Source organism: Mya arenaria, chromosome 3 (assembly GCF_026914265.1).
Source record: "Mya arenaria isolate MELC-2E11 chromosome 3, ASM2691426v1".
NCBI classification, from domain to species: domain Eukaryota; kingdom Metazoa; phylum Mollusca; class Bivalvia; order Myida; family Myidae; genus Mya; species Mya arenaria.
In genome coordinates this window covers 76,337,298-76,409,386 of record NC_069124.1, presented here as the reverse complement: position 1 = coordinate 76,409,386, position 72,089 = coordinate 76,337,298, and the positions used below count along the sequence as shown (strand labels likewise).

The 72,089-nt window shown below is 33.2% G+C and overlaps 1 protein-coding gene across 3 annotated transcripts; it reads left to right on the top strand.

The window, feature by feature from the left end:
* Window positions 1-14,715: 14,715 nt before the first annotated feature.
* Window positions 14,716-67,792, top strand: LOC128229264 (uncharacterized). Of its 3 annotated transcripts, none has more exons than XM_052941079.1 (2): window positions 14,716-14,819; window positions 66,588-67,792. In XM_052941079.1, exon 2 carries the CDS (start codon window positions 66,593-66,595, stop codon window positions 67,718-67,720), a length of 1,128 nt encoding a protein of 375 aa, XP_052797039.1. In that variant the 5' UTR covers window positions 14,716-14,819; window positions 66,588-66,592; the 3' UTR covers window positions 67,721-67,792. The 3 variants fall into 3 exon arrangements, with proteins under 3 accessions (XP_052797039.1, XP_052797037.1, XP_052797038.1); XM_052941077.1 differs by lacking the exon at window positions 14,716-14,819 and adding an exon at window positions 38,942-39,075; XM_052941078.1 differs by lacking the exon at window positions 14,716-14,819 and adding an exon at window positions 53,982-54,114.
* Window positions 67,793-72,089: the final 4,297 nt, after the last annotated feature.

Sequence of the window (72,089 nt, the reverse complement as noted above, 5' to 3'; positions counted from 1 at the left end):
AAATAGTAGACCTTATTGCATTATAATTGTGCAACTATTTGTACTATGTTAACGTTGTTTTCCATAGTCTCACATGCATACAGCGCCTCCTGCTGTCATAATTCGTTATGCCTGTTTCTTGGCAACCGCATTAGGGTTAGTTCATTTGGCTTGCATCAATCGGCTCGTCTAATTTTGCATTGTACGTACTTGCGATTCTATTCGGCCTCGTCAAATTTCAAACTTATGATAACAGTAAGGAAGTTACGTAGATCTAACAAAAGATGCATGCATTAAATGATGTTCACAGACGTGTTAACAAATTGAAGCTAGTATATAATGATGAAAATTATGCTTGATGTCATTTGTATAATGCTTGATGACATTCCCGTTCGGGTAATGAAACTTACACTATGCATTATGACATGTCGTATTGCATGATGGCATTTGAATTCTGCATGTGGACATGTTTAGAGCTATTACAATGCAATTTTTACCTAAATGCCATTCCATACAAGTCTATTGGGCGTTTGTATTTCCCAAGAAAGGACTCATATAATTGCATGTAATACGAATAGAAGTTGGTTGATAGCAAATACTTCTAGCAAATATTTTCCCTACCTTTTCACGAAAGCAAATACTGTTCTCTCTTTTTCAGAAAGGCAATATAGTATTGTGGAGTTATGTCATTTCTTTGAGGTACAATGAGTCTCTGAAAATATTTACCAACTAGATACGCCCCTCAGTATTGGCCGATTTGTTGAGCCACTGCAAACATCGGGTCTCTCATAATTGCTGAGCGTGTCAGGACGTAGGAAGCTCACTAGAGTCGGCTTATTCTCATAATCGTCATCAATGCTATATTAGGTTAATCATGTAAGGCAATGTAACAGTTACCATATTTTTTAACATATCACCGAAGAAAGAGAAATGGACTGCTGATTCTACACGAGGATAGAGCGCCTGAACGGTAAGACATTACACTAAGATATCATTGTTTTGTTAAGAGCATTGCAAATATTCTGATAAAAAAACTTTTTTTTGTCTGTGGTTGAAATATATATAATATTATTGAAATAGTATTCAATATTTGGCCATATGACTGACTTGTATATTTTACATGTACCGCATCAAAATTAAACACAACAACAACAGCAACATTGTAAGTGCACTTATCTACTCTGAAATGAAATCGAGACTTAACATTTGTTTTATAACTACCTAAAGTTTAAATTTTGACACAGTGCTTGGAAGTATTTGAAATAATAAAATGCATGCTTGGACATACAATGGAATTATACAACCTTTTCATCATTGCATTATGTATTTATGAATATTCATGACTAACATTAATTGAATTGAAACAAACATTTAGAACGTGGTTTTTGTTGGAAATATATTTTCGAGAGAAAAGAATATAGGTACGGAAAATTCTTAATCAATTATCAATAACGATATTGGAATTTATTGTTTTAATTTAATTCCATTAAAGAGGCACTCTTACTCACAAATAAGATTTACCACAATTGATAATATTGTTTTAATATTTCAAAAAGGATGAATAAATGTCAAAAACAATTGTTCTTAAGAAGGATACTGAATTTAAGTTGAAAGAAATGAGTATTAAACACGGTATTTCTACCTTTATATGAGACAATATCAAATATTTGTGTGCTTTCTGCTATCAAATACACAGTAAAAATCTTGTTATCAGTAACTAATATTTTCCATAAATGTATTATTTAGTATGTTGTTCAAGTTGTATCACCCATAATTGATGTTTGTTGTACATGTTTATGTTTTGATCTTGAATAAGAGTGTCAATTTAAATAAAGAAATCAGAAATGACAAACAATTTAAAGCTTTGTTGAAGCGATTTTTTCATTACTGCTTTAATATTGTACATATTGTGTCGGTTATATGAGACATTTAACGTGTTACATGTACGTAAATAAAAAGAGAAGGAACACTGACGGTCCCAACGCCTCAATACCCAACTACCTACTCATTTCGAAAATACCGAAAACATTGTATGAATACAAATATGCTTTTCTATGGAACAGCACAGATACGAATACAAATTGGGACTTATTCTTAATATTTAGGATCAATATTTATATGAAAAACTACAGAAACAAGCTCAGTAGCCAAACTTTTTACTTAGTTTAAAGTTGTCTAGGGCTTATTAAATGCCTCATGATTTTTCGCTTTATTTTACGTAATGGCATTTTTTCAATCAGTATATTATTGTTCACCGTTACACCCATCAAACTGGGAAAGTGTCCTACAATTCCTTCATTAGGAGTATTGCCATTGGGGATATATGTCCATTCTCATAGCAACGTTACATGAAGGACGAAAGCAACGCTATTTACCATAGACTATCGTCTACAATAGTGTTTGCTGTTTTCCGTAGAAATGAAGTCGATGTATTGTGACAGCCTTGGTGTCGAAGTCGATGTTGTCATGCAAACCTTTTGACCGTAGAAGTGTTGTTGTTTGCCTTATTGTTGTGGGATTTGGGAAAAGCTGTAGCTACGTCGAATTTATTCTATTTCACTTTTAAATGGCTGTTTGTGTAATAAAGTTCATATTCACTAACAATGCAACCAGAAGCATGTCATAATAAGTCAGAGACAAAAAAACTACCATATATTTCTGATCAAGCTTTTTGCCTACATGTTAGTTCTGGTGCATAATGTTATTTAGGACATAATATGCGGGGGTTCTCAGGGGTAAAGGCACTGAAATTGATTGAAAAAATGTTAAAACCTAAATGTGTACAATTTTAAGAAGCCGACGGTGACCTCCAATTTATTACGTACACCCTCGTGCCATTCTTTGTATCACAGATAATTCCATTTTTGAGGGAAACCATGTTGTTAACAAGCACTCAATGTCGACAAAAGTTCTTCAAAACTTGTATTGGAATATTCTTTCAACCAGATGTTCCAAGAGTAAACAGTATTCACTTTATATCGCTGAGGCCCTACTTTTGACCATTACTTTCTGGTTAATCGAATACATGCATGTATGATTCAGCACAAGTTCTGCTTCATACTGGTTCAAATGAAAGATAATTTAAATTCATCACCCAAGTCGAAACGAACTAAAATATTGATTACTACCTAATATAATCTTCGTCTTAGCTATGATATATTTCAAGTTTATAAGAAATGCTTGCATTTCTCCCACAAAGATGTCTCAAACACTGCATAGTAGACGAGTGCAAATGTAAATTTGTTTGTATTCATCTATCACTGTAATAATTTGTAGACGAACCAAAATAAAAAAAAATGTTATTATTATTATTATTATTATTATTATTATTATTATTATTATTATTATTATAATTATTATTATTATTATTATTATTATTATTATTATTATTATTATTATTATTATTATTATTATTATTATTATTATGCATGGAGTTTGTAGACAAAGTGTCCACCAATGCATTTGGTACGTCTTAAACAACCTACATATGCAGTAAAGTCCTTAGCTCACGTTAAATATGTATTTACGAAACAAATTCCCCTAAAACGTACGCAAATGCAGACTAGAAGTATGTATGTGTGTTAATATACGTATTTACAAAATTAAGATGGAAAATAGATGAGACTATAAAAAAAGATTTAAAAAAACACATGTTCAAACAGGAATTTCATCAAATTGATATGTAAACAAACAAGTTTTGCTTGAACGCTGTGAAATGGAAATATCTGGGATATAATGAATGAAATAACACTAAAGAAAATTAAGCGGACACCATCCCCGACTACCTTATAATTGATTGCACAAAATTAGACTTTAATTTTGTTCAAGCAATTCTAGTACCGCACCACCTGAATTTGCCCGCATCCCACCTGAGTTTTGCCGCATATTTACTATATATAGACGTACCAGAACCACCATACCGTCCGTTGGAACGTTTACACATGGCGATTTGCTTAAAGAAGACGGCGGGAGGGGGGGGGGGGGGTAATTTGCGTAATTTTATTGCAAATATTAGAACACTATAATAATGTGCGCACATCTGCATAGGTCTTATTGAAATAACGTTAATAGAGCAGCATGTGATATATTCTTCTCGAAACAGAAATGGCTTATCCGTTGTTTACTGGCCTAATTATACCGAGGCGGTAAGACTTTATAAACAGCGCTCTAGCTGTATTAGTTAATATGTCACCGCACACGTACATATTATTATATAAATATTGACTGCCTTGAGGGTGACAGTGCATATTGTCAACCTGAGGTAAATACTGTCGACCGAGGCGAAATACCATTTTCACTGACAGCTGCGAATCTTGCTGCCATTTTGGCAAGAATTGTCGGCGGGTAAACAAAGCGCTCAGGTGATACAGACTTTAAGTAAAATACTACCAGTAAATCCCGTATTCGTACCGTATTGCCATTTTCATATGTTCTATAGAAGTGAGGTTTTATAATTAGTGCATTTTAAGGTTGCAATGCCAGTTTTATATTAATCATAATTTTTCACATACAAATCCAACATGGCGGCGTATTTGTAGCGTATTTTCAATTTCATGACGTCAGCGGGTGACAGTGCGGCAGAGGGTGATAGTGCGGGGAGATAGTCGAAAATATTGCCCTGGCGTTTTTACTAGATGTTCTATAGAAGTGAGGTATAATAATTGTATTTGTCACCATTGTGCACTTTATGCCTCATGGGTCTACATCCTTCTGGTTTATTATAGATAAAATATGAAACTTGTAATAGCTTAACTTGAATTTTCGTCAATAATCCAGTTTTTCATGGAATATTCTTTTAGGGCATATGTGTTATTTGGATTTGAAAAGAAATTCCGATATCAAAAAGGCACAATGTTTTGAAACATGAACAAGTTTTATAAATCTCCCTTCATGTGGCCCATTTTGTCACTGAATAATATGTATGGGGATGTATCGACAACAATTATTTCTGCCAGAGAAGCTTAAAGGTTTTGCAAAGTAGCAAACACACAATAAACTTGTTTTAGCTGCAGGAATATGAAGAATTGCAGTTCGTTTTCTTTAGCTACAAATTGGAAAAAGAGATGTCCGTCACAATTAAACATATTCGTGCAGTTACATTTGGCCAATCTCAACGGGATTTTATGTCATAAGTATTTAAACGAAATATTGCCTATATCTTTTCACACTCTCCGTATTTGTGCCTCGTAAGTGCAATTGGTTAACCTTTGAAACATCTCCGAGGCTCATTGATGGTTAATATTGGTTTATTTTAGGTAATTTATTTGTTAACAAGTAGATAATCTCTTAAACAGAGGACATGTTATAAAAGATGTTGGTAATTGATATTCAAGACAATAACCGATTGAACAGGGGTTTTCATTTGACAATCAAATTACTGTTTGATATCAAATTATGATCGATATGAATAATATTGTGGATACATATTTGTTCTGCAAATAATGGCGACACAATTGACGTTTATTCTAATCATCATGTTGAAAGGAAATTTGTTGGCATTGTGCAATAATCGTCCTAACATTGTCGGCAGTGTATGTCCTATTTTTTTCTGCATGCCTTTTATAAAACCCTTGTTTGTAGCACTATAATCATATATAAATCTGACTTAGATGTTGCCGGAGATTTGAGTTCAATCAGATGGCTCATTTTCAAAAAAAATAAAATATTTCATTTAGACTGTTAAGTCAAAAATAGCACTGAAATGAATTTTCACCTCTATCAAATGAATACTCGTTGTCATCATCTTCGTAGAACATAACCCTCAACACTGATTACATGTAATTATTGATTTATTAAGTAATTAAAGTGCAATTACCTTGCGACAAAATGTAATGAGATTTTGAATTGCCTTTTTCACCATGATCCACAGTGCACTTAGTAATTATGCTCCTTTTAAACTTTACATTCCTTTTTACGCGCAAGAAAATGCTTCCTTAGAGATAAATGGTCGGTATTATTACATAAAAATCAAATATTGAAACAAATTCAAACGTCTCTTGTATTTAAAATAACCCTGCTAGAAATATGACATGGAAATGGTAATAAAACAATGTCAAAAGGTTAATTAAGAAAAGCTTTTTTGAGATATACAATTTCTTTATTATTTAAGGTATTCGTGCCATTACGACGTCGTTTAACATCGTTTATTTCCATACACTTTTGGATTGCGAGCCTTTTTTGAGGCGTTCATTTTATATGTAAAATAATTTGACATCGTTTTTCCTGCAACCTTTTTTCCGTTCCATTATCAATGCAAGAAACGACCCTAAAAACTCATCGTTTACGCCATGCACTGGAATTGTGTCACACATGACTCTTTCTTATACTATTGTGTCAAATAGCACAGTTGTTTTTAAATATTTTTCAGCGTACCTCATTACTTTTCTCATATTAAATAAGCTTGACCCAAATGAAACTCTAGTTACGCACAATTTATTAAGGATTGTACGTCCTAGATAACGTTACATTGATGTTTTCAGTTTAACAATATCTAGCTCAATTGATGACTTTTGTATTTGAAACTGGCAATTATAAAAAAACCTATGTGCCGTATATGGAATACATTAATATCAAATTTTGTCTCTGAGACATATTATACATTTAGGAGCATTTTTAAACATGAAATAAAAACACTATAATTTCAACACAACGTTGAAGCACGAAAATTCCTTCTAAAAATGTTTGGGAGTAGGTTAACTATTGTAAAAAAAACTAGGTAGCGTAGAACAAGTGTTGTTGCAAAACCTTACAAAAGTGGCGATCTCTTTAAATTCGCAATATACTGGCAGCATACATGATGTAAAATAGACATGCTTCCTATACATTTTGTTAGTGGTGTGCAGCTAGCATTGTAATATCAAAATAAACATTATTTTCCTATTCACATACCTTTCATCTTCAACATAGCAAACCTCAGGGCAAATAAATCAGCACTCATCCGGAAGCCCGTTCGAAAATTGTTGTGATCACCTGCAATAATATCACGTGATAGTATTGACTTGAGCTGCGGACAAATATTTTGATTTAAGGACACTCTTTGAACATTGATTCAATATTCCCACATAGTACAAGCATGTTCTTGTATGCCAATCCTCACAAAATAAGTAGAAACGTTCTAGCAGTGGTGAAACTTCAATAGAAATTTTAAATATACTCTCCCCCAAAGATTACAGAGGTTTTCCCCAAGAACCTTCCCTCATATTGTATAAAAATCTTGTTTATTGTCAAACCTCTATGTATGAAATAATTAGAACATTTTATACCGTCCTAAACATTGGGGAAACATAAGGTAACATTATAATGGAACTAGACAACGATGCAATACACTTCGAATACGTGTTAATGTAACATGTAAACAAAGTATATGTTCGTGACGACACAACAACGCTGACACCATTAAACGTCGTAAATATACCACTGATGATTGGAAATGAACCATGCTGGGGTTTCAACTTTGATATTATATGCTTCACATAGAAACATAGGCATATGCCTAAAACTCAAAATAGAGCTGATATTAGTCGGGGGGGGGGGGGGGTTCCGGAGATTCCACGTAGAAATACATTATTTATATTTCATTGTGCAATCGTATTGTGTTATCCTATTGACAATAGACAAGAAATTGAGAAAAGCTGACATGTCTTCGTTGAATATTTGAAATCTCCTCACATTCGACGATCGAATTTCTCGAAAATACTGCTGAATGGAATAAATGTGACTTTTTAACAGTGGTGTCGACATGAGCATGTGGATACAATACATATTGAGTGACGTCTACAACGAAGTCTAAATCAATTGGTTGATGTTACTTCATATCTGCATGATTGGATTTGCTCAACATTTTGACAACCTTGACTACGCTAGAATTTTGGAGTCACGGACGTTTTGTGAGAAAATACAATACTTGAAAGGTTCCTGCATAGAATGGTATTCTGTACAGAACAGAAATTGCGTGTAAATATTATTACGTGTGCTGATGAAACTTGGTCACGCGACCACAAATGCAAACGCCGAGGGGATATTTGACAGAATTCACTCCAATCCGGGTATGTTTATTTTATTGGTTTTAAATAAAAAAAATATAAAACGAATGCATCATTTTGTCTTTCGAATGGCTTGTTGGGGTCCATGCACACCTGCATGGTTTCTGAGAACACCTCGACACAAATATTGTCCTGTGATGCATACACACACAGCCAATTCTAAGATTTAACGGATTAAGCCGTCCAATTGTTACAAATACGCCGTTCAATTGCTCAATTTCGTGTTTCATTTGCTGAAGGAATGTTTTTTTTCGATGTAATATGAGTAAAATTTTCTTTTTGAAGATCTTCAATTTGGCAAACGACAAAAGGCATTTTCTTGATGCAAACGCACGTAGCCACACTAAAATATTAACGCACGTTGGTAAATCCAATTGACGTCATATTGCCTGAAAAAGGATCGGTGTAGAATCATGCGATTTTGCTCCATTCGCCTTAAGGAAGATTATCATTTAATAATAATGATACAAATACATTGTTTCTTCCAGATATGACATTTGTTTGACGCGTTTATGGAAAGGTTCTGTAAACCTCATGGGGATTGTCAGTGTATGAGCGCCTCCATGAATGTGGTAGGAACATGCATTTAATGTCAGAAACAAGTCTACACTACGGAGATCATGCCGCGGTATATGCAAGAGTATTCTTAATCAACAATTGTTTTATCATCTATAATATTTTTAGCAATTATTTACCAGTCACAAGATTTGGCTTATTCGTTATACGATAATAAATTTTATATAGATTATAAGTATGTTTAAGTCAGATACATATACTTTTAAAAGTATACATTTATCTATACAGGTACACCACACATGGATCTGAGAAGCAATTCCTATGCTCGAAATGCATGCAAGAGGTCGACCTGAATAGGCATCGGCAAAGAGAGGGCACGACACGTTACACGTGCGACATGTGTTGATTTTTGGTGAAGGAAAAAAATGACCTGAACGCCCATATGGACGGCCACGCAGGCGAGAAAGCAAACCAGTGCGATGAATGTTTGGACTGTTATAGCCATAGAAGTAGCTTGTACAAGCACTAGCTATTAAAACACTCGAAATAAAAACACCACATTTTAAGGCCGATTATAACAAAAGCATTGTTATTTCATTATTCGTTATGTTATTTGATTACTAGTCTGTGATCTAATCTGATTATCTGTGCTCGCATTTGTTGTCAATTATTTTATTAAATGTATAGCTGCAACAAGCAGAAATATGTCTCCTAGTCATTATGGCGTCACGACATAATTTCATCGTCACCATGGTTTGGTGGTATTTTGAAGCTGCTGTTTATGCATGCACATGCCTCTTTGTGTTCAACTGATTGCTTCAAAAATAACTAAAAGACATGTGTATCTGTTGCTGCTCTAAGTGTTATTTTTCATTAGCAATTATTTATCGGTGATTCCTTTGTTATTGAAAGTTTATGTATTTTTTATAAATACGTAGGTGCCGTACTCAAAAAGGCCTAACTTGACATTACAAGATAACCCATTACCCCGAAAATTCTCATTCCATAAAACACAGTTAATATTCTTCGACTTCAAATCAATTTCGAAAGAAATAATGCATCTTTTTGTTGTTTACTACAAAAGGTCTCGTCTGACTCGTCCTTTAGGATTCGGTCATGTTATTTGTGTAATTTTGCAGTTATTTAATGTTTTGCAATTATGTGTTTCTTTGTTTGACCTCATTTAACGCAAGAAATAATGATTATCATTTAGTTGTTAAAAAAACCCTCATTCTGGCTTCCCGGCCGAAAACATTTTTCCTGCATTTTCAATAGATATACTATGAAGCTTTATCATGCTACAAATGATTATATTTAAGTGAATTTTTGTCTTGCCATCAGTATGATTTTGTAACAAAGATAAAACAATCGAATGGCTTCAAACCAATTTACGATAACCCCGATTATATCTAGAAAGACCGGAACCAATTGATTTTACGCCAAGAGTGTGTTTATGTATCTTTAATTGTGGTAGCTAATGAATACGAATTAAAAATATCATTGTGTTACTAGTGTAACTGAATCATTGCACTCTTGTTGAGATGTACTCTTTTGTAATCCAAGTGATAATATTGCGTTCACATTTTTAAAGTATATCTAAGGAAATATTTCATTTGCCTTTTGTTTTATTTTACTTCTTATAAGATATACAGCTATGGGCTAAATAAAACCCCCATTAAATCATGATTTTGTCTTTATTTCTGTACAATGAGACTTATACATACCTTTGCTCGAATATTAGAGGCATACAGTAATAACAACATTGTTGCGGGTAGAGCAAACATGGCCATAGTATCATCACATTATCATTTCTATAATTATCGTTATCATAATAATTGACATATTATTAATTATTCTCATAGTTTTATTATCACATAAAATGAAGGATGAAAAAAAGTTTCATTTAACATGTTTACAGTATGTTCAAATTATTTCTTAATCAAACGTTTATCCCCATACGATCTGTAACGAACATCTTTGATCGTTGCGTCTGACTCGCACACCAAGGGTTCCTTTTTGTAGGCATTTCTGTTCACAGAAACGGTCCCGTGCTGTACAGTACTCCGACTCTTTGTATCAAACGTTTGATTCCTGTAAAGTGACAATACAAAAGCTGTTTTAAATGTTGGAGATAAAACAATTTGCGGTATTTATCTTTAAATAAATGATATAAATAAATTAAATTCAACTAAAAATAATTTCGAGTGGATCGACGGACAACGTTTAATAATAAAAAAATGGTAATACATACTAAAAGAAGATACAATCAACCATGAAATATTTAAGACCATACTCTAGGTCATTTGGATTTGTTTTAGAGCGTATGTTATATTAATATGACTTCGTACGTTTGCATCAAGAAAATGCCTTTTGGCGTTTACCAAATTGAATATCTTCAAAAATAATATTGTTACACATATGCCATCGAACAAATCATTCATACAGCACTTAAGACATAAAACTGAGCATTTGAACTGCATATTTGTAAATATTTGACGGCTTGTTAACACAATCCGTTATATATACACATTAGCTGCGAACGTTTGCAATACAGGACAACATTTGTGTCGAAGTGTTCTCAGAAACCATGCAGATGTGCATGGACCCCAACACGCCGATCGAAAGACAACATAACGCATTTTTTTGCGCTATGTTTATGTAACAACTCTTGAGTATAGAAAAAAAACACATATTCGGATCGGAGTGATTCCTGTCCAATATCCTCTCGGCGATTGCATTTGTGGTCACGTGACCAGGTTTGTTCATCACCCTTAATTATGTTCGTAATATTTCTTTGAATGTGACAATGATTTCAAATATATAGCGCCATATGTTTTATTCATTTATAACGAAAGAGGTTTTAATACCAAGATTTAAAGAATGCCCGTAAATTATTACGTGGGTTTAATTCATATGTATTAGTGTTTTAGTGTTGTAGTAGTCCTATTTCTGAAATTTATTTCCACAGGATTATCAATTTATAAACGTTTAAGCTTCATATAATAATAGTTTATCTTTAAATTACATACATTCACTGAAACGTGTTCTTCGCAGAATAAATCACAGTGTGCAAGAAGAATGATTAAGGTGGCATGCGAAAAGAGATGAGTAACGTGTTGCCAACTCCCCGAGGAAGCCTATCTATTTTGTCACACGGTAAACAAAGACAACTCTCTAAAAACAATCATACCAGTAAATGATCCATTAACATGTCATCGAATATATCCTATGTATGGATTTCTGGATAGAAGTCTGGCAGAATTCCAAAAGATAAGTGAATAAAAAAAATCCCAGGAAGAAAATATGAGCTGGGATGATAGTAGTAGCTGTCCTTTTAGAAAGTTTGCTTATGCGTAAAGGGGAATGCAAAAACAATGGTAATATGTTTCGCGGTCGCAATATACGCAGCGGACATATTAAGGAAACAATGTTTTTTGTTATAACGGTGAAGAAATAGTAAATGTTATGTAAATTTCAATTCTTAGTAAGATACTATGCGCCTGGTGCTTTTTCTGATCGTTTGAAAGATTATAAACATAGCAATATGTGGTTATTAGGGTGAATCGCCGCTCTGTCTCTGTATTTTCAGACGACCACCACTGAAACAAACAATTATCATCCATTTATTCAATCAGTTCTGGAAATGTGTAAGTAACCGAGCCCTTGGCGATGATTTGTGATAGGTTAATAATTAGTCATCATTGGAAGTTGTTATTTCTAAGATTAAACACACGAGAAAACAACCTAATGTGTTTTTTGTAAAATCTCAAACGTGGACTGCATTGAACAAAAAAGGTTTTTTACCATCTGCGAAAATCGTGTCAGTGATTTTATTGTTACGGTAATCTAATCGTTTAGCAAAGACGCAGTTGAGGAGATAAACAGCACTTAGATCTTTAGACTCATAACATTAAATCCTCTTTACAAAACTGGCAAATAAATAAATGTGTAGGTTTCCATTCTGGTATGATGTAAAAGCTCCACTTCAAGCCGATTCTGACTTGACAGAACACGTCTTCTGTGTATTTCAATGTCACAGGTTTTGCCTTCAACGCTCATTTAAGGCGTGTACAGAAGTTTTGTTGATCATTGTTAAATAACAATAATGTACGAGGTAAATCACAACGTCAGTGTTACAAATGTCAGTTATCTTAACTTTTCAGCGAGATATCATTTGTCATTTTCATTTAAATCACACTTTTTACCACTCATAGTATACCCGTTATATGTCAAGTGCTCTCTGAAGTTAGAGGTTGTTGTTCCGTTCAAAGCCGAGAATATAGAGAAAAAAGTACTTTTCAAATAGGTATTAAAGGGTAAGTTTTACTTAAGATTTCTCTTATCCATTGTAATAAGTTTTTTTTTTCGAACTAAATAAAGTCTCATATGAAATGCAATAAGATAAGTTTTTGACGATATCTTATACAATATAGCCAATTTAGAGAAAACTTGGAGAGGATCAATATGCCTTAATGCCTTTATGATTCTAGGCGATTTCATTAACAAGATTAACAAGATTTTGTCGAAGATGATAATATTTAATAAATAAATCTAAATATTTCGCCGGATGGTCATACTGCAGATCGCTTTTGGACAAGAAACAATTGAGATTTAAATGTTATATCGAACGGACGACTGTTGATTATTTTTTAAACAGCCATGGAAATAGCTGACGGCTTTGTATGCGGTGGTTGTGGTGACTTGACTTATTTTGGCAAGAACTGGTCAAGCGTTATAGATTACTGTATTGTGAGTGAAAAGTTGTTACAGAAATTTGATTGTTCGGCAACGTAAAGCAAAACGATTATACTATAGAACGTGAACAGAACTGACATAATGTGTCTGGGTTAAACATGAATGCATACTATAAGTGAAACCCAGAACATAAAGATGTTTATATGAGAAATATAAATGATATTAAATTTATTAACCACGAACAAAACCTAAATAGTGATTTAAGTATTATGGATTTAAGAAGTTACTTATAATTATGTATAGAGACATTATATTATCATATTGATAGTGTTTGTAAACCATTATTTGAGAAATTATTCCCAAAATTGTAAATACTCGCCTAACAGACCGGGATGAGAATTGATAAGTGTATGTCGGAGCTCGAGCAAGTTTAAAGCAAAAACAGGCGCTGTAGACGACAATGTTTTTTGTTTTAAATGTATTGATAAATCATTGTTTTAATAGTAATGTCAATCTGTAGTGTTTATTATTCGAAGGCTTAAGATTATATTGTTAGGACAAATATTTGGCAAACGATATAAAGACTAGTTATTATATTTTTTTTCAATATCATAAAGTCTATGTATACTATAACATCGGTGCCGCTTTGAATGTTTACTCGGGGTCAAGCAAGGTGGAAATTTAAGTCCATTTTTATTTGCAACGTATTTGAACATTTTAGAGGAAGAGCTTATGACAAAAAGTGCAAATGACATTGATGTAAACACATAAAATATTTCTGTTGATAAATGCAGATGATAAAGTTATTTTTGCAACGATATTAGACATTCTGAAGTATTATTGTAAAACAAAAAAATGTAAATAGCGATTAAACTAAGGTTTCTGTGTTTAGGAAATTTGGTAGACTGCCAAAAAGTTGTACTTGTATATTAAGGTGGTAATATTGAGATTGTTAGCACATATTGTTATTTGCGTGTTGTTTTCACTTCGGTTGGTATGTATCAAAATACATGCAGGACATAAGCTGGAAAAGCTAAGTTATAGAGATATCTATTTCATTTTACCAATAACTCTGTAGAACATATCTTTTATTACTTTGATAAGCTTGTAAGGCCCATTTTCTTTTATGGCTGTGAGACTTTGGGATTTACAGAACCATTACGTGTAGAACGGTTATTGCCGATACTTCTAATATCATGAAACAGGAACTTCAGAAATCGGCACTGAAATATAACAAATTTCACACACAAAATCATTGTATCTAAGTTAACTGATGTACTCTTTATAATAGACACATGCATAAAATGCTATAGGTTAATTAGTAATTTGGAAGTTGACACACAATTACCAGTTCTTATCGATGCCAAAAATGCATAATTGTTCATTCAAGCTTGATTTTTGTATTCCATAGATCTATTTAAAACCTCAGTCTAATTTAGCCATTCATTGCTGAAGTAATTTGTACATTAAGGGTCAATGTTGAATAAGATATTCATTTGAGGATTTTTATTGATGACAAACTTTTTAAGATACTAACGAAAATGACAAATAAACTGTGAATATACACCAGGATTGAGCGACTGAACGGTAAGTCATTAGATTAAATTATCATTGTTTTGTTCCCAAGTTATATACAACAAAACATTTCAAACCTTTAGATCAGGAAATACGTTTCTATTGTAAGGTTCCCAAGGCACAATATGTGCATTGTGGATGTCTGGTGACCTCGTAGTATTTTTTAATCATCTAAAAGGGCTGTATCAGTAGAAATAGATATACAAAAACTATACCGAGACTAATATTTCAGGGCGACAGAGAATAAAAAACTGGCAATTTCTGGTCCAATTTTAGTTAGAATAAAAACACGAATTCGAATAACAATAATTTATAAATGAACGTGTTTGGCATTTATTTCACACACATCTAATGAGTATTAAGTATCCTTTCCAATAACCGACATACATGTACATATAAGGTCACTCGACATTAACATATACCATTGTTGTCAATGGCGTGATGACTTATTTGTACAGTAGACACCTTTGTGATTTAGTATTCAGCAATATCATTAGACATAGTTAATGCAATTAATTACTCCATGCATCCATTTTATACCAATTTTAGAAATGCTAATTAAGTTTTAAACTACGTAACAACAAAACTCGGATTGAAAGTACGGCTTTTACATGCGATAAAAAAGATTTCTTAGCCCCTAAAATGCCTTGCATATTGTCCCTATATAGGATAATCAGAATCACGATCTCGTTGGAATGTTTGGACACAGTGATTAAGCTAGTAAAATATGTGGCAGTTTTGTTTTCTCATATAGATATATTTGTTCGGCTTCATGCAGACGGGGATGAATTTGCGTATTTTAGGGAGAATATTTGAATACCAAAAAGCGTGCGCATATCTGCTTAGTTTTGAATGAAGTTAAGTGAAATGAACAGCATGACATGTCTTTTTCAAAACAGAAATTGGCTTTCCTGACGTTAAATGTTCTGATTATACCCAAGCGGCTATAAATTTAGTGTCTAAACGCTAACGAAGAGGTTTAATTAACGTCAATAATCCAATAGTAAATGCTATTTTGCTGTAACGCCGTTCCGTTTCCTAGGGTTTGAAAAGAATAAACGGAACCGGAAAAAAACTTTTATAAAATCATCTCATGTGACACATTTGTCGATGATTGCAATTTATCAGAATGTAACGGCGATGATCAGTTCTTTGCTTTTACAATGCCAGAGGGGCTACGGGGTTTAGCAAAATAGCCAAACACACAATGGACATGTGGCAGACTTATCATAACAAATAACCACAAATCTACATCTACATAAATGAATTGTTCATAGGATAACCACACTGGAACGGTTACAAAGACAGATAGGACCTCACCGAGGGGTTTTACAAGTTATCGGATGCTCATCCTGTTTTTCGCCGTTCGAAGACGATTAAAATCGATGTTAAGTGTGTATAATCCTTTAGGGTTCTCGCCTTTTGATATTTTGGCTATAGATGGGACAAAGGTTGTCCGTCATATTTAGACATACGGCCGTTCAGTAACATTAGCGAGCATTCAAAAGGGTCATCTCTGGCATCAGGAATGACACACATTTTGGCTACATCTATTCTTATGTGTATGTTTTCCGTCAGCAATCATCTGATTTATACCTGTCTCAAGTCACGGCATACCGTTTAAGAATCCGCGGTAAACCTTTGAATCCAAGTAAAAATTTATTCAAAATTCTAGGTCTGATGTGAAAATTCGCCTTCATTTGTTTACAATAAGATACTCGTTTAAACAGAGGACATGTAATTAAAAGTGATGGTAAATAAGACAATGTCGCTAATTGATATGTGAATTGATTACATTTACATTACACTTGATAAAGACATATAGATTTATTGCATTCCAGCTGAAGGATTTTTTTTCTTGAATTATGATTTTCATAACGATGATCAATGAAAAGGAGATTTCATTTGGCAATCAAATTACCGCTTGGTATCATATTATGATCGATATGAACAAAATGGACGATGAATATTTGTTGGGTAAATAATGGAAACATCAATGTCGTTTATTGTTATCTTCACAGCTGTAACGATTTTTGTGAGCGTTGTGCCAGAATATGCTTTATATTGTTGGCAGTATTCCTGTCATATTTAGCCTGCACGTCTTTGATAGAATCCTGCTGTTTGAATTTGTGTATAAAATCTTCATGCATTGATTCATTGTAGTCAAATACCACTAGTATCTTAGATGTTGCCACAGTTAGGTGTCCAATCCGGTGGCCCATTTTCAAGTAAGTTTTAGTGTACATTTCATTTAAACATTACTGAAATAATGATGATTATGATATGATCTAAATTTAACATAACCCACTTAAATAAAGGCATTAATTACTAATTTATTATGCAATTATTCCGCAAGTATCGACAAGTCTTCCAACACATTTACGAAGCTTATGAAGATCATAAATTGCCATTTTCGCAATTATTCCCTGAACACTAAATTATTATGTGTTTTTTTTATATTTTACTTTTACGTGCAAGAAGTTGCCTCCTGTAAGATTAATGGTCGCTATTTTTGCATAAATATCATATAACAATTATAATTTTAGAGCCTCTGCTATTTTAAAATAAACCTGCTAGAAACGTGACTGGCGAATTGCAGTATATTATTAAAAAGGACTTCATTAGGTTTACTGAGAAAAGCTCATATGGAATATACGGCTCGAGGGTTAAAGCTTAAAGTAATGTCTTCTGCTTTATTTAATGTCACTTACATTTGTTTTTGCATCTACCCCTTAAGCTACTTTCTGTATTAAGATATTGCATTTAGAACGACGCCGCTTAACCTCGTTCTTTTCGAAGAATTTTTGATATCAATACAATTTAACATTTTATTTTAGAAATATGTGTAGTAAGAAACGTAAAAATAATTTCTTCACGGAAGCATTATATCTAAATACCGTAGGTATTTTCGTCACAATAAATGTGTTTACTATTATACTGTACGCCCCCCCCCCCCCCTGTTTGTATTATTGTTAATAACGACCCACGAAATAATGTCGTTCACGCGAAGCAACTGAATAACGCCAAGCATGGTTCTTTTCAATAAAACAGCGCCAAGCAGCGTAGTTTTAACAATGTTTAGCGTGACTCACTACTTTTCTCTTTAATACTCATTTATACCCAAATTGATACTAGTAACGCACACTTATCCTCAAGTAATGTATGTTTAATCAAAGGTTGCATTGCTGTTATTTTGCCATCACTTCGCTGGATATTTGAAATATATGAACATGCCAAGTTTCTGTTTCTGGAAAAGGGGCTTTGTTGCATAGAAAAAAACTGAACCACGTGGACATTGAGTGTATTTAAATATCTAAAGCTGCTTAAAATGTCAAACGTATTTTCTACAACAAGTAATAAAATCCGTGTTTTATGATTATATCTAGACTGAGATGAATCATTTCGTTCTTTGATGTAAGATGCTGTGTGAATGGTTGAAGAAACAATGACGTTTTGATGGGTTGAGATAGCAGAATCTCGTTTAAGATATCGCTATATGCATAGAAGAGAATGTCAAAAATGAGAAAATAGCGTATTGACATGATATGCAGCGGATATTGTTATAAGACATTGTATTGTTATACCAATGTCGAAATAGAAATGAAACGAAATTTACAGAGCATAAAATGAATCACTTGAGGATAAAGAAGTTTTAAGAATTATTTGCGATTCTATATTTAAATTCAGCCGAAGAACGATTCACACAAATGCCACAACACATTTAAGTATTGAAACTTACCATTCTGAATTAGAACTATTACATCGTCAATCATTTCTTTCTTACATAACGGTAAAGCATTTTTTATGACGGTATGGGTTGTTTGTTGTGTTTGTATTTGTGTATGTGGTGTAAGCTTATTTTTGGTGTCTGCATTTGTCTTTGTGATGTTAATATGTTTGTGACTTCATTGCCGATTGTGACCTTGCCCCTAACGAGGGAATATTTTTTTAATTTTCGACTACTGGGCTTGTCCCTGTATATTTTATTGTATTATTTCTATTTCTGCCAAATTAAATGCTATAACACGATACTAGACAATGTCGTTAAAACAATACTCCTTCCATGTACAATCGAAACGATTACACAAAGGCAAACTAGTACGTACATGGCGATGCATAAACAAATACTGAATCATATCCGCAGTTAATGATACTGGTATCATAAATCGGTTTAACCATAAGGGTTGTCACTCGATGTTAGGCTTTGTATCCTAAATTAAGCTCACAATAATCGTTTGGCTGAGAGTTTCGATTGTCATTAGAAACTGCTTGATGCCATTTTCCAATGGCACAAACTGTCTAGCCAGAATACAAACGTTTCATTAAGTATGACATATCGCTTAAAATGTGAGATGCCATTTCAACTCAGGGCTCTTTCACATCATCAGTTTTCGTTGATAAAATGGCTCGGTATCCGTAAAATAAATGTGTGCTACTTGACAAGCAAGTTTATCTTGATTTAAGGCATCAGAGGCAGAATAACTTATTCGTTTGATGAGAATGAGACACTACAAAATACACAAAAACTTCTTAGAACAAATAACATATTCTCTTAGTTGAATTCCATCAATCGACAACTGTATCTGTCCGCACATAACTTACATTGGATATCCCGTATGCACGGAATATGGACGGTACGCGTGAGGCGGTGTTAACGATGGTAGTTTTTTAAAGAATTGTTTGGCAATTCAAACGTTCAGTCTAGCAGTGAATGTAAGGTCGAAGGCGACTGGAATTTTAACAACCGCTTTACGCAAAAGTTAACATTCTTTGTTAGGAACATTCTATTATTAGCCTGATGGATAAAGAAAACCTTTTCTTATGGCCTTTTAATGGAATGTGAGAAAATTGCGTTGCCTGGTCTCGACCTTGTATACTGACCTTTAAGCACTCTTTTTTCATGCGGCAAAATAACTGTTTTCATGTTTTACTACTTACTTGCTTACCTTCCAACCCTATATTTGTAGCGGACGAAAATTGTTCTTTGTGCTTTCGTAAATGTAATATCCACACCAGACCCCAATCCTATGACCAAGACTGCAAAATCATTTAACGATGATGAATTGCTCCAATTCAAATCTCCGTATATTTCCATGGGCATTTAATAATTTCTAAAATATCAGCTTTACAACCTGCCGCTCCCATCAACAAAACAAGATACTGTATCAATTTTTCTGTGGTACGTTCTGCACTTCTGCAAAGTCAAATCTGTTCATTGTCTCTCTTTGATAATTCAAATCCGGTGTACTATTTGCCGTGCCGTACACTTATTCTTTTGAAACAGTAACTGTTTAATGTAATTCTTTTATTTGTGTTTACATGTATTTCATTATATTTAAATGTATGTACATTAAACCTTATTCTTAGGTTAATATAGTCCCTTTGATGTACGAATAAGGTTTGTTAAGCGGACCAAACTTCAATAAAATACAAAATTGAATTGTTTTTTTACGAACACCTACAGTTTAGTAATAGAAAGACTTTTCTTACGGTTAACGGTACGGTGTACGGCGGTTCCCTTTTTATTAAAAGCCTTCCAAATAACATCCTTTTGCTCAAACATTTTTATTTCTTAAGAGTATTCTCATGTTGTAAAACTTTCGCTCTCACGAAAAAATAAAATAATCAAATTTTAGTATGCATTGAGGTCCTAGTTACAACAATTTCAACTGTTATTTCCGGTTATTGGAATCGTTCAAATATGTTGGGATACAGTTTGTTATATTTAAGAATTGGATGTTTCGTGATAATTATATTTGTATGCCACGTCATTCAAAGGCTTTATGTCTAAGATTAAACACACATACAAATGTGTGGAATAACAGTAAACTCATTTAAAATCTTTCTGTCATGTTTTTCGATGAAATATGGGGTTTTATCAGTAAAATAACAACAGTGAAAATATCAATTTGATATTTTAACTGCAAAATAAGGAGTGAAAATATCAACTTTCAGAACTACTTTTAAAATTCTTTGTAGTTACCTCCCCTTGATCAAAACAGAACACTTCACTTTTAACCAGAAAATGTTGGCAAAACCATGTTTAAAATGTAAAGAAAAGTTTTATAAATTTAAATAAATATATATTTGGAAATTAACAACTTACCTTTTATTACCGGTTATCCCATTTTTCAAACGTTTTCTTGATCTTGAAGCTGAATGTTCGAACATTTGCTTTCATACCAAACAAATTTCAGACGAAAACAACTGTTCGAACATAAATATAATTTTATATCATCGTTCAAACGTATTTTGAACTGTTTGTCGTTGTAATACGTAAAACGAGCCTTCCGGAAAATTCACACAACAATTTACAGATAATCTGATACTTTTTACCCCACCCACGTCTCAAAATTTGTTAACAAACTAGCGAAGCATTCAATCTTTACCTGGAAAACAAACCTGTTTTTAAGCGAAACCGACTTGTCTCTGACCGTAAGATGACTGAATATTCATGTATCATGAAACACAGTCTAAAACTAAGAAAAATGTTTAAAATCCAATGATTATCCGGATTTGTTTTGCTGACACATTTGACCTTCCAAATTTTCATTCATTAAATGGCTGCGTAGTATTAAAATAACATTGTTTTCGTTATTTTTTGGAACATATGTGGACTTATAAAACTTCATTGATTACTGTTCATAAAAGCTTTGAATTAAAAAACGAGCGAATAATAAACTTTAAGAGTGAATAGCAGTGAACTTTTTCTCAACAAACCGGAAATAGAAAAGTTGACATCTATAGTTTTGCGTCGGGGGCGCCCCACGGGTAGCGACGTTAATAACACCCTTTTCAAAAAGTGGCTTCGTCACTCGTGAAAATGTGTTTTTCCATGACACTCGTGAAATAGAATACGATCTTACACTGAAATAAACAAATATCCTCTATTTATTTTTTTAAAAAACTTTCAACACTATTGAACTAAAACTAGATTCATTTGTGCTTTTCGCTACTGTCTTTATGAGCTTTTCCATTCTTTGACTGAATATTCAACTCATTTAGGGCATATCCTTCCGCCTGCGATGGGTTGAATTGTAAGGTAAATAGGTTTTTACCATCCAAGAAAATCACGTTACTGATTTTATTGTTAAGGTAATCCCTCCATTTAGCGAAGACGCGGTGAAGGAGATGAACAGCACTGCAATTAAGCATGACTTAATATGGCGTGTAATAGCATTTCATCCTCTGTTACAAAACTGGCAAATAAACACATTTGTAGGTTCTTTTTCTAAAATAAGGTCAAAAGCAATTTTCTTCGCGGCAAAATGTACTCGATAAATCAAAGCCTACTAACGCTTAGTGTTACTATTTAACCATGCAAGATGTTAGGCGTTGATGAAAAGTATTGAACGATGGTCCGAACGACATGTCATTGTTTATTTATACATACATGTTCACATTGCACAATGACGGACTAGTAATATGTAAGACCTTTGTAAGTAAATCTTTACTGAGATGAAATGTTTCTGATACATATATGTTAACTTATGATCCGCATATGTTGCTCTTGCTAAAATATTTACCGCTAGTAAATTTGAGTCTCTATTTAATTATCGAATTCCGTTGAGAATATATTGTTGTTTTGCTTCTCCGATGATGACGCATCGCATGTTGTTTATATCATATCGTTTTTGTCAAGGAGATGGACTTCTTTCATGGAACCAATCAATCATTTGTTGCAAAGATTTCAACCGCATTGAATTTGGAAACTGCGAGTAAGGTAAACTTACTTGTCCATTTTGTTTTGTTCTTTTAATTTAAAATTTGTTTAAAACAGATAGTATATATCTTATATTAACATCAATTTAATCAACAAAACTTAAATAAACGGATTATTAGCACTTTTTGTGCGTTCATAGAGTTTTGACTCTCGATGCGATTTTGCAAATCCATGCAGAAAATATATTTATGCTACAATGAGCAGCGTCCGACACCATCCGTTTAAGCAAAAATATTCCGGTTTAAAACGTTTCATAGTTGAATTAGGTTTTTGCATTGGTTTGAATTCTATACATTTGTAATTTATTCTTTACATTTTGGATGAAGGCATATCTGCATGCACGATATTTTTACCTCTCACGCATTACAAAATGGTGAAATTGCCTTAACATGCTAACTATGAAACTCTGTTGCGTACTTCACGTGTTTCATTAACATCATTAGTATAACATTTCAACCATATGATTTGGACGATTTTAATTTTTGTGAATGTTTAATGTTAGATATTAGACTCTTAACACACTAACCTGAGGAAATTCTGAGCTCTCTCACACCATATACCTCTGAATTCTTTGCAAAACAGAAAACGACTGCTATAAAAGCCCGTACTAAAACATAGTATTTAGGAGAAAAAGGCTAATTGACAAATTTTCAAAGGAATTCCTAACTTCAATATACGATACTTGATTTCAACTGGTGGTGTCCCTTTAGAATTCTTTGGTAATATGGTCTGTGTCAAGCTCGTAACGAGTTTTGTAAAAAACACATTAAAGGAAATGATGATAAAAATATTGTATCACCATACATACTATCCCGTTGTATTGCCGTTCCGTTTCTTTGGCTATGAAAAGAATTTCCAAAACCGAAAGAAAACTTGAACACGGTTTATAAATCACCCTCATGTGAACAATTTCGGCGAATATTTACATGAATTGGATGTACCGGTGATTTTCATTTTTGCTTTTTAAAACTATAGAAGGTACAGGTGGATATAAAAGGCATGCGGTATATCTTTGAAACATCTCCGATTCTTATTGATTCGTTAAATTTTATCAAAAATTGAAATATAGAGAGTGAGGAAGATATGTATAAGTTATACATAATGTTCATATAATGATCATTTCATTTATATGTCAGATGTGAGATTATATATTCGTTCGTTAACAACTATACTTAAACAAAGGTCATGTAATACAACTGTTTTGGTTTGTGAGACAAACCAGTCTGGCTAATGAGTTCAATTGATTTGTGCCTAAACATAGCCTCTCCCATGCACTTAATAAAGGCAAATAGATGAAGTCCATTTCAAAAGTAAATATTTTTTTATTTGGATATTTAAGACAATTATTGGAAGAGGAAATCATTTGACACACTCATTACCGTTTTGTATCATATGATGATCGATATGAACAAATATAGACGATTAATACTTGTTGTGCAATTTAATAATGGCTACGTCAATGATGTTAAGGTTTTGCCATAATCTAATCATCGGTGTTAAAAGGGTGTTTGTGAGCATAATGCAAGAATATGCCTATTTAGTCTGCCTGTCATTGATAAAATCCTGATATTTGTAATTGAGTATGCAATACACTTGGATTATTGTTGTTAAAAACTAACTTGTTGACAAACATTTTTGCTCAATCAAGTGGGTGTTTTTTCCAATAAATGGAAGGTAATGTTTCATTTAGACATTCAAGTCAAAAATAGAAGATTATAAATTGCCATTCTCGCAATTATCACAACGAAACTAATTTCATGTTTATTTTTTTATACTTACATTCACTTTTAAGTGCAAGAAAGGAAAGTTCATCATGTAGGATTTATGGACGCTATTACATAAATATCCTATAATTAAGCCCATACTTATGCTGTGGTATTGTAATATGAATCTTCTGGAAATGTGACTGGCGAATGGTAGTAAATTGTTAAAAAGCATATCATAGAAAATATGATTTAGTATATGGAATATACAGGTAGCAGCTGAATATCCATATATGTTTTTTTTGTGATATGCTTTTTAAGATATATAAGATAGATGCATTATTACCTCCAACTTAGATTTACCACAATTAATGCATTGGTTTCAATATACCAGAAAGGATGGATAAATGTCGAAAACAATGATTTTTATGAAGGATTCCGAGTTTAATTTGAAAGAAATGTGAAGGAAACACAGTATTTCTACCCTATGAGACTATAGTAAATCACTTTAGATCTTTTAGCACTCACCAATCATTTACTATTTTTGGGTGATCTGCTATAAAATACACTGTTACCAATTTGTGATCAGTAATAAATATTTTCCATAAATGCATTATTTAGCTTGAATTTTAAGATTTATCACTCCAAATTTATGTTTGTAATATATGTGTAGGTATTGATTTTGAGTAAGAGTGTCACGTTAACGCTTAGCCTCGCGAATCCCAAAGCAATTCGACATCGTTTGACATTATATTTTAGAATTGTGTATAATACAAAGACGTGTTTGATTTCTAAACGTAAGATTGATACTTTCTTCAATAAATGCAATTAACTATTTAACTAAATGGATTTTTTTCTATTTCATCATAATCCACCCGCGCAAATAAAGTCGTTTACGCAAAGCATGTATGTTAAAGGGACTGTGTTAAAGATTGGCACCAAAAAAAAAGTTTTTTTTCTGTAACGAATCTCAGGACAATTATCTAATAGAAAGTGTTACGCTTTGATATCATAATTGTAAAAAAAAAATGCCAAAATGTAAAAACAAATTGTGTCGGAGACCGGGTTCGAACCCGCGTCGCCAAAATTGTAGTCCAGCTTCTTACTCACTGCGCTACAAAAGGCTTATTCTAATCATGTGACATAATTAAGCTATACACTTACCTCGGTAATATCACGTGATAACACCGACTAACCAATCACGCATAAGGAATGAATTCTACCTGGTAGACATACCCAGTAACCGTTTTTAATGGAAAAATACGAAATAACTGCTTAACTTAAATAAATTGTAACTATGTGGTACTTCAGTTAGTAAGTTTCAATGCATTGTACACATTGATGCCAAGTTTATGACAGTTTTCGACAATTTTCTTTTTTTTCCCGCTATTTTATCATACGTGAGACAGCCCCTTTATATGAAAGGTTGCATTGCTTTAAGCTGGGTACTTTGAATACATCAAATTGCCAGGTTTTTGTTTCTGCATAGATTTTGGAGGGTTTTGCCCAGAAACAACTTAAACCTGGTGAATATTATGTGCCTTTAAATATTGCAAACTGCTTAAGTTGAGACCAATAGGATGCACTTTAAAAAGAAGCGAAATCAGTGTTTTAGGAGGATATTTTGAGTCGATTCGAATGTAAGTTGTTGTGTGAATGGGTGACGAAACAATGACGTATGAAGTGCTTGAGAATCATCTAGGTCACAAGGTCAAATGTTAGAAAAACTTTTTCAACGTCATAAATTCAACATTTTTTTTTCAAATCTTAACACTTGGTCAGAATATTTGTCTGCATAATATTTTGCTTATTTTTTATATCGGTCATCCCGGGTCAAATTCTAGGTTACTTGGTCAAATCTTAGGAAAATCTTTCCACTTCATAAATTCGACAATTTTTGTTACATCTTTATGAAACTTGGTCAGAATATTTGTCTGCATACTATCTTGAAAGTTCTTTAATATGTATCATCCCCGGTCAAAATCTAGGTCACAAGGTCAAATCTTAGGAGAAAGAATTCCACGGTCATAAACATTCATTATTTTTTGTCAAATCTTAATGAAACTTGGTCAGAATATTTATTTACATGTTGTCTTAAACATTTGTGAATATGGGTCACCTCAGATCAAAAACTAGGTCACTAGGTCAAATCTTAGGAAATATTTTCCAGATGTCATAAAAAATTCTATGCTTACCAAACGGTTTACCTATTAATATCAGTTAACAACTAAATTCAATTGCTATTTTATAAACACACATCCCATCATGAATTTCATATCTATCCATATTTTTCAAAAAATTAAATTAACTTTAAAAATATTTGTGTACATGAAATCTTAGAATATTAAGGGTGTCATCTAGGGTCAAAAACTAGGTCTCTGGGACAGATCTTATTGGAAAAACTGATGTATTTTTAAAATGTTCATTTTTTCCTCATACAAATGAAATAGTTTCTGTTCATAAGGTTATTTGTATGAACGATATATCCGATCAGTATAAATATGGGTCTTTTTATTTCAAATTCTAGGTTACAAGCTCATATCCTAGGTTTGCAAAATTGCATTGTCCAAAAAAATCCGGCTTTAATACGGCGTTGCCGCATTGGCGTCTTGTTTTTAGGATAAAAAAGTATTATCCAATACATTAAATTGGCATTTACGGACACCTACAATTTATTAATACTCAAAGGCTTTACTAAAGGTTAAAGGTACGGTGAATGGCGGTCCCGGTTTTATCGAAAGCCGTCCAAATAACACCGATTTGTTTATTTTTATTTCCTTTAGGATATTCTTAAAACGTTCGGTCATACGAATATTTTTTTTATCGAATTTCAATATGAAATGCTGTTCGAATTACAGCAATTATATCCTTAGTGTTTCTTTGAGTATGTCGGTCATTTTTGGTTAAAGAAATCGTGCAAATATGTTGTGATACAGTATATTATCATTTAGACTTTTGATGTTTCGTAATGAATAAATCGGTATGCCACGTCATTCAAAGATTTTTTTCCTAAGATTAAAAACATAAAAACAGCAGTATGGAATGACAGTTAACTCAGTAATAATCAAAACACAAACATAAAACTTCAAACGTGTACTCTATTGAACTAAAATATATTTATTTGTACTTAAAGGTTACCCTTTAAATGAGCTTATCCGTTCATTTACTGAATATTCAACTCATTTAGGACATATCCTTCCGCGCGCGATAAGTTGAATTGTAAGGTAAATAGGTTTTATCATTCGCGCAAATCACGTTACTGATTTTATTGTTAAGATAATCCCTTCATTTAGCGAAGACGCGGTAAAGGAGATGAACAGCACTGCAATTTAGCATGACTTGATCTCGCGAATAATAACATTTTATCCAATGTACAAAACTGGCAAATGAGCACATGTGTTGGTTCTTTTTGTGTAAAATGAGGACACCACCAATTTACTTCAAGGCTAAATGTACTCGATAAATCAAAGGTTACTCACATTAAGTGTCACTGTTTCCAGATGTTAGACGTTGATGAAATGCATTGAACGGTGGTCCGAAAGTCATGTCATTGTTTATTGATAAATGCATTTTCACAAAATTTGCAAAATGACGAACAAGAAATATGTAAGACCTGTGTAAGTAAATGTTTACTGAAATAAAAAAAAGTTTCTGATTCTTATTTGTAAAGATATCATCAACATTACGTTGCTGCTGCTAGAATATCTATCGCTAGTAAGTGTGTGTCTCAGTTAAATTGTTACATTAAACGATTTTATTTTTTTGATTCTTCGATGATAACAACTGGCTATTTTTTGCCGTATCAGTGTAATGATGTCATCGCTTTTTTCAAATGTGTTGACTATATTTTCATGAAACGAAATCAATCAAATGTTGCAAAGATTATTTTCGCTATAAGTTGTGAAACTGGCGATCAGTAAGGTGGACTTACTTGTACATTTATTTTTATAAACCAACACAAAATTTGAATATGAGGATTATAATCTCTTTTTGTTCGGTTATAGAGTATGAACGCTCGATTTTGAAAATCGATTTTAATAATTTATATAAGCAGCGTTAAACATCATGGATTCAAGCAGAAATAATATCACAATCCCAAAACTATTTTATTTACGGATTATTTCGTAAAGTAGGTTAAATTGGTTTTGCATGTCACCTTCCGGTTTAAAAAGTTTTGTAGTTGAATTTGATCTGCATTCTATACATTTGTATTTTATTCTTTATATTTTTGATGAAAGCAGATCTGCATACATTATGTTGTAACCTCAAAGGCATTCAAAATAATGCGAAAATTACCAAAACAGCTTACTATGAAACTCTGTTGCGTACTTCTTGTGTTTCATACACATCTTTCTTCCTCATAACTATATGATAAGGACGAAGAGCGTTGTGTGAATTTATGTTACATATTATACTCTTAAAATACAAACCTGAAAAAATTCAGAGCGCTTTTACACCATATGTCATGTTTCATTTTGCAAAACGAGAAAAGACTGCTCATGCTAATGCATAGAATTTAGGAGAAAATAAAGTCAACTTGACAAATTTTCGAAAGAATTCCTGATTTTAGGAAAGGACACTTGCAACTGGTAATGTCCCTATAAAATTCCTTGGTAATATGGTTTGTATCATCCCCTGTAATAAGTTGACATTGACCCATTAAAACCGCTTTAGTATTAGCCGATTTATTAAGCCACTGCGAACATCTATATTCCGATTACTTCAGACTGTGTCCGCACGCTGGAAGCTTACTGGATTTTGTTCATTTTCATCCATGTTATCAATGCTTTATTAGATATTAATGTAAGGAATTTTAATGGTTACATTTTATAATATAAAACCGAAAAAAGATGGACTGCCGATTATACACGATGGTTGAGTGAATGAACGGTAAAACATTATATTAAGATTAATTTCAATTCATTTAATACTCTTTTAATAAATTTAGATCAGGAACGAAGAGCTTGTATTATAAGCTATCTAATGTACAATAATGCGCATTTGGATATCTGGTGACTTGTTACATCTGTTGGTATCAATTGAAAGGATTAGTAGAAAAATACATTGTTATTGTATTTTCATGCTTTTTAAATGCCAAACGTTGTGTTTTTATTGCCACAGTGCTTGGAACTATTTAAAATATACTGAAAAATACTGATCTTTCAGTGCAACCGTTTTAGAATCATTCATATAAGACCATATTGTATTGATGCAATGATGTTTTAAATTAACAGTTAATGCAGCAGACAAATTCAATTGAACATGGCTTAAAACTGGTCGCCATTTACTTAATGAAACATTTAAAACGTCAACAGTGGAAATGAAACAAATGTTGTTTCAAAATGGATTAAAAATTAAAGTGATTCATGATGAGGTTTGTGCACTTAAACTGGTTTAAACCCACAGTAAATTTACATTGTACTGACCGTTCCAAGGCGGTACCTAACAATCCTTGATAAACATACCTAGTTTTTTATATAAAGTATGTAAGCACTGTGCTGTTTGTGGAGTTTTGTGCTGTTCTTCCATGTTTCTTGTTTGTGATTTTTTTGTTTTTATGTTCTATGTCTTTGGCGTTTACCCAGTGCCTTTAAACCTGGTTTATGTTTATACTTTTTGCTAGTGAGCTTGTTTCTGTAGTTTTTCGCATAAATATTGTTAGAGAATCGATCTGATTCCCTTGTAGAGTCATTTTCCAGGTAAAGAGGGAAGACGACGCTTCCTTGTTGACTTTTGATATGAATCAGTCTATTTTTGGTTGGCAATTTTAGTTTATTTATCAATATAAATAGTAAAGTAATATAAGTTTATCGGTAAATAAAACTTGTTTAAAATTTAAATTTTTAGTTATTACACAGTTTGCTGTTTTAGTATTATGGTATTCAGTTTCGATACAAAAACTACATTTGATTTTAGAAGTACTTCTTTAAGTGGATATTTTCCTCCTCTGTATGCTGGTATTTTACTGATAAAACAACATATTTTACGGAAAGCATTTTTTATCAGATTCCATTTACTCATTTGATAACCAACTTATAAAATACAATTAAAACTCTTTGCGATTTCTCTTATGTACAAGTGCGTTTTTGGTATAAGAGACAACTGACAAAGACGTATATAAAATTGGGATGAAGCGCCCATTAAAAATCGGCCTAGTATGGAAAAACACGTATGCTCTTTCGTGTAACATCGAAACGATGAATAGTTTATGAAGTACATATACTAATCTATTTCCTGTAGTTTGTTTCTTGTCTTTTTTTGAAAAAAAAGATGTATTGTCATAGCCTGAGTGTTTTCGTTGGTTTAGTGTGCAAACAATTTGACCTTTGCGACACATTTTGTTCTACTCTGTTTTATGTCAAATGTTCTTTACAAGTGGTATTGGAGTGTCCCTGCAATCAGATATGTAAAAAAATACAAACCATCTCTCGTATTTAAAGGCCCATATCATATAATTCATGTATTTTCTGATTAACCGAACACAACCATGCATGAATCAATGATCTAGACCAGCTGTGCTTCCTACAAGTCCATAATGAGTGAAAATAAAAAAAAGCCTTTAGGTTGAGAAACACTAGAATATTTATTACTTATCAATATTGTAATCATCCTAGTTATAGTTTATAATAAATGGCTGTATTCCTCCCGCAAATAATAGCTGCATGGAAACGCAAACTTATTAGTTTTTATCTATAAATAAAATAATTTAAAGACGCACCTTGAAAAAATGTGTCTGCAGTTTTGATCCAAACTTTCGAACACTTGCGGTGACTAGCGGCTATGATATTATAGGGCTGGAATATGTACAATTTACATTGCTAGTTACTTCAAACACACAAAGAAGATAAAGCGAAATAAAAATATAACAAATAGAAGGAAATAATGAGAAAAAAATATGGTGTCAGGCTATTTTGATGTATTGCTGTTCCGTTTCTTCGGCTCAACAATCTTTAACACGTTTTATATAATCATCCTCATGTGACCAATTTCGAAGATCATTGAAATGTATTATCGGGTGTGTCGGCGATAATCATTTCTTTTCGGTTTCTTGTTTAGGTTAAAGGGTTTAGAAAAGTAGCCAAACACATAATGGATATGATTTTATGGGAGACATATAAAAAAGCAAAAATAGCAAAAATACAATGAATTATACATGGACAAGTCCAGTAGTCAACAATTCAAATATAAATGTTGTTTAAATGCACTAAGCAAGGGCCTTAACATGATTTTAGAAGTACTTCTTTAAGTGGATATTTTCCTCCTCTGTATGCTGGTATTTTACTGATAAAACAACATATTTTACGGAAAGCATTTTTTATCAGATTCCATTTACTCATTTGATAACCAACTTATAAAATACAATTAAAACTCTTTGCGATTTCTCTTATGTACAAGTGCGTTTTTGGTATAAGAGACAACTGACAAAGACGTATATAAAATTGGGATGAAGCGCCCATTAAAAATCGGCCTAGTATGGAAAAACACGTATGCTCTTTCGTGTAACATCGAAACGATGAATAGTTTATGAAGTACATATACTAATCTATTTCCTGTAGTTTGTTTCTTGTCTTTTTTTGAAAAAAAAGATGTATTGTCATAGCCTGAGTGTTTTCGTTGGTTTAGTGTGCAAACAATTTGACCTTTGCGACACATTTTGTTCTACTCTGTTTTATGTCAAATGTTCTTTACAAGTGGTATTGGAGTGTCCCTGCAATCAGATATGTAAAAAAATACAAACCATCTCTCGTATTTAAAGGCCCATATCATATAATTCATGTATTTTCTGATTAACCGAACACAACCATGCATGAATCAATGATCTAGACCAGCTGTGCTTCCTACAAGTCCATAATGAGTGAAAATAAAAAAAAGCCTTTAGGTTGAGAAACACTAGAATATTTATTACTTATCAATATTGTAATCATCCTAGTTATAGTTTATAATAAATGGCTGTATTCCTCCCGCAAATAATAGCTGCATGGAAACGCAAACTTATTAGTTTTTATCTATAAATAAAATAATTTAAAGACGCACCTTGAAAAAATGTGTCTGCAGTTTTGATCCAAACTTTCGAACACTTGCGGTGACTAGCGGCTATGATATTATAGGGCTGGAATATGTACAATTTACATTGCTAGTTACTTCAAACACACAAAGAAGATAAAGCGAAATAAAAATATAACAAATAGAAGGAAATAATGAGAAAAAAATATGGTGTCAGGCTATTTTGATGTATTGCTGTTCCGTTTCTTCGGCTCAACAATCTTTAACACGTTTTATATAATCATCCTCATGTGACCAATTTCGAAGATCATTGAAATGTATTATCGGGTGTGTCGGCGATAATCATTTCTTTTCGGTTTCTTGTTTAGGTTAAAGGGTTTAGAAAAGTAGCCAAACACATAATGGATATGATTTTATGGGAGACATATAAAAAAGCAAAAATAGCAAAAATACAATGAATTATACATGGACAAGTCCAGTAGTCAACAATTCAAATATAAATGTTGTTTAAATGCACTAAGCAAGGGCCTTAACATGATTTTAGAAGTACTTCTTTAAGTGGATATTTTCCTCCTCTGTATGCTGGTATTTTACTGATAAAACAACATATTTTACGGAAAGCATTTTTTATCAGATTCCATTTACTCATTTGATAACCAACTTATAAAATACAATTAAAACTCTTTGCGATTTCTCTTATGTACAAGTGCGTTTTTGGTATAAGAGACAACTGACAAAGACGTATATAAAATTGGGATGAAGCGCCCATTAAAAATCGGCCTAGTATGGAAAAACACGTATGCTCTTTCGTGTAACATCGAAACGATGAATAGTTTATGAAGTACATATACTAATCTATTTCCTGTAGTTTGTTTCTTGTCTTTTTTTGAAAAAAAAGATGTATTGTCATAGCCTGAGTGTTTTCGTTGGTTTAGTGTGCAAACAATTTGACCTTTGCGACACATTTTGTTCTACTCTGTTTTATGTCAAATGTTCTTTACAAGTGGTATTGGAGTGTCCCTGCAATCAGATATGTAAAAAAATACAAACCATCTCTCGTATTTAAAGGCCCATATCATATAATTCATGTATTTTCTGATAAACCGAACACAACCATGCATGAATCAATGATCTAGACCAGCCGTGCTTCCTACAAGTCCATAATGAGTGAAAATAAAAAAAAAGCCTTTAGATTGAGAAACACTAAAATATTTATTACTTATCAATATTGTAATCATCCTAGTTATAGTTTATAATAAATGGCTGTATTCATCCCGCAAATAATAGCTGCATGGAAACGCAAACTTATTAGTTTTTATCTATAAATAAAATAATTTAAAGACGCACCTGGAAAAAATGTGTCTGCAGTTTTGATCCAAACTTTCGAACACTTGCGGTGACTAGCGGCTATGATATTATAGGGCTGGAATATGTACAATTTACATTGCTAGTTACTTCAAACACACAAAGAAGATAAAGCGAAATAAAAACATAACAAATAGAAGGAAATAATGAGAAAAAAATATGGTGTCACCAGGCTATTTTGATGTATTGCTGTTCCGTTTCTTCGGCTCAACAATCTTTAACACGTTTTATATAATCATCCTCATGTGACCAATTTCGAAGATCATTGAAATGTATTATCGGGTGTGTCGGCGATAATCATTTCTTTTCGGTTTCTTGTTTAGGTTAAAGGGTTTAGAAAAGTAGCCAAACACATAATGGATATGATTTTATGGGAGACATATAAAAAAGCAAAAATAGCAAAAATACAATGAAATATACATGGACAAGTCCAGTAGTCAACAATTCAAATATAAATGTTGTTTAAATGCACTAAGCAAGGGCCTTAACAACAAAGAACTAGAGACACAAACGTACAAGCACCACATTCAAACACTACAAACACCTAAACAGACCACATATACATCCAATTGCTTTACTGATAAATGCTCGGTTTAAAGGTCAGCGAAAGTCGCGTTCACCTTGCATGCGAATCTTATGGGGGATTGATTGCGTTTATATTAAGTCATACATCTACATAACCAGATAATATTATTTTTTATCAATATAAATTGAATAAACCGCCTTGAACTGCCACAACATATAAAAATTTATTGTGGATTAAACCCAGTGATCGGACATTCAGCCTCCTACTGTCTCCCGTTTAACATATTTTCGAAGTTAGTAGACAGCTAATCCATTTATTTGTTGACGAATTATTGAAATTGTTGTAAAATGTATGTATTATATTGCTACTTATTTGATTTTATCGTTGGGCCATTTATGGAAAAAGGGTTACCAGTCACAATTAGACATCGTTTAGTACAGTAACATTGGCAAGTTTCAAAGGGGTATGAGTAATGGAACAAAATATTACCAACATACATTCGATTTTGTATGTTTTAAGATCACTGTCAGTGGATTTGTACCTGTGTCGTACCGTATCAACGAATCCGTATAGGTGTCAAGTGGATACTTATCTCCAATACTTATTTTTTCGTTTTCTTTATCGAAAATTGAAATATAGAATGTGAAAACTAAGCAAGATATGTATGAATAATTCAAAATAGTCATATATAATGATAATTTCTATGTCTGATGTGAGTATTTGCATTCATTCATTAACAACTGGATAATCTCTTAAAGAGCGGACATACACTATTAAAATGGTTTGCTTTCGGATACAAACCTGTTTGGCAAATGGGTTCAATTGTAGCCGTTCCTTTGTACTTAATAATAATAATAATGAAGACAATTAAATAAAGAACATTCCAGTTGAAGTAAATATTTCGATTTTGAATAGTTAATAGTCGATGGAAAGAGGAAATCATTTGTCATCAAATTACCGTTTGGTATCACATAAGGCTAGATATGATTAATGCTTGTTGTGCAAATAATGGCGACATCAATGATGTGAAGGTACTATGATTTATTCTAATCAACAAAGGGATGTTTGAGCGTTAAATGGATAGTTGAGGGCGTTGTGGAAGCATATGTTTACAGGGTTGGCAGTGTTCCTGTCATATTTAATCTGCATGTCATTGATTAAACCATTTTATTTGAATTTGTGTATGCATAACGCTTGCATTCTTTTTTGTGGTTAAACACTTACTTAGTTGCAGTCCCATTTTATTGCCCAGAAGTTGCTTTCCCCGACAAATAAGAGATAATATTTTATCTAGGCTGTCAGGTCAAATTAAGAAGATTATAATAAGCCATTCCCGTAAATATCCACAGGACACTAAATTTAAGTTTAATTGTTTATATTCCATTCAATTGACGTTGAAGAAAGCTCATAGTGTAAGATTTATGGACGCTATAATTACGTTAATATCATATACTCGTAATGAAACTCGTTCTAAAGCCTGTGGCATGTTTACATAAATCAGCTAGATATATGACTTGTAAATGGTAGTTAATTGTTAAGTTATTTCACTTTCCCCTTAACGTTGTTTATTTCGAAGAATGTCTTATATTAAAGCAATCTGACAATGTCTATGATACAAAAACGTATACAATTTCATCACGGAGGTATTACACTTTACAATAAATGTGTTAAACTAGTCAACGGAACGGTTTTTTTCCAATTTTATATTAAGACATATAATTAATAACGATCCACGAAGTAATTTCATTCACGCCAAGTAACGAAATGACACCATGCACAATTCTTTCTACTAAAATAGAGCCAAGCAGCATAGATTTGATAAATTCCTGCTTGACTCATTATGTTTCTTCTTTTGAATTTTCTTCCCAAATTAGACCTAGATTCTGTGTTAATGGGAAAAGAAACAAGGAAGATTTAGCAGAATGGCATAGTAGAATCAAAGATGTTTATATCTTTATAACATAACATATATTTTTTCGTACATGAGACATTAAATGAAACGTGAAATATTTAGACAACATCTTACTGAGAGAGAAGTAATAAAATAGGTGCATGCGAAATAAATGAGTAACAAGGTTCAAACTCCCCGAGGAATCTTTTGTCGCAATATAAACTGCGACTACTCTCTAAAACGAATTATATTTCATCGAAGAAATAATATATATAGGTTTCAGATTCTGACAGCCAGTGGATGAATCACAAAACGTTCAGGAAGTACATGAGCTGGGACGATAGTAGAAGAGGTCTTTTAAGAGAAAAAATCGCTATATGCATAAGAGAGTATGTAAAAAGTGAGAAAATATTGTGTTGACATACTATGCAGCGTACATTATATGAAGCATGGAATTGTGATACAGGGATAAACTAAACGAAGTTTTGGAAAGCGTGAAACGTAAATATAACGTATCCTCTTAGTTGAATTCCACCAACCGCATTTGTCCGCACGCAAGTTATATGGGATATTCCGTATGCACGGAAATCTGGACGGTACGGGATAATTATTTGTTTAAAGAGTTATATGGCAGTTTACGATGATACTGTTTATAAATCTTGCAGTGAATGTAACGTCAAAGGCAAATGGAATTTTGACAACCGCATTACCCAGTATTTGTGACATACTATCTTGTATACATTTCATTAACAGCCTGGACAAGTTACTCTTCAGTTATAATGGCTGATCTTGTGTATTTCACCTTGTATACTGACCTCTAGGCGCTCTCTGTAATAAGGCAAAAACACACTTTCATGTCGCACTTTTTACTAGCTTTTTCGATTCCTATATTTGTAGCGGACGTAAATTCTGCTTTGTGCTTTTGTTAATATCGTATCCACCTAATCCTACCACTAATCCTATGGCCAAGACTGCCAAATCATTTAACGATGCTCCTATTTCAATCTTCGTATTATGCCAAGTGCATTTAATAATTTCGTAAAATGTTAGCTATTTAATGGAATCATGTAGATGTGCCACTCTCATCAATATGTCAAAATACAGTATAATATTTTCCAACAGTTCTTGGAGTAAGTTCAGTACTTTGATGGAAAACGTTAGTTATAACTTTTTTATGTATACACTACTTTCATATGTGTTTAAATTTCTTCATAATAAGTTGAGTTGAGCTGTTTACAAACGATTACTTTAATGGGGGTTTTGCATGTTGTAAAACGGTCTTTAGACTATATAGGATAAGAAACCTCAAAATCAGTTTATAAATATGAGAATAAATGTATCAAACAGATGGAATTCGTTCTGCTCCCCTAATAGATTATGTGATCACTTAAACACGGCGTTTTTTACTAAACGCGGCCTCCCGGACATAATTGTGTTTGGTTTCTTGTAACTGACAATGGTCGTACTTTGTGTGATTTGTCCCAGAACACTACGCCCCTACGAAATAGTTTTGTTTATCGAATTTTAGTATGTAATACTGTCATTGCGGTTTATGGAAACGTTCCAATATGTTGTGACATAACATTTATATACTTTTATTATCATTATGCCACCTCATTCAAATGAAATTATTTAAAATTAAACAAAAAACAAAACAAAATAACAGTATGTAGTATCATTTAACTAACTTATTAATCCTTAAATTTCATAAGAATTTCAGTATGGAATGTATTAAACTAAACAATATTCATTTGTGCTTAACCGTTACTTTCTATCTGAGCTTTGACGTGTTTTGACTGAATATTCAACATTTTAGGACATTTTATGTTTTTCCCGCCTCGCGATGAGTTGTATTGTTGGGTAAACAAGATATACCATCCGTGAAAATCACATTACGGACTTTATTGTTAAGGTAATCCATTCATTTAGCAAAGACGCGGTGAAGGAGATGGACAGTTCTGAAATTTAGCATGACTTGATCTCCAGAATAATAAATTTCCATCCCTTTACAGAAATGGCAAATAAACACATTTGTAGGTTGTATTTCTAACATGAGGTCACACGATATTTACTTCACGGCAATGTATTCGATTAATCAAAGCCTCCTTTAACCCGAACACAACGCCTCCTGTTTATGTTCATGTGTTTCTATTGTACTATGTCAATTTGTTAGGCGTTGAAAAAGTATGAGGGTAGTCATGTGATTGTCAATCATTACATACATGTTCACGAACCTTTGTTCAAACCACAATGCACAAGTATGTACTTTTATGTTATATGTAAGACCTTTGTAAGTAAATCTTTACTGATATGAAATTAAATGTTTTCGATACTTATTTGTAAACTACTATTGCTTCTGCTGGAATATTTACTGCTTGTTTGTATTTGGTTGCTAAATCTTGTTGAAATAGAAGAAAAATCAGCACTTCAACGATTACAACTTCAAAAGTTTTGACTCTTTCACTTTAATGGTGGTCGGAAGTTGTTCATTTCCGTTTCTGTTAAGCAAATGACCATCTTAACTGTTACTCTAAGTGCTGTTTGTAAGTATGGGGAATTCAAATCATTTTGTGAATATCTTGATATTATTTATCAGACTTCTAAATATAGTAAATATACAAATCTGAAGAATTTCAGAACTCTTTTACACCATATAACATGTTTTTTTCATTGAAAAACAGACAAAGACTGCTATTAAAGCCAATACTAAAATATAGAGATTAGGAGAAGATATAAAGAATTGCTTACAAATATCTTCGAAAGAACTCCTTAGTTTAGAGAGAGGGACCTTTCAACTCATTTGGGAGTATCCCTGAAGGATCCCAGTGACTCAAGGGATACACCCTCAGTATAGGCCGATTTGTAAACCCACTGCGAATATCGGGATTCCGATTACTTCTGATAGTGTCCGCAAGTTGGAAGCTCACTGGAGTCCGCTCATTTTCAGAATTGTTCTCAATGCTTTATTTTTATTCAGGCTAGTATTTTATTGGTTAAAAATTTAGTAACATATAATCTGAAAAAGACAGATTTCTCGAGGAAAGAGTGATTGAACGGTAAGACATAATATTGTGTTGAAATTTATGTAACAAATACTTGCGTATTTTAGATCAGGATTTTTTTTATATTATATCCAGTTTACTATAATGTTCAAGTTGGAAGTCCGGTGACCTCTTACTATGTTGGTATCATTTGTAAGGTGTGTATAAGTAGAAAAGAATGTGTAAACACTATACCGAGACAAATATTGGAAACAATGAAAACTCTTTATTTGGACATTTATTTTACATACATGTTATCAGAATGAATGACCTTTCAAATCATATTTAGGCACCAGGCAACGAAATAAAACATAATTGTAAATGGTTCGATGTGAATCTCTTTTTTTTTACAACAGATACCTTTTTAAATAATATCTTGACAGTTATCATTGAGCTTAATTGTATGTTTCTACATCCAGTTTTAAAAACTTGAAATAAGAGCAACGTTGATATTGTATTTATTTATTCTTAAAACTGGACTGCAATTAAAATTTTATTTATAACTAAAATATTTCAAAACTATATTTTCACTCGTGGCTGTAGCAAAATAAAATACGTTCTAAGACTGAAATAAACATATTTGTTTGTCTTTGTTTTCTTTTAAACTTAATTTTGTAGATGTATTGTATGTCCCTCACGCGCAGCTTTGATCGCCGGTGACGTATACTGTCATTCCTACTTTAGTTTGAGAAGAAATATTTATCCAAGTTTTTTTTATTTCATTATTAACCAATGATTAACTGCAAACATTTTTAATATTCATATTCAGCAATATACTTTAATTATTGTACAAATTTCCACGCACAAGACAATTAAATGAAACATGTGATACATTGACCAATTTACAATGGTCGCCATTTACTAAATGAAACGTCCAAAATGATCAGAATACATGTATGTAATGTATGACCGATGGATTAAAAACTACACTTGATTCATGATAGATGGGTATTCAATTACTCCCACTGTCGAAGCTCAGTCGTATTTGCTTGAAGACGGGTCGTTTTCCAGATAATGAGTCAGGACAACGCTTTTTGGTTTTCATTTGACATGTAGCAGATTATTTATGCCTGGGGTATTAATGTAAATTTAGTTTCATTGCAATGAATTATAACGAACGCAAATGTTTGAGCAAGTTCAGCTTAAAGAAAACGTTTGAAAAAATATTATCATTTCCAATAACTCATTATTCTAATTAAATGCAGTCTTGTTTTATATGTATTGATTTTTTTAGCTAATTTGCTTTTTTAATGTACACCGTTAAAGCTTTGCCACTAGGACAGTGACAAACAGTATCATATCATACATCCCATTGCAAAAAAGGAGTATTGTCATTTTGGTGATCTGTGCAACCTCGTCGAAACGTGATATCGCTTATGATGGACACATTCAACGCTATTTACCATAAACTTTCGTGTTTAATATTCGATTCCTTGTGGTTTAATCTCGTCTATTTTTATAGACATGATCTATTGTGGAAGCCTTGGTGATGTATTCGGTTTTGTCATGCAAACGTTTTAGCCTTTGCCACACATTTTGTTCCACACTGTTTTATGTCAAATTTTCTTTACAAGCTGTTTTGGAATATCTCCTGCAGACATTTTGTTCCAATCTGTTTTGTGTCAATTTCTTTACAAGTTGGTTATGAATATCCCCTGCAATCAGATGTTTTAAAATATCCACAATATTCTCTATGTTTTATAGGAGCCATATCATTGAACGTCATTTTCTTGTTAAGCATGCATTTATTCGTGGTTTAAATGGATAGAAATCGCAATTATTCTTTGAAGGCCCGAAAAACTTACATAGCTATTCCAACGTATTAATTAAACTAGAAAAGTATGTTTCAAGTTATAAGAAATGCTGGCCTTTCTTCCGCAAACTAGTGTTACACACTGAATAATAGGTGAGTGTAAAGGTAAATTTGTAAGGTTATATATGCTTTTGTAATAATTTGAATTGGCTAGTTAAAGGGTCTGTACACCAGATTGGCACCAAAAATAATATTTTTTTGCAACGAATCTCAGAACAATTATTTAATAAAATGTTTTACTCTTTGATATCATAATTGTAAAAAAATACCAACATGTGAAAAAATAATCGAGTCGGAGGCCGAATTCTAACCGTGCTACGAAGGCTTTCTCTTAATGGTTGGAATATTTATGCTATAAACCTAACTTGGTGATAGCAAGTGATACCATCGACTAGCCAATCACGCATAAGGAATGAATTCTACTTGGTAGACATACCTAGTAATCTATTTTAATGGAAAAATACAAAAACCTGCGACAATTAAATTAATTGTAAACTATGTGGTACTTCAGTTAGTAAGTTTCAATGCATTGTACACATCGATAAATTTATGTAAGTTTTCGACAATTTTCTTTTGTTTTTGGCTATTTCATCATACGAAGTACAGCCCCTTTAAGAACTCAAAGCACAAGGAGAATAAAGCGTAAGAGAAAGATAAACAATAAAAAGAAATAATGAGAAAAACTACGTGATCACAAAAGAGCAACGGGGAGTTAATTTAACGACAAGAACACGCAAACACCACAATGTTTCATTAGTATCTAAACAGTAATATCATTATACACAGTAAATTTGAAGAAAAAAAGGTCCACCTGCGCATCTAGGTGTTAGTCTTAAACAACCTACGCAGGCGTACCAATTATGTTCGGGCAATAGTTTTGTGCATATATCCATAGACTTTGACATACAAATAATAAAGTGACATTTTGATACCGACGCGGTAATTCTTGATAAAAGGGGTGTTCATTTACAAGCTAAACGCGAACGAAGAAGTTTTATTAACGGCATTAATCTAAAGGCGAATGCTATTATATTGTATTGTCGTTCCGTTCCACACTTTATAACGTTTTATAAATCATCTCCATGCGACCCTCTTGTCGATGATTGAAATATATCGGAATGTAACGGCGATGAGCTGTTCTTTGCGTTTTGAATGCTAGAGAAGCTACGTGATTTAGCAAAGTAGCCAAACATGCAATGAACATGCTTTTGAGGCAGACATATCAACATAAATTTCGAGAAAATACAATGGTAACTATGGGACAACCTCGGAAGTAAAAATTTCAGATATAAACCCTGTTCGGAGGCACAGGGCAAGGGCCAAAACGACACTGAACTAGAAACACACTCGAACTGACACCACATACACACATACAGACACCACAAGCAGACCAAATACACATCAAAATAGCTTTACCAATAGTGATGTTATTACCACCTTGGAACTGTCAGTGAAACTCGACCTAAATCGAGTCTATTAACAGCTTAAAGGTACATACATCTACATAAATATATATAGTAATTTATTATAAATAACAATTGGGATTACCGCCCTTGAACAGTAACATAAACCAAATACGTACTCATTTAGGGTTGAAACCAGTTATCGAATTTTCAACCTTCATCTTCAGGGGTTTCTGTCTTTTGAATACTTTTTCTTAATCGGTGTGCGGACTTGTACCTGTCGCTTGTCATGGAATACAGTTGATACATTGGGCAATTGGTAAATATTTGAACCATTTCTATGGCTAATTGATAAAGATGCATTCTTACTCCAAAATAAGATTCACCACAATTAATAATATTATATATATTTCAAAAAAGATTGAATAAATGTAGAAAACAGTGGTTCTTGTGAAGGATAACGAGTTTAATTTGATGGAAATGGGTATTTGTTGCCCTTTCTACTATTAAATACACGGCTACAATCTTGTTATCAGCAATAAATGTTTTCCGTAAAATCATTATTTAGTAAGAAGTTAATGGTTTATCAGTCAAATTTGATGTTTGTTATACATGTGTATATATTGATTTTGAATAAGAGTCACACTTTAAATTTGAGGGTAAAAATTCTTGAATGTGGAAACATGAGCTAGATATTTTAACGTTTTTCCCAATGGTCATAGTTAATGCTCCTTTCTATGTCTGATGTGCGTTTATTTGTTTACAAGTAGATACTCTCTTAAACAGAGAGCATGTGCTAAAATTGTTGGTAAATGAGACATGCCATTCTGGCAAATGAGTCCAATTGATTCGTGTCTTGATGTAACCTTTCCTTTGCATTTAATACAGACGTATAGATTTTTTTTATTTCAGCAAAAGAATATATTATCTCTAATTGTGATATTTGAAACGATATTCAATGGAAAGGGGAATTCATTTGACGGTCAAATTACCGTTTGGTATCATATACGTATATATGAACAATATGGACAAATAATATTTGCTGTGCAAAAGACAGCAATATCAATAAAGGTACTGCCATTTATTATATACTTTCTGGTGGTTTATAGACATTTATCAGTGAAATGAAATTGATTGTTCACCGTTTTGAAATTTTCGCCCTCTCTAAAGTGAATATAACTTTTGGTGCTCAATCGATGAAAAATGTCACGATCGTACATTGAAACATATATTTTTCCTCTGTTTTTTTCTATTCCTCAGAGTTAAGAGGATGAATTTGAACAGTGTACAAGAATACGCCTTACGGGATTGGCAGTTCTTTCATTGTGTTTGTATTTGTGTATGCACTATGCTTGCAATAATTTATTGTGGTCAAACTCTGACTTAGATGTTGACTTTCCAATCAATATAAGTATATTTCTTTAGACTTTCAAGTAAAATATAGAACTGAAAATCTTTCTACATGCGTGAAATCAATACTCGTGGTCATTATCGTAATAGGATATAACTCACATCATTAACTTTATGTAATTATTAATATATTATTGGGTGTTCTTTTACATAAATCGTCAATACATGGAAGAAGTTAATGGAGATTATAAACTGCCATATTTCGCAATTTTCCACACCGCACTAAATAATAATGTTTGTTTTACACGGTATTTCCCTTTTACGCGCAAGAAAAAAGCTTTCTGATAGATGTTTTAATGCCATTATTACTCTCAGATACCGAAATTGGAGAAAAACATACACAAATAAAGTATAAAATGAAACCCTGGTTGTAGAGGGGATCCACACAATGATGAACAACAACAAATGTTAGGGCTGGGATATTTGATTTTTATATTTTTTTATATTTGTGTAACAAAGCTGCGGTTAACCATTTATTTTGAATTCCTGACTGTAAAAAATTGGTGTGGTAAAAGGTAAAACGATATTTTATATGGGGCCCTCATTACGAGCACTGGTATTTACAGCAATAAAAAGAACAGTTTTTTTTGTGTTCGCGTATTTGCATCAAGGGCAACAGACACAGTCAATTTAAACAATGACGTTCATTTTTTTTAAATGGATTGCTATACAAAAGTGGCATTTTCTTGAAAAGCGCAAAGCACGGTCAATGTGTTTGGTTGCATTTAGTATATGATGATAAAATACACATGCATCCTGTAGTTAAAATCCCTTACTATAAGGGTGGAATACTTACTAAACTATCGTCAGTGCAAAATAAAGAATTCTTACTTATAGAAGACCTTTCATCTTCAACATATGTAACATATCTTGCTTAGAGTTCTTCAGACATATGGATCAGTTCTCAATGAACATTCCTCAGGGAGACATGAAAACGATATACATGCCTTTGCGAAATTGTTAAATAAAATGTCAGAATATGTGAGGAATGTCGATCCCTTATAAGGTGCAATGTTTTAGATTAAAATGTTGCCATGAGAAAGCGTTGTACTAACTGGCTGTCAAGAAAGAGAAACAATGGTGAATAAAATACACCAAAATCTGATTATATGTAATGGGAGAACACATTTAATGTGACAAAGCTTTTAGGTAAACATGTATTGTCGAAGATACAAACAACAATCAACAGTTAACTGAGAAATATCCAGAGTTGTATTTTGATCGTTTGTATTAAACAAAAATCCGATTTTTTACTCCTCTTTTTACTTTTATGCCGAGAAGTGCAGTTGATATTTAGCGCTCATCTTGGATAAATCGTCAGTTTCACCTAGGGCATTTAAGGTTGCAAACATGCTCTCGAAAATAATTTCAGTCCTTATATTTACATATTTTCTTTGTTTTAGAAAATATAGCGACGGTGGTTCACTAAGCATAGCAGCCTAAGCTACTTCTTTTCAGCTTAAGGTTTCTGCCTTTTCGCATATGAAATAGATTTCTAAATGAAAGATTGATTTTTTTTGTTGCGATGGCAACCCCTCCAATGTAACAATGCCAAACTTTCACGATTGGGTTCAAGCGAGCGTTTTGATTAAAGTAAACTCGTTGTATCACGTATGAAAATTATGTATTATGTATTCAACAATTCTGAGTGCAAAACTACATTAGTATAGATTAGATATACCTTTGGATGGAATATATATTTCTTTCCCTGTATAATAAATTGACAATAAATATGAAATTACGGAAAGCTGAAATAATTATGCTATAAATTTGAAATAGCTATAAGACAGACGAAAGTAATTCTTAAAAACATTTGCATTTGGCATTGTAGTTTGAATTCTGTCTTAATATATTACTAAGGTTTTGACAATGCCCGTAAATAAATAAGGCTGATCGTAGATATTATTCTGAAATTCATTTCCAGTGCATTGAAATCTGTAAGCGTTTATATATCTTCATAATTAAAATGATCTTATATCTTCAGAGAAGGCACATTCACGGACACGTGTAGTCTGCAGAAAAATCACAATGAGTGAAATCTAAGAAACAAGCGGCGTGTGGAAATGTTATTTCGAAAAGAGGTTCGAACTGTCCGAGGAAGCTTTTTCTTTTTTGTCACTTTGTAACCTAAGAATACCATATCAAAGCATTAAAACCAGATAATGATCCGTAAACATGTCATCAAAGACATCCGCAGTATATGGATGTCTGGATTGAAGTCTAAAATGTCTGATAGAGTACCAAAGATTAAAGAACGAATAATATTTCAGATAAAAATATATAAGCCATCAGAAACAAGTTGCAAAAACTGATTTTAGATTGTGGTCCCCATAAGCAGCAAAAATGATTAAGAAGTTATATTTCGTGAAACCGATGAATTAATATGAATACCATAAATCACAACACGCGGGGGCAAAGATTGTAATTTCCTATCAAGAAGATCACAATTTCCTGCAGAATATTCGAGAACTGTTTTAATTGTGTTTTAAAACTCAGCTGACGAAAGGTTCACAAGAAACGCCACAAAACGTTTTATTAAGTATTAAAACAACTCATTCCGCATTCATACATGTAACGTAACATTGCCATTAATTTTCCGAGAAGGAACATATTTTCTGTGTCTGACAATGTAAACATCTTATTAATCGTAATAGGCTAAACGTTAGGACAACACATTTTACTTCAAATACAATAACGTATTTTAAATATTGAAGAAAAAGAAATGGCATTGTGATGATATAAAATAAATTTCTTCAAAAGTAATATAGCGAAAATCCATCTATTTGTCGTCCGTAGTCGCAGAAATCACTGTTCATCAAGGGAGATCACTGCCTTTGAGTTTCACATGCAATTAGATTTAAAAATACACATTGTGATATTCATGAAGATTAACCATTATATTCAGTGTACTTGTGCCTTCGTAAAGATTCTTCAAATGAATTAAGACTTGGGGCCTTTGGACTACACATTGAATTGTTAAATGAAAAAGTCTGCAGTTCCATATGCAACGATTGGAAGTGGTGACTAAAATTCATATATGGAAAGAGGTGAACGTGTTTTTTCAATGTATTTCCCAAAAAACTGTACACGAAATGATTAAAACTCAATAAGAAATATTTACTTCCATAATATTTTGTAAGTACAAATATGCTTTGAGATGAATGAAGGTTAATTGAGCAAATTGACAATCACCATCAAAATGATCTAGTTTTACAAACAAATTTTGGTATTCAGAAGTTGAATGTCAAGCTGGCTTGATAAACAACTGAATGTTGAGCTGGCTGAGTGAGTGCAACAGTATTGTCCGTTCAAAAATGAGAATTGAGCTTGTTCGACAAATAACATTCGATATTGAATATTAAGCTAGCTCGTCAAACGACATTTAGAAATAAAACGACAATTGGCATTCAATACATTTGGCATTTAATGTGACCTTGCTTGACAACAAAAGAAAAAATAATAATTACAGCGTGCTAACTTTTAAACCGTTTCCCTCGAATTGTTACCCGCTGACACCATTGGCATACATATAAGATTACAGTGTTTACTGCTTTCGAGTTTGAGTGTGTCTGTAACGATCAGTGGTTTTGTGTACAAAATGCAGACAGAATGACAATATTCATATTTTTTCTGATGCTTGTTTAAGAAGACATACTTCTAAAACAAAATTACTTTTTTAATGAGACGTCTCCCTTAAATACAGCGAATTTCGTACAACGAATAGATAATTAGCTGGCTCTCAAAACGATTTTGAATGTCAAGCTGCCTCAACAAACTATATTTGACATCCCGAAAATGAATGCCAATGATAGTCAATGCCAAGCTAGCTTTACAAACGACAGTTGACATTCAATTTCTTAAGAAGTGATTGGATAAGTATTGCTAATATGATATTAAATATCCAACTTACGGTGTCGAAGAGATGAAACATAATCGATATCTCATTCAAACAAGATGCTATGTTATTATATGCTTACATTCCATAAACTGACATCAGCTGAAGATTACGTCATTCCTTCGTCCGGATATATATTGCGCTGACGTTTGATTGGAAAAACAAAACGGTACGAATGTTCAAAACATTCAATTATATCAAAAGGTTATTAATACCCATTTAAAAAAACAAACAAGGGAGATATCACCAAATTTGCATATTGCCTTCACTTGTGATATATATTTAAAACGTAACAACGTGTCATAAATCTTGAATCGTAAAATCGTAAAAAAATGATGTTTGAGGTAATTTAATCGTGTATTCACTTACTCTTCCTGATGGTATTGTTTAAAACTTGACCTCAGGATTCGTACGCGCTCTAAAGAGTGGCTAGGACTTAGGTACTTGGTGGTTTAAAGTACTCGAGCAGTATTTTATTAGATCAAATTCTAGTACGAAGTAGTTGTTCTATTATGCATTTCTTTAATGTGGTTAAAAAAATACAACACGTAATATTTCGCTTTTCAAGCGTTATGGATACCTTAACTGTCCAAGAGTTACATCCGTTTAATGTTGACTCCTCTAACTATGGGTGTGTTAAAGCATTTTTTTAAAAAGGCAATCACACTTTAAATTAAATTTGAATAAAATAAATACTCAAATTGGACATTGAGAAGGCATTGGAAGCTAAAAAATGGCGGCCCTCATCGTGAATATTTACTAAGAGCATATGCAGAACTGAGCAAAGAAATCCAGAAAGGCAGTACCCTCGTTAAAGTCAATCATAAAACGAATTTATAAAATAAAATAAAAGTTTCGAGTATTGATTCAATGTTTTGAATAATATATCACTGTTTGTACTCATTTGCTTTTAACAAAACATACTGTAAAGCCACAAAAAGTTCATACTTTCTCTCATATATTTACACAAAACGTAAACATGTAAATAGTCAAATCCAATGTTATGTCATCGATTTTGCGAATGCCATGTTTTGATAAGTTCCTAAAAGGCGTGGAAGTGGTAAATGCATTTATAAGCGAAAATCAAAATAAGTAAATGCGTCAATTAACGATCTTTACACGACGATATGCATAATATTTTCCGTGTTTAAAGTCTCATCATTGTATTGATGTATGTCTGATGTCATGTATATACTCAATGATTTAAAACAGAAATTATGTACTATGCCAAAGTTTAAACAGTCTATTGACAGTGTAAAACAATCGTTTTGCAGCAAGGCTTTCCCTGCTGGCTCAATTGCCAACACATTAAGGCAATTTCCCGATGGTGTACAACGTCTAGCCAGTATACAAACGTTTCCTTTATTATCACGTCTCGCTTTAAACGTGGGAAGCCATTTCACAAAAGTTTTTTTTCCAACGAAATATACTTCAAAGAACCAAGTATGGGCTCTGCAATATTTATTAGGCGTTCACATTAGCTAGATTGTAGCAGAAGTACAGATTTAAGGAGTTTTTTTTATTGTTTTATATTCTTATTTTAATGATGGAATATAACAAACACAAACATTCGAACCTATGGCATATTGTTTGTTTCGATTGTTGAACCTTTTTCTTTTATAATATAAGGTAATTCTTGGATATATTGGATGCCGCTTGCCTTTTATGCTATTCTATTTTTCAAAGTTCGCAAACATTCTTAAAGCAGTAAACACAGAGTGAATACCACGTGATAAAATGCGGCATAAATTCTACGTCGATATTCAACAATTTTTTTTAATGAAGACTTTAAACAAAGTTAACTTCACTATTTCTTCACCATTTTAAATGATACATAGCGCAGTCTACGCCGTTTATAGAGTCCCGCCTTTGGTCTTTTACCAGAATTTGATTGAGAGTTTAGTTTATTAATAGAATTCAACAAACCTTTTCAAAATACAGCCGACTGAGGGAGCACTGTCAAAACATTGTTTTGAAAACAGGTTTGTCGAAGTGTTAGATGAGACTTATCTCCTTATCAAACACCGGTAATAAAACGAAGGCGGTGCTCTTTAAGCGGCATGGACTGCCCTTTGTTTCATTTAAAATGATGCAGTAAAAGAAAAGTTATCTTTGATTTAAGTCTTCATTTTGAGCAAATTTTTGCCTACCGACGTAGCATATAAAACGTAATTTATCACACACTGTAACAATAATACAATGGAAGCTACTTGTACAAACCTAGCAGCTTCAATTAAAACTATGGTCCTCATGAAAAGCATAAATACCCAAAGTCCCGACAGCCACAATTTCAACCCCGATTGCCCACGTTTATTTTGAAAAAATATGGTTATTTTTGACAAATCGTTGGTAAAAATATAACGACATCTGCGTGGATCAGGAAGAGTCTTGGATTGTAAGGACAATAGTGAGGTTGTGCACACAAACTGGTTGAAACCCCAGTAAATTTACATTTTACTGACCGTTCCAAGGCGGTACCAATTCTTGATAAACATACCTAGTTTTTTATATATAGTATGTATGCACTGTGATGTTTGTGGAGCTTTGTGCTGTTCTTCCATGTTTCCTGTTTGTGATTTTATGTTCTATGTCTTTGGCGTTTACCCAGTGCCACTAAACCTGGTTTATGTTTAAACGTTTTGCTACTGAGGTTGTTCCTGTAGCTTTTTGCATAAATAGTGGGTACTCCTTGTAAATCTGAGAGAGTCTTGGCTACTCCTTGGGAATCAGAAAGAGTCTTAGGTCCTCCTGGTGAATCTAGAAGAGCCATCGTTACTCCTGGAGAATCGGGAAGAGTCATGGGTACTCCTAGTGAATCTGGAAAAGTCTTGGGTACTCCTGATGTATCGGAAAGAGTCCTTCGGGATCGGGTAAAATAGATATATAATATGTTTTATCAATATCAATCGGGATAACCGCCCTTGAACTGTCACAACAGCATATAGAAATTCACAGTGGATTTAAAACAGTAATCGGATATTCAGCCTCTTGCTGCCGCCCGCTTAAGTATTTTCGAAGTTAGTTATCTAGTCACGAATTATTGAAATAGATGTTAAATATATGTATTACCGTGCGGAATTCATGTTATTTTATCCTTTGGCTATTGATGGGACAAAGGTTGTCCGTCACAATTAGACATGGCTTAGTTCATTTGTATGTTCCAAGTTAAGACTTGTACCTGTTTCGTGTATTGTGAAAGCATCTGCATGTGTGTCAAGTGGATACAATGCGCAGGTGGCAAACATCTCTGATGCTTATTCATTCTTTATTTTGTATCGAAAATTGAAACATAGAAAGTGAAAAAGATATCCATAGATAATTTCAAATGGTTATATATAATGTTCATTTCTATGTCTGATGTAGGTTTTTGCATTCATTCATTCATTAACAGCTCTATAATCCTTCTAACAAAGGACATTTAAAATAAAAAATGTTTTGGGTTTTGAGAAAAACAAGTCCGGCTAATGGACCTTTCCTTTACACTTAATGAAACAAGTAAATATAGTGCATTCCGTTTGAAGTAAATATTTATAATTTGGATAGTTAAGGCGATAATCGATAGAAAGCGAAAATCATTTGTCATTCAAATTACCGTTAAGTATTATAAAAGGCTCGATATGAACAATATAGACGATTAATGTTTGTTGTGCAAATAATGGCGACATCAATGATGTGAAGGTAGTGTGATTTATTCTAATCAACAAAGAGATGTTTGAGAGCGTTGTGGAAGTATATGTTTTACAGGGTTGGCAGTGTTCCTGTCATATTTAATCTCCATGTCATTGATTAAATATTTCTATTTGAATTTGTGTATGCAAAACGCTTGCATTATTTTTTGTGACCAAACACTAACTTAGTTGTTGCCACATTTTTTGCCCACAAGTTGCTTTTTCCGATAAATAAGAGATATTTTATCTAGACTCTCGGGTCAAAATAAGAAGATTATAAATTGCCATTCCAATAAATTTGCCAAGGACACTTAAATTAATTTAATTGTTTATGCTTGAATTAACTTGAAGAAAGATTATACTGCAAGATTTATGGACGCTATTCCTACATAAATCATATAATTAAACTCATATGTAATTGTTAATATAAATCTTCTAGAAATATGACTGGTGAATGATAGTTGTTATAATGCACATCATAGTAAAAAGCATATACGGAATATTTAAGAAGCAGCTGAATAGTCCCTATATGTTTTTTATGATGTGCTTTTAATATATTTCACTTGCCGCTTAACGTCGTTTATTTCGAAGAAATTCTTATCTAAAAGCAATATGACATCGTTTGACATTATATTGTAGAATTGTGTATGATACAAATACAATTTCAACACGTTAGTATTATACTTTACAATTAATGTGTTAAACTATTCAACTGCACGATTTTAGTTTTTCAAAATTAGACATGAAGTTAATAACGACTCACGAAGTTTAACGTAGTTTACGCAAAGCAACGAAATAACACGCATAATTCTCTCTTATAAAATAGCGCCAAGCAGCATAGACTCATTATGTTTCTTCTTTTGAATCATGTTCATCCAAATAAGAACTAGATGCTGAATAAATGGGAGAAGAAACAAGGACGCTTTAAGAGAATGGCATAGCAGATTCAAACATGTTTATAGCTATATCATAACATATTATTTTCGTAGAAGAGACATTCACTGAAACGTGAAGTATTACAGTGAGAGAGAAGTAAGAAAAAAGGTGCATGCGAAATAAATGAGTAACAAGGTTCAAATTCCCCGAGGAGTCTTTTGTCGCAATGTAAACTGAGACTTCTCTCTAAACCGAATTATACCAGTGAATGATCCGTTAACATGTCATTGAAGAAATAAAATGTATAGGTTTCAGATTCCGACAGACAATAGGTAAATCAGAAAACTTTCAGGAAGTACATGAGCTGGGACGATAGTAATGGCGGTCTGAATTGTGATACAGGGATTAACTCAAAGAAATTCCCGAAAACGTGAAACGCGAAAGTAACGTACCATCGTAGTTGAAATCCACCAACCGCATCTGTCCGCACGTAAGTTATATTGGATATTCCGTATGTACGGAATCTGGACGGTACGGGACGAGAAATATTGTTGTTTAATCTAAGAATTGTGTGGCAATTCAAACGTTTAGTGTAATTGTGTTCTTAAGTCGTGTAGTGAATGTAAGGTCAAAGGCAAATAGATTTTTGACAACCGTATTTTCCGGCAGTTGTGACATACTATCTTGGGCAGATTTCATTACTAGCCTGATTGTTAAAGTTACTCCTCAGTTATTATGGCCTTTTATCAAAATGTGACCAAATGGGCGTTGTTTTATCTTGTCTATTCCACCGTGTATACTGACCTCTAAGCGCTCTTTGTAATACAACAAAAAAAGCTATTTTATGCCGCACTATTTACTAGCTTTTGCCATTCGTATATTTGTAGCGGACTTAAATTCTGCTTTGCGTTTTTGAAAATATCATAATTATCAACCCAATCCTACTACTGATCCCATGACCAAAACTGCAAAATCATTTAAAGATGCTCCAATTTCAACATTCATATTATGCCAAGGGCATTTAATTATTTCGTAAAATATTAGCTATTGCGTGGAAACATGTAGATGTGCCGCTCTCATCAGTTTGACAAAATACAGAATCATTTTGCCAACAGTTCTCTGCAGTACGTTCATTACTTTGATGGAACACGTTAGTTATAACTTAAACCCGGTGTCGCTGCAAACCGTACCGTACACTTGTTCTTTGTTTGAAATGTGTTTTTTATCGTTTGACGTATAAACGTATGCAATTCTTTCATAATGTTAAAATTTCTTAACAATAAGCCATATTTTTGAGTTTTAAAAAGTTCCTTCATCATTGCCCGCAGTGCACGAAAACAGTTTGCAAAATGGATAAAACTAAAATTACTATATATTCAATACATTGAATTGGCTGTTTACGAATGTACAGTTAATGCAGTTTCATAATCCTAAAAGGCTTTTCTAAATGTATACAATATGGTGTACGGCGGTCCTGGCTTTAGTAAAGGCCTTGATAAAACCTTTTAACTTTTATGGGCAAATAAGCTCCGTAATAGTTTTGTTTATCGAATTTCAGTATGCAATACTATTCTATTTGCGGTTTATGAAAACGTTCCAATATATTGTAATACATTTTATTATGATTGTGCTACATCATTCAAAGTGAGGAAAAGGGAAGACAATAAAGACGAATTGCCAATACTTTCGAAGGAACTCTTGACTTTAGAAAGGGGGACACTTGTACTCCTCTGAGATTGTCCCTTCAGGATCCCACTGACTAATCAGATACACCCTCAGTATTGGCCGATTTATTAAGCCACTGCGAACATCGGGATTCCGATTACTTATGATAGTGTCCGCCCGTTGGAAGCTCACTGGAGTCCGCTCATTTTCTGGATTATTCGCTTTATTATTATTCAGGCTGTGATTTTAAAAGGTTACAAATTTGATTACATATAACCAAAAAGACGGACTGCTGAATATACTGGAGGGTAGAGTTATTGAACGGTAAGACATTTTATTAAGTTGAAATTTATGTTACATATATTTTCATTGCATGTTTCTACATCCAGTATTTAAAACCTAAAATAAGAGCAGCATTGTTACTGTATTAATTAACTCTTAAATGAGATCTGGAATTTGATTTATAACTGAAACATTGTAAAACTATATTCACTTGTCGTTGAAGAAAAATAAAATACGTTTTTCGACTGAAGTAAACATTTTTTTCTATTTTTTTTCTGTTATCCTTTTTCTCGTAGATGTGTTGGTTTTTTTATTCATTCATTTATCTATTCATCAATTTATTATTTGCATATCCCATTGGCTCCCGGGAACCCTTTGGCATGTCCCTAACGCGCAGTTTTGATAGCCGGTGTGGTTGCTTGTCATGCCTACGTTCGTTTTAGAAAAAAAAGTTCTCCAAGAATATTTTGCTTTTAATTTTTTTATTTACTCATGTTTCAGTGCAAATATCTTCTTAATGTTAATTTTCATAATTCATTATTAATTCATGTACTTATGATTCAAATAATAGCAGTTAAGGCACAAGAGAAATTATATTAAACATTGCATGAATACATTGGCCAAATTACAATGGCCGTTATTTACTGAATGAAATATTTGAAATGTCCAAAATGACCATCGATTTGATTCATGGGTTTGCTTGAAGACGGGTCGTGTTCCAGATAACGGGTAAATACGAAGCTTCGTAGTTTACATTAGATTATTCATGTTGGGGGTATTTTAGTTCATTTGTCTGTTAATTGTTTTGTGAATTTTTCAGGAAGTATGTATTATAAAATTAAAGGGAATGATACTAAACATTTGATATAATGCCGTATTCGAGCATTTGTTTTCATTGCAATTATTATAACGAAAGCAAATGTTGAAATGAAAGATTACCATTTCCAAAATTAAAAGGCTAGTTATGCTTTTTCCAAAAAATAATCATTAAAACAAAATGCAATCTTCTTTTATGTATATTGAACTATTTACCTAATTTGCTGTTTTAATGTACACCGTTAGACAATGACATATATTATCTATAATACATCCCACGTGGCAACATTAGGAGCATTGTCATTGGGGCGATATGCACATCATCATCGCAACGTTACATTGCTTACGGAGGACACATACAACACTATTTTCCATCAACGTTCGTGTTTAATATTCGATGCTTTGTAGTTTTATTTCGTCTGTTTTGTTTTGTTTTAAAAATAAATGATATATTGTGATAGCCTTGTGATGAATTCTGTTTTGTCATGCAAACAGTTTAGCCTTGCCACACATTTAGTTCCACTCTGTTTGATACAAGTTGTATTGGAATATCTCTGCAATCAGATGTTTTAAAATATCCACAGTATCCTCTATGTATTACTAGTATAGTGGCCATTTCATTGGCCGTCATTTTTTTGTTAAACGAGTATATGCATTTATCCATGATCTAAAATTATTGTAAACGCAATTGAAAATTTTAAGTTCAGAAAAAAACATGGATTCCCTCTAAATATTCACCCTGGTTATGATTCATTTCAAGCTTATGAAAAATGCTGGTATTTATTCCACAAACGAGTGTCACACATTGTATAATAGGTGAATGTAAAGGAAAATTTGTTTGAATTTATCTATGGTGTTGTAATAACTTGAAGAAGTACTAGGAAAGAATTGTTTGCAGTCTTGATACAGTTCGACAGCGTGCGGTAGTAAGCGGGCTTAAATACTACAGGGCTGGAACGGGTACACATTATGTGGCTAGTTAACAATTTAACGTACACAGAGATAAAGCGAAGGAAGAAAGATAAAAAAATATAAATGAATAATGAGAAAAACTACATTATCACAAAAGAGCAACGAAGAGTTAATTCAACGACAAGACCACGCAAACACTACCATGTTTCATTAGTATTTAAATACTCATATAGTTGAACACAGTGAATTTGAAGAAAAAATGTCAACCTACCCATCGTGTTCGCCTTAAACAACCTTCATAGGCGTACTAATTACCTTTTTTCATTAAATGTGTATTTCTGAACAAAATCGTCTGAAAAGTCAGTAAATGCAAACAATAAGTATTTATTCGCTTTAAACAAGTTATCAACAACAACAAATGACAGTACGGCTAGTGAACATGATAACCCATGATAAAACTGACACGATCGTCACATGTTCATTTAAACAGACATGGTGTGCTCGAATGGTTTAAGGAAATGAAAGGTCTGGGGTAAAATGAATAACACGAGAAAGTTGGTAATTAAATTAAGCCTTTTAATTGCACACACTCATATTTTAACACTTATGCAAACACATGGTCGTAACATTCAACCTGAAATAGCACGCATATTAGCCCTATATAGATGAACAACCATCTCGTTGGAATGCTTCGACAAGGTGATTTAGTGATACCGTGGTTAAGCTAAAAGCAGACGGGGAAGATTTTTCGTATGTCCGGGCAATTACTTTAATTCAAATAAGTATCTGCGCATATCTGCATAGGCCTTGAAATATAAATACTAAAGAAAAGTGACCTTATGATACCGAGGCGGTAGTTCTTAATAAAAGCGATGTTCATTTTGACGCTAAACGCGAGCGAAGAAGTTTAATTAACGCCAAATATCCAATGGCTAATGCTATTCTGTTGTATTGCCGGTCCGTTTCTTTGGCTTTGAAAAGAATTACTGAAACAGATAAGACTCTTTATAACGTTTTATAAATCATTTCCATGCGACACATTTGTCGATGATTGAAATGTGTCGGAATATATCGGCGATGATTATTTCTTTACTTTTTGAATGTCAGAGATGCTACGGGGTTCAGCAAAGAAGCCAAACACACAATGAACAAGTGTTCATGGTAGACATATCAAAATAAATTACAAAAAAAATGGAAACTACAGGGACAATCACGGTGGTAAAAATGCAAATATGAACCCTGTTGATTGACACAGGGCAAGGGCAATAACGACACTGAACTAGTGACACAATCGTACAGACACCAGATACATACATACAAACACCACATACACATCAAAATAGCTTGACCGATAAGTGATGTTAGTTTCGCCTTGGAACTGTCAGTGAAACTCGAGTTCAATCGAGTCTATTTAAAGCTTAAAGGTGCATACATCCACAAAATTATTTATTAACTGTTTTTTAATTGGGATAACCGCCCTTGAACAGTCACAAAAACACGTACGTATTCACTGGGGGTTGAAGCCGGTTATCTGATTTTCTACCTCCATATTGAGGGGTTTTCGTCGTTCGAATACTTTTACCCCATTAACTTGTAGACGATTTATTAAAATCGATGTTAAATGTGTGAATTGTCGTGCAGAATTCTTGTCTTTTTATATCATTTTGCGTTGATGTGACAAAGGTTGTCATTCACAAGAATACCTTTGTTGAGTAACATAAGCCAGTTTTGAAGGAGTAATGAAACAAAATATTACCTTCATACATTCTAAATTGTATGTTTTTCTGCGGACTTGCACCTGTCCATTGTCATGGCATACAATGGATACATTGAACAATTGGTGAATATTTTAACCATTTCTTTGGCTAATTGATTCGTTTAGTTTGCATGCGAATCAAATATAGAATGAGGAAAAGTGAACCAGATATGTATATGTTATTCCAAATAGTCATATTAAATGCTCATTACTACGTCTGATGTGCATTTGTTTGTTTACAAGTAAATAGTCTCTTTAACAGAGGACATGTAATATAACTGCTGGCAATTGAGAGACGCCAGTCTGGTAAATGGGTTCAATGGATTCGTGCCTTAATGTAACCTTTTCTTTACACTAAATAAGGACGTATAGATTTATAGCATTTCAGCTGAAGTAGATATTCTCGAATTGTGATATTTGAAACGATAATCAGTGACAAAGGGGAATTCACTTGACGGTCAAATTACCGTTTGGTATCATATAAGGCTCGATATGAACAATATGGACAATTGGTGTGCAAATAACGGCGACTTCAATGACGTTAAGGGTTTGCCATTTATTATATGCTTTCCGGTGTTTTATAGAGAGTATAAGTAAAATAAAATTGATAATTCACTGCACCAAACAGTGAAGATATCACATTGAAATTTCAGCCCGCTCTCAGTTCCAAATCAAAAGACAGCGCGCACAGGGCGGGGTCATAATTTAAACGACGTCATTCCGAAATGACGTTACGTGTGCATACAAATTGGTGTGTTTTTCTAAAAAAAAAAAGGTTTAATTTAATAAGTGTTTGTTTCAGTGTTAGATAGAATATATTTCAACGCGCGAACACCAAAAGTGATTATATATTTTGATGCTCGGTAAAACATACAGAGAATACAAGGTTAGTGTTGTTGATAGAGGAAGTTTACCTGGCAATGAGGAGGAATTTATCGAGAGAGCCGAAGGCGAACCCGATAAATTCCGTAGCCGAGCCTGATCAACTTTCTCCATCCACGGCACTAACCTAGATATATATTTATTATGTTACTTTGTTTATGAGAACACCATAAATTACCTTAAAATTAACAAGTACCTTTTACACAAAGGGGACGACTGTTTTCCCATTTGACATCGGCACACTAGGTATCTATGTTTAAATGTGCCCCCCAAAATAGTTCGCAAAACATTTTAATTTATTTAATACGTTTATAGTGGACCACTATTTGCATTTAAATACGTCAATATCAATTCAAAACATAAAACATTTTAAAATTGCATAGACATGGACCAGTCACCAAACATTATCTGATGATGTAACAATTATTCCGCAAGTCACAGACTACAGTGCACAGGTCATGGTTCAAGAACACGAGTGTTTACAAACAATCGCCTAATAATAAATGGATTTAATTCATGCTGATATTGAAGGATAAAATGTTGGATGTTTAGAACTGGCCCGGCAAAGAAAACATTTATTTATGTTGTAAGTTTAATTTTTATTCACCACAGAAATGAAATTAACTGTCGTTGAATGGTGGACAGTTTTCAGCATTTGCAAGTGCACATGGAAAAAAGTCCGTTTTCGCGGTCACATGACCAACTGACTGTAGATAAACATCATCAGGGCTCAGCGAAGAAAAGGCACTGGAAGTTGTTCATCTAAACCAACCACCCTACCCTCTTTCTTCATTCTTATCCTCTTTACTATCCTATTCTGCTCTCAAACAACATTAACGACTTTTGTATTTGAAAAGTGAAAATAAACTAAGCTTATTATAGCTTTGTTAATAACACAAAATGTTCAACTTTTAACTACTATCTTGTCTGTGAAAATCGTATGTAAAAAATCTTTAAATATTTAATAAAATTAAATGAAGCCAAATCACACTAAACACTACCATCTGATCTAATCCAACAATATCAATATCATTGTGTCATCTACATTGTAAGCTGTACAAATGTCCGTCATTAAATATGTACTTCTGCTAAGGTTTGGAGAAGAACTTTTTAAGATATATTTATCTTTCGTTCTAATCCTTTTCTAGATTGTACATGTGTTTTCTGTTTGTCTTTATAATATGTGTGTATACGTTGATGAATAAAATATGTTTAAACTAAAAATAGAACTGAAATTCACTCTACATGCGTGAAATCAATACTCTTGGTCATCATCGAAATATGATATCACTCACATCATTAACTAAATGTAATTATTAATATATTATGAGGTGTGTGTTTTTTGCATAAATCGTTAATACGAGGAAGAAGTTAATGCATATTGTAAATTGCCACTTTCGCAATTATCCACAGCGAACTGAATTATTATGTTTGCTTTACATGGTTTTTCCCTTTTACGCGCAAGAAAAACAAAGCTTCCTGGAAGAATTATTGACACCATTATTACATTAATATCATATCATGAAACTACGTCTAAGGCCTCTGGTGTTTTAAAGGGATTCGCTCATGTTTTTGCACCAAAAATGAATTTTCCCGCTACAGCATCTGAAAATATTTATATTGTAATTATTTTACTCCTAGATACCAAAATTGCAGGACAAAAATGCAAATATAAAAGACCTTGGTTGTAGAGGGAAGAGGGGAGCGAGCCAACGCCGGCATAGTCAAGACAAATTGAAAAACGAACACCATATACATATATATGTATCCACTCGCCTTCAACGACTTCAACGACGCATATAATGATATTTTTACCTAAATGAATACATTGGTAGCATAACGTGATAATGTCAATAAACCAATCACGCTACAGCCTTCTGCTGAATTGCGTTAAGAATATTATCGAAATCTTGTACTTAAAAGACAATATTTAAGCATATATTAGCATTGGTTAAAGGGTTCCAGCAGTTAATTTCATATTTTAAACACACGTAATGATTTTGCAAACTTTATTTAAAAATAATTATCAATAAATAAAAATCCGTAAAAATAGCATTTTACAAACCATGAACTAATCCGTTTAAGCCTGCTTGCAACGTGTGACTGGGAAATGATTGTTCAAATTTTCATCGTAGGGTTCAACTTCTGCCCTCGTTTTTTTTCTGTAAAAGTTTTTTCGGGGAATTCCTGATCAGAAAATAGTGAACGGTTTCCTGTGATATTATATATCATTGTTACTGTATATATTTAAAAATGTATACAATTTACACATCTTAAGGTATGTCTGAGTAATGGTTGACCATTGTTAGTATGTACTTGTAAATTTAAATGGTTTAATGCGACTCATGATGATTTATTTTGTGTAAGTACTTACTACAAATCCTTTAGTTTTTATTGATCTACATTATATTGCATAAACTTCCTCCTTCTTGGCCAGCAACAGTTGATGTCTACTGCTTCACCTGATTAAAATCAATAGCAGTTGACTGCTGATTTAATTAAATAAATGTACTGTAAAACTACAAATACCGTTTTCTCATTGGACAAAATATAATGATGACCACTAACAAATGTTAGGGCTGGGTTGTTTGATATTTTATAGTTGTGTTAAAAAGCTGCGGTAAACTATTTATTATGAATTCTTGACTGTAAATAGTGGTGTGTTAAAAGGTAATACGATATTTTATATGGGGCACTCATTACCCTCATTATGAACGCTGGTGTTGACAGCAATGAAAAGAGCAATTATTTTTATTTATATGAATAAAGTATTTGTCCGCTTATTTGGATCTATAGCAACAGATATAGTCAATTAAAACAATGACGTTCTTTTTTTTAAACGGATTGCTATACAAAAGTAGAATTTTCTTGAAAAGCACAAAGCACGGACAAGGTGTTAGGTTGCATTTGATATATGACGATAAAATAGACATGCATCCTCAAAAAACATTGTAGTTCTAATCCCTTATTATTAGGGTGGAATATTAATTAAAATATTGTCAGTGCATTGCATATAATAAAGACCTCTTTTCATAACAGACATAAAATCTTGAACATACGTACAATGTCTTGCTTAGAATCTCCTGAAACAGAAAGATCAGTTCTCAATGAACACTCTTCAGGGAGACATGAACACGATTAACATGCCTTCTCGGAATTGATGTATGAAATGTCAGAATTTGTGGAGAATGTCGATCCCTTATAAGGTGCAATGTTTTGCATTAAAGTGTTGCCATGAGAAAGCGTTGTACTAACGGGCTGTCTAGAAAGAGAAATTATGGTGAATAAAACACACCAAATATCACACCCATAGTTTAATATCGAGCTAACAAACGCGCCAAAAAGGTCACACTGTGTCTTTGGGCTCAAATTAAAGTAAATTCGTCTTAATTTATACATAGCTTTTAAAGCTTTCCTCGCTAGCAGTTGATGGTAATTGTTCGATTGGCCGTTACTTCTAAATATCGTTCCTAGGTAAGTGAATTGTTCAACTGTTTCTACTACGTGATCGCTACGTTTTAGCCTTCCTCGTTTTCTGAAAACCATGATTTTAATTTGATCGACAGTGACTTGTAAACCCCAACGCTTGTAATAATCGGATAGTCTGTTCAAACTTCTTTGTAGATCGGCCGTTTCCGCTAACCTAACCATGTCGTCGGCATAAAGGGTCATAAGAGCATGATCAATGTTATCTGTTCTACCGTGATTCCACTGTCCGGATTAAATAGTGAAAATATTTCTAGATCTAGTAACTGTTGCGGTGCCATACCTGTACTCGAACATCTTTATACATGTTCTTGATAATCCTAAACCTTGCAACCCGTGAACCAAGGTGTTTATAAATCTTGTAACACAGATCATTTCTATATACACTGTCAAACCATTTGGACAAATCAATAAATGCTGCATATAGGCGTTTTTCCATGTTCTGTATGATAATATTCAAACAGAAAAAACAGCATCCGTAGTTGATAATCCCTGACGAGATCAAAACTGTGCGTCTATTATGTTGCTATTTTCTTTGATCTTACCCATCAGTCTGTTATTTAATATCGATGAGAAAAGCTTTGATAGGCATCTGCATAAGGTAATTCCTCTGTAATTATTCACTTGTCTGTCGTCACGCTTTTTAAAGATTGGAACAACAATGCGTCCATAACGAAGGGAAGTGACCTGTATTTAAAATCATATTAAAAATGTGCATTAAGTGCGCAATTATTATGTCCCCTGCTTCGATGAAAAAAAACCATTTATCAAAACGTATGCTCCAAAAGCCTTTCCCCGTTTCATTCTCTAAATAGCCCGCCTAACCTCGTCAACATTTATTTCTCTATCTAGCTCAGGGAATGCCGGTGTGTCCATCCGCTGCTCCGTAGAACAAAAACAATCCGATCCTCTCTCATTCTGTGGTCCGATTTAGGTCGCTTAATCTTCAAAGTTCTTCTTAATAAGTCTTTATTATCAGAGTCCCATTAACCATATTTCGACCTGTCTGTGCCCGCATTACTGGTCCGTAAAGTTTGCCCATTTAATCTTATCCCTGGCGGCGCGTGGTCCGAAAACGGATTGAAATCTAGTACATCAAAATTGTAAATATATTTTAAAGCATCCTATAATCAGATTGTTCATAATCGCCTGAACGTTAAAGCAGTAGGGGAAACACCAGTCGTGGTTTTTTATATGGCATCCTTTGAATGGAATTTCTGGTCCGATTTGTCCTGTTTGTATAATTTTTACAGTCTCTTGCTCTTTTCCGAACAGTATTCACTTATAATCAAAGTATTTAATATACAGGGATGTTTTCATCAGTTTACCTACTAAAGTAATAAACTTGATCAGTATATGAAACGAATTCTGAGATGGTAATGTTATTTTTGTCTTTTAGAGCAACCATCATAGCGAAACGACACCCAGTCCTAATATTGATAACCGAAGTACTGATAAATTGAGTCATGCAAGCCATAACGAAGTTATTGCAATATCCGGGAACAAATTAAATTTCCGAAGGGACCATTTGCAAAGTATAAGGAAATATATTACAGAATAATTGCTTCATCGGGAAAGCTGACAACCACTCATTCTGCACGCACCTTGGTCACGTCATCTGGCCAACATTGCTGTCACAAAACTATGTATATATTGTTGGTAAGAATTAAGCAAACTTTCCCCTTTAAATGTTTTTAATGTTGTCATTCATGGCAGAATTCTTCTAAGCTTATATTTGCAATTCAAGTTTCCGCGTTTCACTGACAAATTGTTGATATAGGTAAAATTTCTCGTCTTTTCTTCTACTTGAGTGGCAAAAATATTAAAACAGTAATCACTTAATTCAATAAACACACACACAAAAACATTGTTCAAAAAGGATTTCTTCAGATTTTCTAGTGTTTTCCCAACCCAACCAAAATTGATATTTAATCAATTGCACATCTGCAGATGTGCAATAAAATGTGTGTACTTTGTAGTGACGCTGAGGACAATATTTTTAATGCAGTCTAATTGAAAAAAGAACTGGAAGTGTAATAGTAATTATTCTTAAACTTTGAAGTTATACTCGGGGAACACAGTATTCAAAACTATAAGGAAGATAACTTATGTATTTGTATGTTTGTTAACAAAGGGAGTTCCATTTAAGTGGTGCGTGTTATTCAGAGGATAGGGTACATGCGGAAAATGATGAATTAAGGTGATTAATGTGTTGTATGTTATTCAGAGGTTAAAGTTTATGCAGTAGATGGTGAATACAGGTGATAAATGTGGTGTGTGTTATTCAGAGGTTAAAGTTTATGCAGTAGGTGGTGAATACAGGTGATAAATGTGGTGTGTGTTATTCAGAGGTTAAAGTTTATGCAGTAGGTGGTGAATAAAGGTGATAAATGTGGTGCATGTTATTCAGAGGTTAAAGTTTATGCAGTACATGGTGAATATAGGTGATAAATGTGGTGTATGTTATTCCAGGTTAAAGTTTATGCAGTAGATGGTGAATACAGGTGATAAATGTGGTGTGTATTCACATGCCTTACACTTCTATCCACGGTTGGGAACGAATCTGTCTGTATTATACCAACAACATCAATGACAATGGATATTTGTTAAAATATGTACATGTAATAATTGTTTCTTTGTTTATAGCAAGTAACGTTCGCCAATGGTTTCACTCTGTATATGTTTCTGTACATATACTGTTTATAAAATGCTTTGAAAGGGATTCAAAAAGAGTTTTGGTTTAAGCTTTAATTATAAACATATAATAACAATCAGAACTGTGCAAACATAAGGTTTATACCACATTTTTTAAGTAGTATCCGGGATATTTTCAACATAAACACTATAAACGATACAATATGCCTCGTTATCCCATTTGTAACGAAAACTGTCCAATAGTCGATGGCAGATTAAATGCCCTATATTGTATCTGCGTGCACGTCACCTACGATCGTTACAATGAACATCCCGAAACATTGAGATTTGGAAGAAGCAATGAAGTGCTTGCCAAATAACACTACACTCATACATATGAATATAATGGAAGTGAGTGTTCGGGAGAGTTCTGGGGACAAAACATGTGAACAAATAGAAAACTTGATTAAGTTAAAGTTAAGCTGCATATAGTTCAAATATATTTGCCTAAGGGATTTTAACAATCCTACAAATATTCTGTCGTACTGGTTTGTAAGTTATACATATCATGACATTTATACATGCGAATAAATAATTAAATTATCCAAACAGATACAGGAGTTAATGGATCATTCGTATGGAATACGCATGTTAGTAAAGAGTTAATTGCAAACACATTAAAACGTTCAATGTTTGCAAAGCAACTAATTTTTGCCGTTCTGATTAATTTCAAAGTAAAACTGTAAACAAATATCCACGGAAATTTGAGCTTATTAATAGATCTTGCTGTTCTAAAAGTGGTCAAGTAATTAAACGTCATTAAACGCATTTGCCGAAGTGAAAAAAGTAATAATCATTCAAAGCATTCATTGATAGACTACTTAAATTGTGAAAGTAAATACCGTGGATGAAGCTTTTAGCCGCCATGCGGAGAAACGTCGGCTTTTGTTTGATATTCGATACTAATTGCAAGAGTTGAATTGATTTTCATACAAAAGTCGACGTTAGCTAGTGAATTATATGCAACTGATCTTATTACCTTGTTTGATCGACGTATTATTGTTATATAAGACTTGGTCTTTGTTGCTTGTGTCTCATAATTAAAATAGTTGGTCACTTGGCTCGTCCCGATGGTTTCCGTTGTGTCACTGATAACATAAACAGTACTTTCATAGCAGTCTGACGAATAAAAAATCTTTACACGATTAACGGAAGATTCTACATAGGAATCTGCGTGTTATATGTGTCCTGAGATAAGGGCCCTGTGAATGGACCACGACATGGGTGACCTTGATGAAACCATCCCTGGTTTCTACGGATTGCTATTATTCAAAACACTAATTTGACTACAAAAAGACTAGACTTTTTCAGAAAACAGCTGAATTCAATATACACTAAATAAATATCTAACATATATCAGAAATGTTATTCAATCAATACGTTCATCGGAAGTACAATGTGCATATCAGTTAGGAAATCCATACAGCAACGGCTGTTCATTGACAGCATTAGTAGGTGAAATCCATTAACGCCAAAGCACAAGCAGGATTCGCATTCCCAGAATCACCTGGAGAAAATTAACGAGCTAAATTATTATGTTATGTTGAACATACTTTGAATGAAGTAGTCCGCAAGGTGAGCGAGGGATACACCTCCATTTTTAAAATATATTTATTTATTTCAAAATAATATGTTGGTATGGTTTTGTTTGCAAACTGATAGCAGCAATGAATGACCTACTTTTCTGATAATGTAACTAGATAATACTTATACTAAAACTAATATAACACGGTACCGTTAATAGGTACCAGGTATGCGTTACATGTTTTTGATTTAATAATATTCTTCATAGTTTACGGTGGCAGTTTTTTTTAAATTCTTGTTTGTTTGTCTGTTTTCAGTTAGTGCTTGTGATATTCAACAAAATCATTTTAAGCTTACGTCTGTTGCTTAGTTTTCATTGTGTCATACTTTTTTAATGATATAAAAATGCACTCAAAGGTTATTATGGCTCGTTTTGTAATTTCAGTAACAATGGAAGACAATACAACATTTTCAACCCCGAACAGTTCGTTTCCCGGAGGTAGTGGGAAAATTCTTAACTCCTACGAAATACACCGCATCGCTGCTCCAGAACTTCTGGTGATCGACAGAGTAATCACTCCTATATTCTACCTCATCGGAATTATTGGGAACCCGTTAAGTGCCGTCATATGGCTCTCTAAGAAAGTCAGAAAATCAAATTCCTCTGCTATCTATCTAGGGACCATAGCAATTGTGGACACATTCTTCCTGTTTGTTCACGTCTGGTTAGAGTTGCTACAGGCCTGGGGTGTGAAAACGTTTAATAGACCAGACTACTGTGAAGTGTACATGATAATATCTATGACTCCGCAGTATTTAGCTCCCTTGCTTATTCTTGGGTTCACATTCGAACGATTCATCGCGATTTGTTTTCCCTTCTTGAAAAACAAAGTGTGTACAGTAAAGAAGGCAGTTATCGTTGTGAATACCCTGTCAATATTTGCCCTAGGCCTTGGCATTGCCCAAGTATTTATCTGGACATACGATGACACTGTCGACATCTGCAATATCAGGCCAGAAACGCACGTTTTCTACTCTGTGTGGACATGGGTGTCGGAGATGGTGATTTTTGTGGCGGTCCCTGTAACAGTCCTCGTATTTAACATTCTCGTTATCAGAGAAATCAAGAAAATGAGCCAAATGACTACATCTTTCGGTAATGACGCGGGAAGAGCCTCAAATCAGACATCAACTGTAACTTTATTATCCGTTTCGTTTTATTTGATTTTCACATTATTACCAGCAACCATTGTTTACGCCATTCAAACAACCATTAGCCTTGGGAACATGACAACTCCTCCAGAGGAATGGACAAATGATGATTCATGGTCAACTTACCTAACGTACTACCACGTTCGCCGCATTATTGAGGAAATCTGCTTGTCAAATTATGCTTGTTATGTGTTCATTTACTATGCAACTAGCGATGTTTTTAGACAGAAGGTGCACGAGTGGTGGTGCTGGAAACGCTTTATTTATAAGTCAGAAAATGATAAGCAGTCTTCGTTTACAACGGAGTATAAGATTGTCAGTCACAAAACACGATCACAAACAGCAATGGACTCAGTAAATGTTTAATTTCTGTATATAATTATTATAGTGTATTTGAAACAAGTTTTACACATGTTCGTACACTTAAAAATAGATAAATCGTGCCCAATGCGCTGATATATTGTAGTTTTGTAGTTTTTGTTTCGTAATAAAAAAAACGTATCAAGATATTTATCGTTGTGAAATACATCGGAGAAGAGCATACGAAATAAAATCTCATAGCAATGAAGATAATCTGATATTTCAAAAAAACCTACGAATGTGAATTTCCCTCAGGCTAACAAATAGGAAACACAATACATCTTTATACCATCAATCGGAATAGAGTAAAACAACAGTTAGATTATTAAGAACACTGGGAGAAAATGGATTTAAGGGACAAGTGCCACAAATAAGCTAGATATTTGATAGCTACAGTAACCTTAATGTTAAAGTTTGGTAATTGGCGACCCCATTCAAGTTTGGTATCGGGTTTTGACTTATAATATGTAAAATAAATTACCGACAGAAAATCATACGTATGGTTATAACTGTTTATAAATTGGCTCTTTATTTTATCTGAAATATGATGTTATAAACAAAATATTTTGCAATCTTTGAATATTTATATGAAAACCTACAAAAACAAGTCCAGAAGTTTAAAGTTTAAACATACACCTCGTCAACAACCCAGGGTGAAGGCCAAACAGGATTGTATGTTGTATAATGTTCGGTATTTGTTCACATTTTCTTTCAAATGGTACCAAAATAATGTGTGGTCACTAGGCAACCACATTCTACACATATTTTTGTATCGGATATCTTAAATGCTTTCATAAATACATACGACTTGGATTGGACTTGTTTAATTGCGAAAGAGCTCGGACCGATTTATCGAGTAGGGTATATTTCGGTAGTTTCCCTTTGATTGCAAACCTGTTAATAAACATACCTAGTTTTTTTATATATAGTATGTATGCACTATGGTGCTTGTGGAGTTTTGTGCTGTTCTTCCATGTTTCTTGTTTGTGATTTTATGTTTTATATCTTTTGCGTATACCCAGTGCCATAAAACCGGGTTTATGTTTAAACTTTTTGCTACTGAACTGTGACTTTGAAAAGCTTTAATGTATAGACAAGGGGAAAACAATGCCTTGAAAGAAAGGTTTGTGCGAGTAGCGATGATCAAGCGGATATGCCGTTGCATTGTCAGACACATCGTTTTCTGTATAGAACCATAAAATTATAACCGTACAACACAAATGGTCGAGATGTGAATTACCGAAAAGCGAAGGAATATTGAAAATCAGCGAATGGGTCACTCGTCAATTCAATTTTATTTCTACATTCAGAGATTATTCCTTCAGTTTTAGTTAGCTAGCGAGGTTAAGGAGAACGATGTTTTATGTTTTGTTGACAAAAATGACATCAGCCACCTTTCTCCTGTCGCCATTCCCCACATGTGAAGGCGTTACGTCGTCATTTCTTACGTCATTTGCAAGCTAGAGAGCCGATATGTTTTAACATCTTTGTCAGTACGAAAATGCTTTCAATCCAGTTAAACATACTGTTACTATTTAAGAGCATTTGAAATCTCGCTTTATGTAAGACATGAGTATTAGTTTATAACATGCAATAGTTTACCTTTCGGGACGTTCTGCAAATTATCACTGACAAATGCATTCGTCCCACTGTACATGTAACCACCCGTTGCATAAATGTCAAGGGAGACTGAGATGACGTATGCAATAGATATAAAGTGTCATGTAAAGACTAAAACTATTTATAACTGATTCTTCCATGTATGTAGTTTTAATGATTTTACTACAAAATTCACATGTAAAGGCATAATATGAATGGCTTAAGGGACGGCAGCGATACAAACGTCGATTGAAGGACCAAAATTTATAATGTTTAAAAAATCGATTTCTATTTAGTTTTGAGGTCCAATATTTAACAACCATGATACCTATACCCGCTGCAACATGAAAAACTGTAATTAGTAGTCGAGCAGTTTTAACAAAAGAATACTTTATCAGATTTCTAATCGAAAAGCATTTACGTTTTCCAGGAAATGTCTTAATAAAAAAAGAATATGTTTATGAAACAAATTTATTGGAACTGCCCAATCAACAATGACTTGGGGCTTTGTGTTGATTGGAGCTATTTAAAAAAAAAGATGTTTGCATTTTTGTAACCCGGATATAAATTTCATCCACTATATTTCATTATCTTTCTGAATAACTTTCTCATTTGACAAGATATCATCAAGAACTCTCAAGACATTGTTGAGGAGGCAGTCTGGGGCATTTTGATTTTAAAAAACAACAACAAAGTAATGTAACGTGCGAGCCAATGAAACACCAGATAGCCGAGCTTTCTGGTTTAATGAAACAAACACCAACAGATCCCTTCAGGGAAAGCATGCTCGACCCTTAAGGGGTCCACTGGTCTTTATATACGCTAACTTCTCTATCCTCACAGATCCCGGGCTTTGCTAATTTGCATATAACCAAGTTCACATACGTACTACGAACGTACTTCCGTTTTATACGGAATATTATGAATGCACATCCGCCTACAGCGGACCGTTACAGTAAAAATGTCGACAGACTTTCCCGAACCAATGGGAATGCTTTTTAATCCAATATGATAAAATCTTCTTTTGTAAAATTTGTTTAACTACTTACTATCCTAAAACCTGTCACCAAGATTAAATGTTTAACTCCCCAAAAAGATCGTTCCTCAATACTAAATAAAACATGAACTTTTTAAACGTTTGAGTTTTTTATCTTCCCAACCTACTTTTACATCGTGGCCGGCCCTTAATAAAGGTCATTTGGTGTTTCAATTACCCATGCTTTAGAACAGTTACACTGCAATAATTATATAAACAGCGTTTTGTTGATACAAAACCAGTTTCAGTTTTAGTTTCAATGGTTTCAGCAGTTTTGAAACCGGCTTTGATCGTTTGGCTTGAAGTAATAAATGCATGGTATTGTATAAGGATTCAACAACATGGCGGAACTACTGCATGTAGCCATTACTTCTAATTATTAATATTACCTTTATCAAAAAGACTGAGTTTCAACAAACGTGGTTGGTCACTTTCCGCCATGTTGGTTTCAAAGTAAACTAGTTTTTGGATGGAACGAACCGATGAAACCGCCTCCGTTAGGGGTTTCGATAGTTTAAAAAATCGGTTTCGGCTTTCGTTAAAAAAACACACAATAAAACTGGTTTGGGTTTTATTTGAAACTGTAACAACAAATGCACAGCTCGTGAAACCAATATTAAACCAAAACGAGTTTATAACCAACAAAAACGCCCTTAGAAGTATCAAAAAGAGTTGCGAGTCTACTTTGCTGATGCGCAATTGACATGACAACTACGGGAAATAATTCCTATTCGCTACTCATTTTAAGCTTAATTACTAATAGATTCACCGTCGCCGCGGTTATTTACCTTCGTTTGAAATCAATACACGAGCCAAAAGTGAGACTGATTCGGACAGACACGATATTAAAAAGGGCGGTTTAAACGAACTCTTGCTGACTATGGACACGGTAAGAATTTAAAATAGCCATTTCTCGGTTTATACTTAGATGTGTCTGGGAGTAAGCCCCCGGTATTTTTGTTCAGTAAGTGGAGCACCTGGCTATAAAACTCTTCATGAAGGGGATCCCTAGCGACAACACTTCTGAGACTGTGACGTGTTATGGACAAATATGGGAATCAGTTATACATACTGTGGAAGAAAACCACCACGTTCCCTTGTTGACCATAAGACGAACTATGTCGACTTGATTAATTGTATTTAACTTTCACCAACGCTCCAAAAGCAACAACATTTTACAGCCATATTAACAAAAAAAGCCGACTCGAACCTCCCAGTATGTCTTTACGTTGATCAACAGCTTGTACAAAGTTATTAGTGGGTTAATCAAACATTTTATAAGGAAAAGACTGTCGCTTTATTCTATCCCTTTTAAGTAGACAAAAATAGGCGCGGCCCAAACTACCATTTTTCTTTACGAATATTAGTTCCATTTCAGGCCACCCATATCTGACAAAAACTTTATCAAAATAGCTGATTATTAACAAATTGGAATTGTTCAAACATCTTCGGTGCAAGGTTTTTCTTTTTTCAACATTTCTGTTAAATCATATCAATTTTGGCAATGGTCAAAACTATGACTACCCTGCAAGCATTTTATTGATAAAAAACTGGCAGTGCTTTTCAAATTCTAAATTTCATACAGCAGGTCTTGATATAACGTTTTGATCCAAGCAGTAAAGTACGAATTTGGACTTTAAAAACATATAACATTCTAACATTCTAACATTCTAATTTCGATGACCGATCCTTGTCATCACCTTTAACAAGTTTTATTACTTCATATAAGGAAATCGAAAA

Coding starts and splice junctions, on each gene's coding strand:
- LOC128229264 (XM_052941079.1), top strand. CDS start 66,593: ATGGAAGACAATACAACATTTTCAACCCCGAACAGTTCGTTTCCCGGA.